This window comes from Temnothorax nylanderi, unplaced genomic scaffold (genome assembly GCF_030848795.1).
Source record: "Temnothorax nylanderi isolate EJ_2023f unplaced genomic scaffold, tnyl_v1.0 TNYL_tig0223_pilon, whole genome shotgun sequence".
NCBI lineage: Eukaryota > Metazoa > Arthropoda > Insecta > Hymenoptera > Formicidae > Temnothorax > Temnothorax nylanderi.
The window spans coordinates 218,433-290,521 of NW_027249285.1; the positions used below are offsets into that span (position 1 = coordinate 218,433).

General features: G+C 40.0%; 2 protein-coding genes and 1 long non-coding RNA gene across 4 annotated transcripts in view; all 3 read left to right on the top strand.

Annotated features, from left to right (window-relative positions):
• Positions 1 to 16,319: 16,319 nt before the first annotated feature.
• Positions 16,320 to 17,403, top strand: LOC139779393 (uncharacterized). The gene is made up of 2 exons (XR_011719882.1): positions 16,320 to 17,070; positions 17,281 to 17,403. It is a non-coding gene; the product is annotated as an uncharacterized lncRNA (long non-coding RNA).
• Positions 17,404 to 47,688: 30,285 nt separating this feature from the next.
• On the top strand, positions 47,689 to 57,051 carry LOC139779388 (diacylglycerol lipase-beta-like). Of its 2 annotated transcripts, none has more exons than XM_071717733.1 (14): positions 47,689 to 48,771; positions 51,767 to 51,865; positions 52,147 to 52,359; positions 53,648 to 53,964; positions 54,599 to 54,742; positions 54,840 to 55,008; positions 55,165 to 55,288; positions 55,364 to 55,507; positions 55,592 to 55,703; positions 55,782 to 55,874; positions 56,002 to 56,156; positions 56,250 to 56,387; positions 56,533 to 56,651; positions 56,822 to 57,051. In XM_071717733.1, the coding sequence occupies exons 2-14, from the start codon at positions 51,771 to 51,773 to the stop codon at positions 56,997 to 56,999; spliced, it is 2,001 nt and encodes a 666-aa protein (XP_071573834.1). In that variant the 5' UTR covers positions 47,689 to 48,771; positions 51,767 to 51,770; the 3' UTR covers positions 57,000 to 57,051. The 2 variants fall into 2 exon arrangements, with proteins under 2 accessions (XP_071573834.1, XP_071573835.1); XM_071717734.1 differs by having other exon boundaries at positions 52,161 to 52,359.
• Positions 57,052 to 70,137: 13,086 nt separating this feature from the next.
• Positions 70,138 to 72,089, top strand: part of LOC139779386 (probable ATP-dependent RNA helicase DHX37) — a 9,838-nt gene continuing 7,886 nt past the window's right edge. Inside the window, exon 1 of the transcript XR_011719881.1 lies at positions 70,138 to 70,297. The gene's annotated coding sequence lies outside the window, so the exon portion shown is untranslated. The remainder of the gene's footprint in view (positions 70,298 to 72,089) is intronic.

Genomic DNA, 72,089 nt, shown 5'->3' on the forward strand with positions numbered 1-72,089 from the left:
ATCGATCGAAGAAGGCCGATAACCGTGTTCAATTAACGCGTTCACCTCCCCACGGAACGCAACGATGAATTTATTCATCGGAACGACAAGAGACGGGGTGTCCGCACAATCGTAAAGATCCTTCTTTAATTCTTGATGAATAACATCCGAAAATAGAGCTCTAAAGTAACAGGAGACATGTTGCGGGAAATCTACTTGAATTCACATTATTTCAGAAATGTTTCTGCCAAGATTTATCGTAATGTGAAAATTTTGTTGCGCAATGTAACATTTTATATCCAATTAAATATGGAAGTGACAAAAATAGCTTTGTAAACTTCAAACTTTGTTAAAAGCGAGATCATATTTCAAGCAAATTTTACAGATTTTACAGTTATCACTCCATAAATGACGCACGTCAAATAATCAAATGGCTAATGCGATTTTTTCTTCTATATTCTTAAAGTTTTCAGTTATGTATCCGCTCATCGAAAGTGAATGTATATATAGTGCAGATAGAGCTGTCACGTGAACGATCGGGCGTGAATGGAGTTTAATCAATGGTTAATCATCGTGGGCAGCAGGTGTTATTAGTTCTACCTACCAATCGGGACGCGAGACGCGATTCGTACGCATTGGATCGTGAAGACAGAAGCGCGAAGTGGTGATCGGGATGAGACCACATCGGTCTCGATCTACATGAAACGTGGACTTTTTTTCCGCACGGGATACGTTCCGCGGCGAGGCAGAAGATGACAGGAGTGAGAAGACGCGAGGAACGAGGGTACTGCTGTCCGTGATGCGTTAAATTAAAGTTTAACTCCGAAGCAGCTGATGGCCGGGGCCGCCGATGGCTTAGAGATGAAATTCGTGATTCCCTCTTCCGTCTTCACCATTGGCGCGCACACTTTTCAAACGATTCGTTTGATAAAGCAGCGCGGCAGATGCGGGAAAGTATTTCCGCACTCAAACTTCATTCATTCACCTCCTCCCCCTCCCTCTTCCCTGACGAGAAATTTGTCTCACGGGACATTTATTTTAATTATTAATCGAAAGAACTTTGCAAATTCGGGAGTAGATATCTCTACTTTAAGAAATACAGGAAATAACTATGAAATATTGGAGTTTGGAGACAGGCAGCGGTGTCTCTGATGGTCGATGCAATAAGAAAGACAATTTGAATATAGTAGTGATGTCCTTTATTACATTAAAGGTCAAAGAGCAGTAATGTCCATTGATCTTTTTCTTTGTTTTTTTTCTAATTGCATAAAGAAGCAACTCGTGGTGATATTTTTCGCGAAAGTTCACAAGGTACATCACAAGTACGATGTATCTCACGGGCAAACTGCGTCTACGAGGATTGTTAATAATTTTTTAATGACTGCTCCGCGCAGATTAGTCGATTCCAACGAGGCGTCATTGGTGTTTCGCCAATCCGGGTGTTTTCCGCGAATGAACGTCTCTTTCTCCCTCCCGGCGTAAGCGCGGCGGCGCGGCGCGGCGCGGCGCGGCGCATCGCCATCGTATTAATCCGCCACTTTGATCGTAAAATTTACATTCGCGTACCTCCGAGCTCCTTCCGTATGCGTTCGCCATCTCAAGCGAGCCCGTCCGCGCTCTCCGGGACCCCCTCGTCTCTCCTCCCCAATCCAACTCTCAACGTGTCTTACAACCCTTTCCTTGCTTAAATCCAAATAAAGGTCGAGATTCTTAAGTCGGTGGGTCCTTGCCCCTCGCGTTTCCACCCACCCCGCCATTCGAAGGCGCCGTTTCTCGAACCCTCTCGGATTGGAACCGCGCCTTTCCATCTCTCTCGGCCGCGTTCGCTTTACAGACCTTTTTCTCCGTTCTCCCTTGTCGCCTCTCCCTAGTCGTATATTCCTCATCCTCGTCTCGCGGTCTCCTGCTTCCACGTCGCGCAACCTCCCCCTTCGTCTCTGTCTCTCGCGACCATCTAGATCGCCCTCTCTAGGTCCGTCTCACTCCCAGGCAATTGCTCTCCTTTTTCCACCACGTCCTCCTTCCTCGATCCTCCCCTCTCGCTTGCCCGGCTTTTATCTCTCCCTCGCCACGACTCGCTCGCTCTCCGGTAACGAGAGGAGAAACACCCTCGCTACTTTTAATCGACCCGCGCTTTCTTCTGCTTATACATACCTAGCCGGCTCTGTCCCTCCTTCCCTACCCACGCCTTCGTCCTCATCTCCATCCTCCCCCCCTTATGCCACCCTCGACCATCCTCCGCACACCCTCGCCGGGCCCCGACCTCCCGCTTCTTACTTCTCATCTTTACCACCAACATCGTATATAAATACCTAAGGGCGTTGTCTTTGGTCTTTCGCGCGTTTCGCTACGCTCGTCTCGGGCGTGTCTTTCTTTTTTTCCCCGAAAAATTAATCCCACGGTAGAAATTCTCAAGACGTCGCGCGATTTCGGATCGACTGACTTTCGATTTTTTTTTTATCGATTTACCGTTTCCGAGGATGCGTACAGAAGAGAGAAAAGTATTACATAGTCGAACATAAGAGTCATTTGGGGGTTAATTTTTGAATAAGATCGTTAAATGTTGATTTAAATGGAGAAGCTTCGTGAATTGATGTTGCTGTAGCTTACTGGAGACGTAGTTACAATAGAGTCAACTCACGGGAAAATTAATCGCCGGGTGGAACAATCGATTCTTATTAGCTCTTTGTGCAATGTTGCAAATGAGACTCATTTTCAATTCTGACTTTTATTCCGGTAGATACGGCGATAGTTTGCGTTCAGGGCAAAGTATACCGGAAACGATGCGTGAAAATATAGAGAGGTATTTCGACTAGCGTGTGCAACACACATAAGGAGCATCCAACAGAATGAAACGATTCACGCCCCCTTTCTTGACTAATTACCCACCGAACGCGATTCGCGGTAAACCCTAACGAGGGGACAATGCGAGGCTTTGTTCGGATACGCACGAGATACGCGCGCGTCTTCCCGCGCCCTCGGCATCCTGCATATCCACTTTCCCGAGTATCCGCGGAAGCTGTGGAAGACGATTCCAATAGACAAAGAAGATTGAGTGCAGCTGCAGGACCAACGGGAAAGCGGGTGGGGAGCAGCTCGGCGCGTATGTATAAGGATAGTTTCGTGGTTTATGGGCGATTACCACGGAGGCCGTAACGTCCTTTATATACTACGTACGCACGTACAGTACATATGTAACAACGACGCGCAAGTGCAAGCCATACGGATGCCCACATACCTATACGCACACCCCGCGGCCGCTCCACGTGCGTACGTGCGCGCATATATATATATATATATATATATAGCGCTCTCTCTCTCTCTCCCTCTCTCTCTCTCTCTCTCTCTCTCTCACTCACTCTCTGTGTCTCTCTTTCTCTCTCTGTTGACTCTTTACGGTACATACGGGAGAAGACGGTAAAGGGATACATCACCTTGCAGCACACGGCCGGTACACCTCAAATACACTACGAGTCAGTCAGTTAACTCCGAGTCAGACCTTTCACTTCGTGGTCCAGAGAGCACGCCACGGCGCGCACGATGGTTCCCACAAGTGGAAGCCCACGCCGGCCGGTCCGAGATGCTACAGTTTGTTTCTTGTTTCTCCACCGGAGTGCGCCGCGATGGGCCGCGCAACGGACGAGCAACAGGACGGCGTGTCGAGCACATCGGACGCGGGCTTCTCGTATCCGGAAGATCGCTCTGATTTTTGCGCGAACCCCTCTGAGCATTTGTGGTCGACCTCGGATTTCCGATTCGTCGACCGTAAATTAATATCTGTCAACGTTCTATCGTTTCCTAACTTCGTCGATGTATACTTTTAAACTTTTGATACATATTATAATATTTGTACAATTCATTTAATGTATTGCAATAATTATTTTATATATACATACTTTGCTTAATGTGAAATGACTTGATACATCGCCTCTGAGGGGAAGGGGATATGTCGAATTTCAAATACCTGTTTTCCAGTAATCATTATCGGCAAAGTTGGGAAGATTTGATGTATCATTAAATCTTCGTTTGATAGGAATATGTACAATTTATCGGTTTTACAAACGGAATAGATCGGACAATGCCGATATAGATCGCAATATTGGATAATAAATGACAAATTGCGCTGATAATACGCCACACGCCTACTCAGTACTATACTACTAAAGCTTGACTTATCTTAGCTATTACTTAGCGCACGTTAAGTTAATACCATAGTATTAAGCACATCGACCATGATACTTGTTAATGTTAGCGACAGAAGTTCAGACGGTGTGACCTCTCTCGATGTTACGCGGCAGCACTATTACCGGTAAATATCGATCTCGCGCGTCTATCTGGCAATGGCGCCGGTATATTAAATATCATTTGCCGTATCAGAAACGGGGTATATCAAAGATTATACGACTGCGGCGTATCAAACTTGAGGAAAAAATAGTTAATACGTAACCGACACAACTATCTGTAAGCATAACATTCCGATTGCGTGCGTCTTTTATAAATATTCATAATCATAGCCACGATGTATGTCTTCGTTATCCAGACGAAAGTTCTCTCAATTTGGCGTTACGTAAGTTGGATATTAATATAAATCGACCCCAAGCTATCGATTGAGCCTACTCAGAACTCGATCCGTTCAGTCATTATCGAGATCTCAAAATCTCGAGTACTTGCAATTCATCGCGTCGCGTAAAAGAGTCACGGTGCGGTCTCGGTTCACGTGTACTTGGCGCGAGACACTACCGTGTCTCTTGATAACCATACAAACTAGATGCCTCGAATGTGCAGCTCAGTGCAGAATTGATACGCGGATTAATACGACAAAGAGATCAAATGGACGCATTTCAATCGATTATCTATATTTTTTTTCTATAACCGATATCAGACTCCTCTCGATAACTGTCGAAGCAGATACTTCAAAGACATTTAAGATTCCGATTGTTGTTGAATTCGCTCTCGTCAGGTCTGTTTCACACAACCGCGGACGAAAGGTAGTAATGGCATCCGTTACGCTTTGTTTCGCCGCCCAATCAAGGCGAGCACCGTGATATTGTCTTCGGTGAAAGATTGATTATCGCCGCGATCGTATCGACTTGGTCCCCATTTGATGTCTCAAACATATTCAAGACAGGGTGTAATGCTTTGAAATGTAAGAAATAAAGACAACTGCCCACAAGATATTATTGCATATATTTCAATCGGCTAATTTCATAAGCTTCACGGCAATGTTTCAGAAAAATTTATGTTTAAAGTGCCTGGATAAAAAGAATTCAATGAATTTCCTCGGTAGAAAACAATCCCTTATGCAAGCGAATGTTTTAATATAAACAATTGCTGTAGCATCTTTATTCAATTTTTACGAGAAGTTTCCCTCAATAAGTAAGAGCGAAAATATTTTCCCCCCTCCATTTCATTCGTACTACTCACGGTCAGGTGCACATAAGAGAACGGTTTCGCGTAATGCAGCCGGCGGAATGTCGGCTCGTAGGTTTCGTCGAATCGGAGCAACAATATCGTATCCATATACCGCGAGCAGCGCAGACTTCTTTGAAACAATGTGCGGCGAACGCGTATATACACGTTACTGTGGCGCATTTGTACGGCCCCGCAAAAACGTAATTGGCAGGCACTGAAGCTGTGATTATTCGAGTAGAATTTCACGGAATGGAGCTAAATGGGTTTGAGGAACAAACAATTTGCGCGGGGCAGCGCCGGCTGATTGCTCATAAAGTCGTGTAAGTACAAAGTATCGGTGGATGTTTGTTCTTTGGCGGACCCCGATGCAATCACGACGCTGCACTTTTGATCCCCACGGCCTTACCGGTGTGCACACGATGTGTATTGTTCGGTCCCGGCGCGTAAGACCATCTCGTACGGATCGTTTCCTGGCTGACGGTCGTGGAAACTCGGTGAGGCATTTCGCAAAAAGCGGCATACTGCCTCTCTCGGAACCGTATATCTTTCAGTCTTTCGAGGGCGTTTGAAAAGACGATCCCGGCGCTTTTGTTTCCCGCGTACCCTTCAGGGACACACGATTTTTTTTACCTGTCCGACGAGAAGCAGGCGTAATAATCGATGGTGGGACTAAAGCGACGGTCGTTCGAGATTTATTGCATCTCGTCCACTGACAGGAGGCGCGCGCGCGGCCGATACACGCACACGTACTTGACCTGTTTTATGTCATGCGTGACGAAAAGGTCATGTTCGAGTCGAAATCTCGCGCGTCACGGGACGAACGTATACCGTGCGACGCATTAAAAACGACCGGCACGTAGTTACATCGTAATATAAATGAGCGGTCGTCGTAAAGGAAGGTGCGCGCAACTCCCGCACCCGTCGTTTGTACACGTCGTCGCGTATATATATATATCTCGTTCGTGACGAGCGACAACAATCCGAAGGAAGCATAAACGTCGAGTGTTCCAGCACGATGATGGAACCGCGACGTGGACGCAATTAGATGCCAGCCATGGCAGTAAAAACGATCGTTCATTCGTCGGAAACAATTGAGCCATCAACAAAGTCGGTCTCTCGCTGCGCGGCCATCGAAACATCGTCGTTAATCCGCGCCAGAATCGTTAAATCCCCGCGGAGGGCAAAAATATCCTTGCGCGATTGCGATCACTCGATCGCTCTTTCACCCACTTATTTTTTTCGGGAAATTGTACAATATTTATTTTAACTGTCTGAATTAATACGTTTTAATTTTTATCGATTAAAATGTTAAACATTTGTAAAATGTTTTGCAATAATTTTTTATTACAATAATTATATTACAGATAAATCGAGAATAATGTGCATTAATAAAGATATAAAATATATAATGCGTTTTAAAACATGACAGACAGATAAGAAAGAATAGAGATACCTATATCATTGATTTCAGGTTTAATTGTCAGTTTACGAAACATCTTGGGTCGAACTACTTGAGAAAAAAACGAAGAATAAGGGAAGCGGAGCCACATATCCACTTAACCACATATCCTCTCTCTTACAGTAAGTTAGTGTAAGAGAGAGGAACTATTATCGATAAACGAAAGGCGTCGCTCCGAAAATACCTGTTAACCGTGGAAACGCGCCGGATTGGAAAGGGGAAGGGACGGAGCCGCGGAAAAGAGAGGAGCGCGCGGGTATCCTGGCGCGGGTGGGGGCGGGAACGGAAGAGCGAAAGGAAACGGATAGGGACGGAGAGAGGAGAGACGAGAGACGAGAAAAGAGGAGCTGTCGCGCATTGAAGTCTCCGAAACGCCGGGCTGCTCTCGGCAAGAGTAACACGAACGAACGAAGGAAAGAACAAACGAACCAAGTGAGGCGAGGCATTGTACAACACGTAAAAGAGAAGACGAAGAGGTGGACACCGGGTGGAGATGAGAGGAGGGGGCGGACGGGTGGGCGAGGGACGAGGGGAAAACGGGAGGCTGTACGAAGCGGAGTAGAGCGCCGGAGTAGATCGGAGCGGAGCAGTCGAGGCAGCGAGCCATTGACCCGTGGAACGAGGGGGTAAGCCGTGCGGGGTACTGGACAAGAAGAGCGTCCCGAGTACACATACGTACCTACGTATGTACGTGTACACGTATGTACCGTCCAAATGCGCGTCCATACAGGCCGCATACATATGTGAAACGCGCGTGCGCGCTCGCGCGCACGTAGCCGCAACAGATATTATGGTTCAGATAGATCGAGAGCGATTAAGAAATCCATGACGGGCATTGTGTTTGCCCGGCTCTCATGACGCCTGTGTCTGCGCCGCGCTGGACCGCGCGTGTTCCTCTTGTAGGTATCCCGCGAGACGGCACGTTGAATCCATCCCGTCCGAGCACACTCGTATATCATTGCGCAATAATTTTGTCATCGGACAGAAGTGACACATTGGACAGAAATGTAGCCACGTGAGAAACACGAATTACGCATCTTTTGATTGATATACGCGAGAGTTGTATAATTATTAAAACAACGTGAAGCGATAACCGATTTGCCACGTGTGTCACGATATTATTTGACCGATGAAAGATTGCTGGAACGATATGTTAGCGAAGTAAAAGCCTGTTATGAACTATGAGACGTATGGAAGGTGTGGGATTGCGACTACTTATCGCGATATACTCTCATTTGTATTGCGCAAATCTTCTGGGATCTCACGATGCCTTTGTATTTCCTTTCAATTCACATTATGATGCGAGCCATATGAATGTAATGCAAAGTCTAATTGTATGTCGGTATGCATTCTGTAAGCTATAATCTGTATAATGGATCTGTATGTGAGATTCGGAATTAAGTGAAATATCAAATCCAACATGAAATCGTACTTGGAGTGAACGTTTTATACCTTTGACCTGCATAGATACTGCGGATATTTTATGTTGGACATATATATATAAAGTTTCCTAGTCACGATAAGATATAGAGTTCGACTGTCAAAATGGAAAATACAATTTAGACGATGTCAATCGCAATTAAATATAAAATCGTGCTAAATACAATTGATATATCTCATAATATTCTTTCGTGTAAATCTCTAACATCCGAATCTAATCAAGTCGCTCGGTACTTTCGAAAAAATATATCAGATTCTTATGGAATAAGCGATGATTTACGTATATCGTAGAATGTAAGTAATACAGAATAAACGATAAATAATAGAATAGATCGTGAGTACGATCGAACGACCGACACCTGTCAAATCAGTGACTCGAGCCACGATTACTGAACGCGGACGTCGCGAGATTGATCGAGGGCGATTAAGAATTCCGTGACGATGCATGGTGTTTCCTCGCGTCCTCTCTTTCTCTTTCTCTCTCTTTCTTTTATTCTCTCACGAAGATGCGGCCTCGCATGTTCCACTGCGGTGAAACGTGTCGGTTCTCGTGTGTGGGGCACACGTGTGCTCCGCATGTACACGTGTGCGCATGCGGATAAACGTGGATGGCGAGGCTGCCGCGGTACCGATCTTCTTCGTGGCCGCCCAGGGTCATGCCCTACCCTCTCGCGCTACACAATAATCTTCCTCGTCGTGTGTGCTCTGGTATCTCCGCGAGAACGTTACCGCCCGCCCTTCTTTTTCCTCTCCCCCGTCCGCCCTCCCTTTTGTCTCTTGATCGGTGTTACGGCCGTGTATTTCGTCCTTCTTTTATCCGTCTCCTCGCCCTTCGTGAACTCGGCGCCGTAGGAGTTCCCTTCCTCGCCGCGTTCGCTCCCTCGGCGATTTGTTTGCCTACTCAATGTACTGTATCACGTTTCTCTCCATGTTTAACTGGATCATTTATGGAAATGAAATTTTATTGAAACAAAAAAATGTGCGTAAACATTTAGGGACCAAAATCATTATTTTTTAATTGATACCATAATAAATGGTTTTAAATAATGGCCTTTTAAATTACAACGATAAAGGATTAAAATATTGTAACAAAAAACATACATTTTTTCTTACAATCGTTTATATATTTTTTTCGTACATGTGAGATACTCATCTCAATCCCGCAGTTATTCTCGTATGTTTCATAATATGTTTTTATCGCAATTTTACCTGCGTTCCACCAAGGTCTCTCAATTGATCTCTACATCTACTTTGCCATTTGTCCTTTTGTTATGCTCTCACGCGGCCAATTCCAGCTACGAATCGCAGCACGAACAACTACTTGAACAAATCGACCGACGAATCTCTCTGGCACATTATAGCAACCGATCAACTAAACGGTCTCATTAATATTTTGCTGCATACCACTTTCACTCTTCGGTTCTCTTCGTGTTGTCGCGACGGATAGCTTCACGAAAGGTCTTCATTTCCATCCATTAAAAGCAAACCTTTCAATCAGCATTTTTCCTCTATCATCTTGTCTTCAGAGAACTCGTGCTTCGTTCAGCTGCTTCCGCGTTATTTTCGAAATTCGCTAATCGCTTGATTATACATCGTAACCTGCATTGCTAATCGAGCATGCACCTTAAGAAAACATTTTTCAAAGATGGCATCTCGTTAAGTCTTAAATGGACCTTATGAATGGTGGATATGTAAATATATCCAACTAATCATATAATTGATTTTGTGATTATTTATATACATAGGTATATAGATGTCGTGTATCGAATATCAATGGAACGATATTTTTACTGTAAAGTAATTATTCAATCACTGTCCAATACATGAAATGATACAACTTTAAAGTTGATTTAAAGATTCGACATAATTTAATAAATTAAGAAGATTTAAGGATATTTTCTAACGACAGATTATGCACTTTATGCATAATTTCTTGCATATAGGTGTAACGACCTCTTTTAATATTTTCAAGTTTTTGATACTTTTAAATCAATTCGTATTACATATTCAAAGAATTCTCGTTTTAGCACAAATTGCTATTATGGTGCTTTATAGACTTTCTGGCGACTTTCTCAAGAAAGACTTTCAAGATTTCGGCCATGTCTTTGGTCTTTGAACCATCCTATTACATCTTCCTATCCTCTTTTCTTTACTTTGCCCACAGAGTTCTAATGAATAAATAATCATATTCTCTATTTTCTGGAGAAGATATACTTCCACAAATATAATAATAATAGTTTAATACACGCTCAAACGAGAATCAGCCGTCAAAAAGCTAAAATCCTCCTTTTATTCGACATTATATATTATATTACAAAACTTAAAATATATTTGTTTCTGGTGTAAAAATATAAGCGATTGACAAATATGTAAAAAGTAATATAATTAAGAATTGCTATGTATATTCTTAATTATATTAACAAAGTTAATAGGAAGAAGTGGATAGTTCATACATGTACAATATTAAAATAGAGAATATAGTGAATATATATATATATATATATATATATATATATATATATGTAAAATATCACCATAAAAATTGAAATTATTGAAGTACACATTTATTATGCAAAGAATAGTTCTCCATAAACTCAAAAAGAAAAGAAAGACAAGTAGAAGAAGACGGGGGCATCGTACTCGAGCATTTTGCAGGTCGTGCTAAATGGAATCGAGCGCAGAATCGCGGGTGGCGAACAAGAGGAAGTGGAGAGGGGACGGGGGAGGACAAGGACCCATTTGGCTTCGCGGAGACGGCCTTAAGGCTTCAAACGAAAAGCAGTTAGGTCGTCACGCGTTGCGGTTTAGCAGATTCGCGGTATTCGCGGCGGAAATTGAGCGGGTTCGAGTGACGGGTGGAATAGAACGAAGTTGATAGAGTGGTGACAGTGACGTTAGAGATTCGAGATCAGAAAGCTCGTATAATGAATAAGTAACGGATAGAAGAGAAACGCGTGCATGAAGATGCGACCTCAATGCACTTTTGCCAAAGTCAAACACCTCGAAATATACTTCTGTGGGTACGTTCCGTTTCACGCATGATGCGCATAATGCATCACTTATCCTTGTTGTTCGGAATATTAAACAAGGATAAGTGATGCATTATGCGCATCATGCGTGAAACGGAACGCACCCTATATATATCTTTACAGTCAAAATTTTCGATAGATTTTTGTCTTGCTGGCACAATGCCATAACCAGGATTGGTTCTATAGGTACGACATATGTGAATTAAAATAACACTTGAGAAGGACCAAAATCAATGGTCGAAACGTCGTATACAAATAAATGATTTTTGTCAGTTGGCGTCGAATATAATTTTCCTTGTTATTTATTTACTGGCGAAGAAAAGTTATCTTTCTTATTTCCAATAGACTTTGTTATCACCGTGTTTGTTATAAATATATAAGTGTAATAACTCGTTTAGCTATAGCCAAAAATTAATTTAAAAAAAGTACATTCGATTTTTTAAATGCTTATATCGTAGATGTATCCATAGGAAACAGGCTAGCGAAAAAGAAGCGGCACAAAGACTCAAGCGAGAACAGCAGGAGCAACAGCAGCAGCAGCAGCGGCAGCAGCAGCAGCATCAAGCGCTGCGGTGCAGCGAAAGGAGACGCGACTTGGGCTGGCGCCCAAGAGACACACAGGTGGGCGTGGCGCCTATCCCTACGCGGCGCACCGGGTCGCCGCGATATGAAATTATATACGGGCTTCGCGGTAGAGGGTATATTCCTCTTTCTTTCTCCCCCGATCGCCTCTCTCGTGTATGCCACTATATTCCGGTTGCAGTCGCGGCCGGCAGCGGCGGCAGCGTATGGCACGGCGGTACGAATAAATAAGAAAAGCTCCTTCTCTCTCTCTTTCTCCTTCAAGAGCGCGTGTTTCTTCCGTCACGAGCTGCGGTCGACAAGACGGACGCCGCCGTCTCATCTCGGCGGCGGCCAATCAGCCTCGTAATCACTGAGCTCTCCGCTTGAACGTCCGTTGTTCGCGTCCGGCGACTTAGGCCGTATCTACTGGCCTTAACGCGCCGCGGTGACGACGGTGGCGGCGGCGGCCTGCTTGGAGAAGACATCCCCCTTCTGCCCTGCTCCTCGACCCGGCACTCTGGATGAGGCACTGCCTCGCTTTCCCTCTTCCCCGTTTGACTTCTCTCCCGCTGTCTCCTTCCTCACGTGCGCGCTTTGCTACTCACCGCTACTATTCGCCACCGATTACTTCACCCTGCGCGAGGCAAAGTAAATGCGAACCTGATGCAATTGGTAAAAGTTTGAGTCTAGTCGAACGCACAAGAGAGACAGAGTTAATTTTTATTCTTGAAATAACTGATGGAGTCTACCTAAAGAAATTAGTGTTGCTCTCATGCAGCGTTTATGCGGAGTGGATTTATGAATACAAAGGTCTTCTCTATGTTATAAACTAATGTAAGTGATGTAGGTGGTAGGTCCGTAAACGTGGGAAGAAATTTTGCAAGACTAGATAGATTGCGCTTCGCTGTGTAATTTCAGTCTTTAACTTGTCTTTAAACGTACCTGACAGACGCCGCGCCTTCTGCCCTCTGTTAGAAGAGCGACCATGCCTTCGATCGGCACGCAAGTTCTATGTCACGGTCGACGTCTGACGAGAGTCAGCGTGGCATCTCGGAAAATCTCTAGATTTACTTTCGACGACATCGAAATCGTACAGTTACACAAAACTTCTCTCGTACTCTCTTCTATCATTAAGGACATTTGATATAATTGATTATAATCGAGAAATTGTTACGAGTAAAAAAATTAATTAGCTCGAAATAATGAAACGAAAATTATTAGTAAAAGGAGCGTAGCGGATAGGTGGCGGATTCTTAAAGAAGAGCTTAATCATTGATCTCACATTCACGAAGATACGGAACAGAAGAAAAAATCCGACTAGCGGAACAAAGTCTGCCAAAGTGGTATTATCGCTCTCTGTAGAAACTTTATTACGCCACCGATCACATTCTCCCTTCTTTCGTACTTCTTCCCCCGCGCGTTTATCAGTGATCCGTGTAAGTCGAGCGCGATCGATTTCGAAGAGGCCGCGAGAACGCTTTCAATGCGCATTTCGAAAGTTGATTGGAAAGGCACTAATGAACCATTTGACTCTTGCGGCGAGAGTCGGAGGGAGCGTCTCGCATCCTCGGCGATGACTCTCCATACGAGCAGAGACGTTACTTCATGCTTGGCATGCCATACAATCTCGAGGAGGAAGGCGACAATTAAGGCACTGCGCCTCTACCTGCCTATTTGCTACTTGCGAATGTTTAGTGCGTTCACAGTTAATGCCGTTACCTTTCGAAAGGGACATCTATTGTGGCACCGCATGCGTGTGACGGAAGAAGAGAGCACGTCAGTGATGATGGAGGGCGCGGGCGAAGAAGGGAAGGAAAAACAATAGAGGAAGACAAGCGACCACAATCTGCATGTGCACAGTGCCCATCCCTTGCTTTACGAAGCGAGACACATCTGTTAAACAGTATAGACGCAATTTCCACGTAAAAGAATTCGCGAAAATCTCACGGAAATAGGTTGCTTCCTGCAACCTGTAACGCAATAAGAGTGTCTCATTGTTGAGCTTTGAACAATCGAGCGATTTATCCTTTCCTAATAAAGATTTGCGAATATCTCGAATTTCAGAAAAATAATTGCGATAAACTTAGATTAAGTATTTGGAAGAAATTTAATTTCTAAAAATTAATTAGGGGAAAGAAAAGATTGGATCGTAAAAATCGTTACAAAAAAATATAATTAAAAAAATAAATATTACAAAATGTCTCAAATATCTCTCCAATATGCTCCCAAAGATAGTAACTATCGGTCATTGCGGAAAATTATTAGTTAGCTAACGCACGCAATCGGAATTAATCATTTTTAACGTAAGGCAAATGCTGCTGACCGCAGGACCTTTTCTACCAGCGAAAGCCACGCATGACGATGGAACGTACTTTATTGCCGAAGGATCTTCAACGGTAGGGAACGATGTATAGGAAGAACCGCAGGCAGACCGATATTGAAATAGTATCACGCCCTCAGCAGATCGCAGCAAGTTCCATTAAGGAAATCTTACACGCTTCATAGTAGCATACGTACGTGCGCGAGAGACCAGCCTCGATCTTTCGATTCGCCGCTGTACGCTTTCCATGACGTAATATTCGAACGATCGATCGCGCGCAGTCACATGTGTCCTAATTACCGTAAAATTAACAGTATCCTACAGAGGATGCAATTCGCGCGGCAAGCGCGACGACGAAAAGAAAAGATGAAGCGACGAGATAACGCTCGTAAGTAAGGAAACCGCGCACATCCGCACGTAACGCTCGTCTAATTTATCTCTGGCAAAGGGACAGCGAGTCGCAAATAACAGGGAACCGGACAAAGTAATTTAAATCAAGTCGATACGTGTATTACCGGCCAATATCACGCCGTAGATATGCATCGACTACTTGCGGTACGACTCGGCGGTCGTAGCAAACCCTCGTTCAATTTGCGATGTTACAGATGAAGATCTTGTGTTACCCCCTACCCGTCCGGTTTCACCTTCCTCGCCTGTGCCCCCGCCGATATCTCTCGCCTCGATCGATTCCATCGGCCGCGTGAGAAAACGCATCGCGGATAATACGTGACACGTGGTTTCGTATCGGCCGCACTCGGAAGGTGCAATTCGATCAAGAGCTACATGCGGTGGCACTGTCGTGGTCAATACAATTGCGAAATTGCGCCCTCGCGTGCACTATTCGATATTCTCGACGTTAAATTTATTATTTTCGCTCGAAAATCGTTCAAATTTACATAACGGTTTTTACTTGCGTCAATTGAAAAATACGAGTTATCAAATTTGAACTTTAGTTTGAAATATTTATCCTTCTATCTAGTAGTAGAATAACGCTAATTCTTAAATATCGAAACAATGTGAAATGGTATAATAAAAACAAATTAATCGAGAAAATTATCTCAACATTGATGCGTTGCTTTATAGTTCACATCGCTCTATAGTTGTGAAGGCAACCCGATTAAATGCACCGTGCTCGGGCGTTGAATATTACAAGGCACACGACGGAATGGGATGCGCAAGAAATCTTTCGCAATCAGGACGGCTTCACTATTGCAGATAACAAAAAAGTTATTACAGTGTACTCCGCGAGGGTCACCGAGGATCCCGGAGGAGTACGCATCAACGCGATCTGTATAAAGTTAAAATCTTTGCAGAGCGTGTCACGGCTTCTCGTGTATTTTTTATCATCGCTCTCTCGTGGGAAGGGGCGAGGCGAAAAGCGAAGGGCGCGAGAGGACGGCCGCTCTCAAGGAAAGCGAGGAACGTTTGCGCTCGTAATTTTTGTCTCGGCAGTCGCACGATATATGATTTACGCCGCGGGCATTATGATCGCTCGGGCAATAATTCTCTTTATCATCCGCGCGCGCGAGATGCTTAGATGTCGATAGCTCGTTGGCCAACGGAAGAGCCATTACGGCGATAATAACTCGCGACTGTCGAGAGGAGGGAGAAAGCCTCGAAGTAAGAATCTCTCTTTTATATCTGAGCTCCGAGCATGTATTACTTTTCCAGAAGAGCAAGCACACGGGCGTGATCAAACATAATACGGACATGATACCGGCGTGTCCGATTTAATCCGGCGGATAATATTTTTAAAAACCAAATCGGTGCGTAACGTGAGCGCACGCGGCCCGATTAATTATCGAAAATCACGCGAGTCCTCGGCGCAGAGTGGATCCACCCTGCAATAATTTTTATCGTCACCTCGCGCGCGCAACGGCGAGCGAGCTCGCCCGGGGACGGTGATGATACACGCCCGGATAAGGACTTTTATCAGCACGGTCGTGCGAGGCGGATTCACCGGCCGAACGAGGACGGCGCTCATCGGTAGTATATGATCGTTGTAGTAACCGAACGCCTCTCGTCTCTCCGTGGAAAGTCCCTGGCGCGGCAGCACGGGGGAGAGATGTATGTATAACGTGAGCGTGTATGTCACGGGCAGTCACGATCGCGGACGCGGCCTCATCTTTCTCCCGCGGCCCGCCCTCCGTGCAGGGCTGCCTTAACCATTAGGCTAAATGGACTATAATCTCTGGGCGCGCCGTGATTTTTCGATTGTACATTTTGCTAGGAGCATTAATTCTCGCTTTATCTGAAAAAGAGACGTCGATCGCGGGATTTTGTGTTCTTCTACAACTCTGCTTCCAAACTCGATCGCATCATACTATACTAGCCTACTACGTTGAAACGTTTTGCCAAAAGAATGATTATTTTTCTCAAACGTGCGTAGTCCTCTACTAATATAACATTATATCGGCAAACGATCTTGTGAAGAGTTAATGTGATTTTGCTCCGTGTTGTTTTCTTCTCGAGGTTCGCGAGATGCACCCAGCCCTGGCTTTCTTGAAGCTCGCGGTTTATTGTACACACGCGCGAGTATACGTGCACACGCGAACGCGTATATGCGAGCGGGATTTAAGGTGTTACGTTACGCGAGTCGAAAGTCCAACTACCGAGTTATCGCAGATAAAAGCACGGTTGCACATTGGACGCTTAGGACGCGTTGCAACTATGCGGTACTCCGGCCCGGTGTTCAAATCGAATCAGAATGCAGCTCTGGCGTGATATACGTCCGGTAGAGTCTCTTCGAGGAGAAGACGAACGTTATGGATAACCGTGACGAGACGCTTAAATTTATAAGAATATTAAAAAAAATTAAGTAACTGTATGGGAACTGTATGGAATTATGATGTTAATATAATGATGATGTGTAAGTATTCCTAACATCCTCAATATTCTTAAGAAAAAATTTTAGGATTTTTAATTATTATTATTTTTTAGAAAAAAAGTAAAAATCCTTATATCCGTGTGCACATAATACATTTCAAAATACGTGAATTGTCTGTACGCGGATAGTTCAAATATTTTTTTCGCCAAAAACAACACGATTTCTATGACATGGATATTTTACATTACAGGATCGTGAAAGTTGCGGTGAGAAAAGATGGCTAAACAGTTAATGATGCGGTCTGCATAATGGGATAGGATAAGGTACCAAATATTATCAGGTATCTATGTAAAAATATACTAATGAGAATTGATGTAACGTGAAAACACTCATTGTCGAAAAGAAAATGTAACCGCTCCTTCTCTCCTTTCCATTCTCTTTCGACGATATCGCACTGATACAATGTTTGATGTACGTAATATTATGAGAACCGCAACTGCCACGCACTCGGTTTCAAGTGTTAAATTATCCCGGACATGGTTCGTTCCGCACTCCCCCTCTCCCCCCTCGGCCCTCTATCGCAGGTAAATGGTGTATCTCGTAGGCGTAAATGTGCATAACGTAAGATGCACTACTACCATTAAAAGCATACGTGGTATCCAAATATAAATTCAGAGGGAAGCCTACGCGAAATAAATATCACGTAGACGATCCCCGAGGATAAGGGAGCCGCGAAGAGGGCGAGGGGAACGCCAAGGTGCGAGAGGCCTCCGGGTCGTGGCCGCGGGAGATACAAATGATATCAGCTCGAAAACCTGCTCTGCGCCACCTCCTGCAACACAGATACACGGTGTGTATGCGTGCACATATCCGCGCGCGCGCGCGTGTGTATGTATGAAGGCTATATGGGCAGTCTACCTGTTCGCCGTCAGCGCGACGAAACCTTTCGATGCTCACATGTTAACGAGCACTTAAAACCACGTGTCCGCGACTCGACGTATTTTTTTTTTTCAATCTGAGTCATGTTACTCGTTTTTCGGATACGGGGTATAGAAGTGAACTTCAGATTCCCAGAGGAGCTGAGAATAAAAAGTGACACCTGTTACATTACGTAGTAAAGACGTGAATGAGAATTATTCTTTTATATTTTTTATACGCGCATCGGCTCTTTATTTCGGTTTCAAAACTTGAACTGCAATAAACTCGGATAAGATATTCGGAGTAAAAGTTATCAGAAACTTAAATATACGTTTATTTTAAAGAGATTTCGCAGACTTGGATATGTCACATCCAAAGTAAATCAACGCGCATGCATTTTCTCATTTGCGTGAGAAATTTTGCAAAATTACGAAATGCTCTACGCTCGTTTTCGTGATGAGAACGGACGTGAGATTGGACGAGAGACGAGGAGGAAACTGCGAAAGTCGCGCACCACGCAGTTCGGTACGAAATACCACGTCGGCAAATAATGGATATATTGCCTGGGCGGAAAGATTACTACTTGCGAATGACGGCAATTTCTTTCGCGGTTATGTGTACCCGTCGCCTGATGACGGGTTTTTTCGTCGCCAAGAACGCGGATTTCCTGTTGCTCGTCGCGCTATTAATGGCACTACCTATATTTTTCGAAGAATCGGGAAACGGGTGACAAAAATCCGCGACGATATCGCGGTCGAATGGTCGATGGATCGAAGGAGGCTGTCGCACGCGAGATTAGAGCGACTGCACGATTGATTCAAAACGTGAGAATTTAACGGAGATAGCTGACTAGGCAAGGGAACACGACTGATCCGAAGCCATCAATTTGGAGGGAACTTTGTAAACAGACAGAGAGTGACTCAAGACATGAATAATGGTATGCTTCATTCCTGACCAATTGCCCTTTAAAGAGGTGCGACATCTAACCTCAGGATCAAAGCAGCAATACCAGTCTTTTGTGTGTAAGAGGAGAAGGAAAAGAATTAAATTTTAAATAGAAATTAAATCAAAAGTGCCAGAAAAGTTATACGGACGAAATGTTAGAAAAATCTCTTGAAAAGAATCTTCTCTCGCGAAAGCTTTCACGCGAGGCTTTCTTCCTTTGTTTTTCTCTCGCATAAATTTCATAAAAATTCATGTAAAATTGATGGATTTCGGTGCTTTGTTGTACGCTAGAAAAAGAATCAAAGACTCCGGCGCGGGCGTTTCGATGTTTGACGCATCCCGCGAGATTTGCGCGATTCGCCGTGATTAGGAATCGCGGTTTACCGAGGCCGGTTTCACCCGTTTGATCTTCTCGCAGATTTCCGTAATTGAAACGCGCGATTCGTGTGCTCACCTCGAAATATCGGCCCCGCGTTTGTCCGATCCTTCCGCGCGATATATCTCAATTATGTCTCCGGGACCCTCACGCAAGAATAATAATCTCGTGGACGGCGCAGCGCGAGCGGGGGTGACGCGCTAATTACGGCACCCTTAGTTAGCGTGCTTATCGCCGGACGACATTAATTGCTTGCGTGCCACGGTCGAGCCTCTTTTTTTCCACGACCTTTAATAAGGCAGCACCCACGGAGGTACGATTGTTTATTCGTGCGAGTTCTCCGTTAAATCCGAAGTGTCCGGGTTCCTGAAGCGTGCATAAGCCCCGGACCCCACGCTGGCCTGGCATCAGCATTTTTTACTTCGTCCCGTGGAATAGGTACGCCGTACGGCGCACAGGTAATGATGGATTCGAACGAACGTTTATTTCGTACCAACGAACCATTCTTCTCACAATATTGAAACGTAGATTAATCCCTCATCTATTTTTCAGCAATTTTTACATATAGCAAGTCTGATATAGTATAATAAAGGTATTTTTTTTTCTTAATAACAGCTCTATTTGCTGTAATCTTAAATTAAATACGAATTCTTTTTCTCTCTTCTTTGATAATAATTGTTAAGCAAATTTTTTTTAATATTAGAGAAAATAACACTGAAATAATATTTTAGTTATGTCTTATCCTTAGCTATAACGTAATCGTGCGAAAATATATTATGATTATTTATGTTGTTATAAATAAAATTTGGTTAATCCGGTTAATATATTATATTAATTGCAACGTTTAGCAATATTAAAGATAAATCAAAGCTGCAAATCAATCTAGAATCACGTTCGCTCGTGTATACGCACGCGTGTATATATCATGCGAAAATATATAACGCAGGCAAACTGTGCGGATGCTTCTCCACTTTATGAAATTCCATTTTATGGTATCTCGTCGGAGCTCGAGGTCTTCGATTTGGTGCTGAGAACTGAAGCAACAGGTGCGACGCTCTAGCCTTTACGTCGCTGCCTTTAGAAGCTCAGGTAATACGTACGTTGTCGGGGCAAATCATTTTAAGAAATCTTTTATTCACCTTGCTACTATACCTATGTATCCGGTATCTCCTTTATACCAGTATATACATGACGCCGAGCACCATGACTAAACGTCCTATCTTTTCAAAATTGTACATTCCGCCTACGGATACGCTCTACGTGAATAAATTCGCGATAATCTAGCATACAACTATATTGAATACATGAGTTACCGAATATATAATCAATATATAGCAACATCTTTTTTATTTGTTGCAAAAATATAGGGGAAAAAATTATATATATCTCTATGTCATAATTAAGTTTTAATTTTTTTAGAAATTTGATTAAATTTGATTATAACAGGCTTTTAAAAGGCAGAATGATCTACGATGAATTCATATAGCGGTCGAGTCCTAATCTGCCGTTTGTCGAGTTGTTCGAGTGAGTTTGCGCGGTGTCAAGTACCCATCGCTACGGCCGTGTCTCGGATCTTTTAAGCGGCAGGCAAACCACTCACGCGGCGCAGCGGACCGCGAAATCGACGCTCACATATGAACTGGGAACGGGAGAGGTTCCCTCCTCTCTTCTCTCTTTTTGCTTCTATCCGACATCGAGACGGAGGAAGAGTAAACGGACCGTATACAGCCTCCGCTCGTGGCTTTCCGCGACCTTTTCCCTGTCTTTTACCACCGGATCACGTGTCATCCGACCACTTTTCCATCGAACTTCTCACCCCTGACCTTCTTCATTCTTCAGCGTAACTTCGCCGTCATGCGTTTCATTTAGGCCCCTTCTTGCCCGTACTACGACTGTCATGTGATCAGAAATAATCTCAACTGCGCGAGATCTCTCGCAGAGTGAGTTCATAAACATGCCAAGAGACAGATAAAACCATCGAATACTTTCACGGATTCACTATGTAGAAGATATGAATTCTCCGCACATATTTCGCATAAAGACAAGATCATCCAGGACTGTTTTTAATTAATGGTTGCAAATTGCACAAATAAATTGCGCTTCATGCATATATCGAAACCATTAAATTACTCGGTGAGGTAAAAAAAAAAAGTAATACTACTTCGAGAACTTACGTAACTGTGAATTTTTCTTTCGGAGCACCGCGAATAGGATGAATTTGCTTAATTGCTAGCGGATCGTGCTTTATTACGCAAATTAATTCTTCCTCGTATAAAACCGTTTAATTGACGTGAGAGACGTAAGCGGCACCGCGCAAGGAGCACGTATCGTCGCGAATTTTCATGAAAAGGGTGGAATAGAGGGATGAAAGTGGAGAGAGTGGGACGATCGCCAGGCGCTGGCTGTTCGTGTCGCCCCCACAGGGAAGAGTAGCTCGCGAAGGGGTGGATGTTACAGGGGTGAGAGACAAAGAGGGGAGAACTTTAATGTATGCCTACCGAGAGAAGCTATAAAAATCAATACCTCAAATTACCAGGCGGTACTTAATTTGAACAGCCAGCGCAGTACGCCGTCTATCCTCTCTTCCCCCAACTCCGGTTACCCACCCTCCACCAATCTTGCGGAAATTCTTCCTTCATCGGACGACGAGATGGATTTCGTTGCATTCACGTGCATTTACTTCCAGTGGGTCCTGCAATTACGCGGTGGGAGGGGGGAGGCGTTTGTAAATGTTAAAGGAGAAAATCCGCCATTAAAAGTGTACGAAAGACGACGAATAGCTACGCTTCCACGTCCTAATGATTTCGCTACGGGTAAAAACAGATCGGAATTATTTATAACCGAACCATGCAACCGCGCATCTCCACTGGAAAGCCGAGTAATTACAGATAGAAAAATATAATTCGCGTACTCCGAGGAAACGATAGCAATGTGTTATATTACTCTCATCAATACAGTGCAAGATAAAGTAATAGGAAGAAAGACTTCATCTTTCTACGGCATATAAAACATTTTCCATCTTCTCGAATTGTCAATATTTATATTGTATTTCTGAATATCTAAGTCAACAAAATTTGTAATTTATTTAATATCTGTATAATATAATATAATATAATATGTGAACTAAATAATTATATATATAATAATTAAATAATTATACATATAACTATTTATATAATATTATAATTATTACACATTAATTGCACTTTTAAATTTTCCTCTAACGTAATTGTTTATTCAGACATCAGTATATGAAATGTGTTAAAGTTGGCTTCCGCGATTTGCCAACGTAATGCTAATTAATTACTCAGGCGGAAAAGAAAATGAGATCTCATAGGCCTCGACCCTCTGGCAGTGGGCAAGATTACGACTCAACTCCGGCGGAAGGGTTGCAGCCCCGGTGCTTGATTTTATTGCTCGCCACCCGACCTCTCCCCCTCACCGCCCCAAACCGCCTAGGATCCTCGTGCTTTCGCTCACCGTGCGATCCCCCTCACCGGGGATCCGTTTTCTTTTTCTTCTTTTTCTTCTTTTTCTTTCCTTTCGCCCGGCTATGTCCCAACCTCCGCCAGTAGAAAAGTTTCCTCTCTGTATCCGGTTATGTCCTGCGTTTTATATATCACTTAAGGTCAAACTGACCCGCGCAACGATGACCGAGAGAAAGCTCCTCCTCCATCAACATCAAGGTCAAGATCGTTGCCCAATATTTCCGATACTACCACTCGTTTTTAGAAGAACTTGAAACTTGTGTGACTGACGTGGAATTAAATTCGTGGAAATTTAAATACTTTGATCGGTCATGAAATAATAAAAAGGACAATTTTTTTTCTCTTTGATGAAATAAAATTGCACAAATTATTTATTATAAAATTTTTAAAAATATAAGAAGATATGGGTGTAATTAATTTTATTTATAGTTTGCGCGTGTAAACGCACATTATGCAATTACTTTTTTTCTTAAGGCAATGTTTATCTATTTTCAGATTAATGCGCCCAATCGCCCTGTTAGCGCGTTCTTTGCACATCTCTTTGTGTCTTTAAGCCTTGCTTTTACGTTCGAGTTAACATGTCCCCATGTTAACGCACTCCCCCTAAGCTAAGAAAAAATGTGCGGATCGAGGCCAAATGTTAATTATTAATAATTTGAACTTAGTGTCAATGATCGTTATTCTTGTGATGCCATCATTGATAATTAAACATTTAATTAAACATGTGTTTTTCGTAAATCGTTTGAAATTACAACATGTATGTTTCTTTAAAAAATGGCGAGTATTTAGAAATGCTATTTAGACTGATGCTATGATCGTACGAACATGCAACTTACATTATGTACGCTTGTAAGCTATCTATGGAAAAGGTCAACACACAATAAAACGAGATCTCTTCACTATTAATCATCATTAACATTATCTAACACACATCATGAAACAATTAGAGATAAAAAGATAAAAGGCAAGAAGAAAAAATCTATACAAAATAGATGAAGAATACAAATAAATATTAGTTTCTAACATGCGAATCGTGCATCGATTGGTCGCGGGTTAAATTTTTATGTTTACTGTTTTCCAAACCGTCTTTATGTATAAAAATCCAAAGCAGAAATGGAACAAGCACATAATTTATAGGATTCATCTGAGATGCGACTTCGTATTTAAAGTAAATCTTACGAATGATGGATTCCGTGTATTTTCAGTCTGAAACCTTCACACTTTATCATTTATTAAACCTGAGCTAAAGTACGCATATGTAAAGAATCTAATTACAAAACATTAAACACTTTAAGGTATAACATCGTACGGCGATTTAAGTATTCAGTTAAGATTTCCGACCGCGCGCACGCGACGGCTCTCCATCTCGCACGAGAGTTCGCATCAAATAGACACAACGACGGGTCAAATGTAGTCAATTAATATTCCTCCGGATTAATAAGCGTCGCCGGTTGAAAGGCGCTGACTTACGCAGACATCTACAACGACCGACGAACCTGCTGTACGTGCACGCCGTTCTTGCGTATGCGTGTAGCAAGTTGCATTCGTGGCATGTACCGGGATTGAAGGACGGAGGGGGAGAAACGTGAATGCACCGCTTGCAAGACCGTAGAGGCCGCGATCTTATAGCCCCCCCCGAACTGACCATCGCTACGTTGCGCTGGTCATGGTCGTTTCGACTTGTTCCTCTCTTTTTCTCTTCCTCTCCTCGTCGTCCTTTCTTTTCCTCTCACTTTGTCTTCTTTCCCATCTCGCTCTCTCCTGCCTCGACCGTTTGCCCCCTCTGCCCCCCAACCGTCGGGCGGATCGCAAGAAGGAGGAAGGAGGGGGTAGACGACCCGAGAAAAGAGGGAAAACGAGAACGAGGTCTGAGAGGGAAAGTTGCCGAGGGTTGGGTGATAAATTGATAGTGGACGTGCGCCATGCGCCCCCTCCCCCTCTCACCCTATCTCTCTTTCCTTCTCTCTGTCCCTCGTCCGACCGACAGACCGACAGACCAGCAGACCGAATGACACCCTCACCCCGAAGTGCCAGTCGGTAGCGATGGTGCTGCTGATACTACTTGTAGAGTGGAATTAAATGGTTAATGCGGTCGTAAAGCACGTAGTCCATTATGAATCGAGAGATACTTGGCCAGAGACATTAGGTCAAAAGGGTAATTATAACGCGAATAATTGAGACGTGTCTATATACAGATGCAATACATATAAATATTTATCTACGATATGTGTATATGTGTATACCTGTATGCACATATGTATACATATATGTATACGTGCACATAATAAAAAAGCGGGAAATATTTAACTTGATAGTTTCAGGAGAAAATATGCTTTAAATTTTGTCGTAAATAGATATTGCTAAGGTAAGTATTTCCATGCCTACACTATTATTAATCAGAAAGTAAAGCCAAAATTTCTATGTGCGATTATATCATTATTTATTCCATAAAACATATCGTTGAATAAACGATGAGCAATTAACACAAAAACCATAAAATATAAATAAAGCAATAAGTCTATCCGGACGATTACACAATGACTTTACATTAAATCGATTCACCTGCATGCGAGTGTTGCTGTTGCAAGGACATTATGTTATAATCCTGATTATTTTACGCCTATATGCTTCTCCATCCACTAAACCGAATCTGCGAGTAAAGCAAACTTAATTCGACGGGAGACAAAATCAAACTCTTGTTAAATGCACGCCAAAAGAACCACGGTACACCTATAAAACGTAAACGTACAAAAGCGAAATATCGGGGAGCTTGAAGTTGCCGCCGCCACCACCACGACCGTCGGCTCGATGGTAGACGCTACTTCCGTTTTAATCAGCACGAATCCAAGTTATTAAAATTCCTCCAGAATTTTAGCGGATGAATGGGCTCGATAGCCACCGACCGACTTGGCTTTGAAAGAAAAAGAAGTTCATTCATTCCAATAGAACGAAAGATATAGCGCTCGCTTGCGTTCGCCGGGCGCTCAGAATATCGGCAAACTAAAAACGTTAATTTATTCAATGGCAAAAAGGCATGAAGATACGAGAGCGCCGTAAGAGATGAGCCCAACGGCGAAGAAGAACGCGGAGGGGAGATGCGCGCGAAGGATATCCGTGGATAGAAAGGGGAGGATTGGGCGCGAGGAGGGTGAAAAGTCGCGGAAAGGGGGCGATGTAGAGTCAAACGAGAGCCTCCGGCAATTTTTGCAGCGGCGGCCGAGCTCTCGAGTTTCGTTAGTTCTTTTTTTTTCTTCCTGATTTTTCTAATTAATTATCGGTATTGATTGGTTCCCGATTTGACTTCGTAGCCTTTAGCTACGAGGTATGGCGGCAAGATGAAATGACGGACCGCAAGAATAACCGCGAAAAGCTGGAGTAGCCGAACGAATTAACTGTCCGCGATTTATCTTGAGTTCTGATTGAAGAGTCTGTCTTGTTTTAGATGATGAATCGACGATTTCCGATAATTGCCCGTTCTGTATTGCCACTGCGCTTATCATGAAAGACATATCTTCTCCGGAGAGAAGACGATTGAATCTTAAGAGCTCCATAATTAAAATTCGTAGTAAATCTAGTAGTAAAATATAATTGCAGATGGGAATTGCTAGTAAACCCCCATCTTATGTATCGTAAAATTATTTAAATATTATTATTTCCAATATTCTTAAAAATTGTCTGATTATACGCTATAACATCCCAGATTTCGTTGCAGTAGAAATTTCAAAGAGCTCCGTAAATACGAATTACATAAATAGAAGAAAAATATGAGCACATGATGCGTGTCCCGGCGCAGTTATTTAAACAGATACAAAATGTTGAAAAATGCAATTTAGCTCGTAACTTGAAACTTTCGTGTCGGAATGACGTTGAGAGCACCATGTAATGCAAATTTATCGCTGGCGCAACCAACGATTAACCATTCACGATTTTGTTCTTCGGATCAAGCCATCACGCGCAACCGGGTGGAAGTTTCTAGGAGCATAGTCGGTACGTTATAATATAGTGAAAGTTCTCTTGTAAACGTGGTCAGTACACTGTACAGCCAAAGATTAATTGCCTGCAAAACTTTTAACCGCGAGACGGTGCGAAGACGAGGCAAAGTGACGCCGCAGGAAAATAGGAAAAATTGGAAAACGATTCTCGCCGGTCAAGCGATACACCTTTGACAAATCGAACAGAAAATTTCTTAACACGATGCATCGTCAACGTGCAACGATCGGTGGAATCGACGATTAACATTTCACGATTTCTCGCTTCAGATTCATCTCGGGCGAAACTTTCGTGAGACGTGTAGTCGTGAGACGGCAGATCGATTAAAACAATGCTGGAGGAGCGAAATAATGCAAATTCGTCGTATCCGTAGAACGCACGATTAAGCATTCGCGATTCTTTTTCGTCGGGTCTACTCCGCAGTTGCAAACGCCTGCTGGAATTTTCTCGGAGGATGGTTAGCATGCTGTAAGACAGTGAATCGATTGCCTGCGAGGTATGAAGGAAGAAAGAGAACGGTAGATACTACGAGCGCAGGGTACGGAGTTAAGAAAATGAATGCACCGGATGTAAGACTCAGGCAAAGAAGTGCAACAACGAAATTGCCATGTTTTTCCAACTAGATGACAATCACACAACGCATCGAATGGGAATAAGTCACAATGGCAAAATCGTCATTCTTAAGTTAAGCGGATCACATATATTTTTACTGATTACTCTTCCATATCTTGAAATTAAAAAAAAAAACAGAATTGTTCTTTGCAAAAAATTATATTATTTATTATTTGATTTTTTTATTAGTTACGTAATTTTAAATAATTTCTTTTTTTCTTTAATTATGCTTTTCGGAAACTGGCTTTTAGTAGTTTTTTTCGATCGGAGGTGCTACGAATGCGGCCCATAAAATTTCAATTGCCTTTGAAGTAACGATTAAAATTACATGCGCATAATTAAAGCGACAAAGCGACGTTATCGGGGCATTAATTATCCCGGGGAATAATTCATCTAACCAATCGATGAGAGAGGGCAAATCGCACAAAAAATTCAGCGTCTGCTTCTTTTGGAGGCTTGCCCCGCCGCAACGATGGAAGTTTCCTGGAAGGTGGTCAGTGCGCTGTAAGGCGGAGGATTGATTGCCTTCGAGGTTTCACGATGAAGTGGCACAGTGAGGGTGAAGGAGTGAGACGGAAAGACAGAGAGAGAGAAAGAGAGAGAAGGAGAGAGAGGGAAGAAGGAACGAGGAGAGACCAAAGAGAGACCGAAAGAGGAGGGTACGGGAGACCCAAGTAGAGTCGAAGTGGCGAAGGGGTGAGTCAAGGGTGAACCGGACTGAGAATGCGACCGTGGTACACGCGGGGAAGGACAGAGGGGGAGGAGGGTGAAGGAGGATGACTTGTGGTTGTGTGTCGCAAGATAGGGTTGCTATATACCGCGCGTTCTGTCCTGCGTCCGTCGGTCCGTTCGTTTCTCGTCCGCTCCGGCTTCTAACCACTTCACCCGCTTCATCCTCTTCCTTTAAGGTTCGTGTCCGAAGGGGGAGGATGGACGAGGTGGTTGCGCGCGAGGGTGGCGCGCGCGCGAAGGGTTCCGGGAGATGTTCTTGCGCTCGCTAGTAGCTTAGACTCTCGCGTGTATCATCGACTTGGTGAAATTGTGTGTGAACCCACACGCGCATTGTGTTAGTGAATCATACGTGTGCGCGCGCGGACTGAAGCAAGGATATCGTGAGATGGCTTGCCATGTCGCGTGCATGTATATGTATGCGTGGTACGTACGTGTTTACTTGTGTATGTTTATGTGTGCGTGCAGGGCCCCGAGACTCAGCTAAGGAGTTAGAAACCACCATGCGCTCGCTCGCGCGCGCGCGCGCGCGCGCGTTTACTTGCCTGACCATTTATTTCGAACAAGAACATTAGCGCCGGACTGATCTATCAGGTGGCGCGACTACTTGGGCGCTGTGTGTTAATCTGGTGACTTGCCAGATCGTTTAAACGCATACATTATATATTTTTGCCGTGCAGGTATAACACGAGTACTCGTACTATTTTTAGAAATTTATAAAAGATGTATAAAACATTCAGAAAACGTGGAGTTTACTAAAAAAAAATTGATTCGTGATTTGACATGACTTATAAGTGTAAACATTTATACTAATTTTAAGATAATGGAAAAATTTAACGCTTAAAACTATTATATGATTAAAGAATGGTATATTAAACTTGTGTAGAATGTATGTGTATAATAAAAACCTTAAAAAGTTTGTCTTTAATTTTTTTCTTTCAATGTAATGGTATAGTTTTATAGTTCGTAAAACGGATATAAGTATAAATTACATAAACATAAGAGCATTAAGATATGTATCATACTTGCGAACAAGAAATTACAGCATTCGCTCATACTAGAATGAGACAGCATTAGTCTTACTAAATTCTGATTCAATTTGCATGTCGCATATCAGGACTTCCTATCGCGCAGCCACCATCGTAAAAAAAAGCTCCTCGACCCTCTTTTTGCAAAACGGGTAAATCCGCAATAACCGTCGCTGCCATGATTCTATCTACGAGGCGATAACTCGAGCAATCCGCGACGGCGAAGGCGTCTTCCTCTCGCAGGAAACCAAACGCCCATCGCGGAAAAGTAACGGTTCTTCAAGAGACGGAAAAAGAGCACGCCCGAGACGCCGCCGCTGCCGTCGCCGTCGCCGTCACCGCCGCTACAGCTGTCGTCGTCGCTGCCGCTCGCGAACGATCGATACGACGGATCGACATCGCGCGACCAATTCGCGCCGGCGGCAGCGCGCGAGAGTAGGTACGCTTTACAGGATGACACCCGTTAAATGCCGGAGCTCCCTGGTGCGGAGACTATCGGACGAGGCATGTAAGGAACTCGGATACACACGAACACACGCGGGACGCGGGACACGTCGGTGTATGCGACTGCACGCATACCATCCTGCGCGAAATCTCACGACAAATACACACATGTGTGGAGAAGCACAATAATTACTATAGGTAGCGAGGAGACGAGGAGGGGTGCAGGGGGGAGGGGGAGGGGTGGCTTGGCCAGCAATCGATATATACACACACGCAACCGGGTTACGCTGCCGGTAACACCCACACGCAGGACACACGTACAGGCACGGCTTGGGGGGGTACACACGCGCGAAGCGGCCGGCGCACACCGTCTCACTGGTTTACATAAGTGAAGTTCCTTGGCCACCACCCTCAGTCACCACCTCTTATATACCCCTCTGTCCCACGCCGCCCCCCGGCCGCCTTCACCTCCTCCTCCTCCTCCTCCTCCTCCTCTTCCTCCTCCTTCTCCTGCTCCTCCTCCTCCTCCTCCCGCTTTCTGCCCAAGCGTTTCTAATTTGCATTCCCCTCCGTTGGCACTCCTCACCCCCCCTCGACCCTCCATCCGTCGTCTCCTTCGCGTCCTCATCCCCCAACGACGCCATCCACCCAACAACCCCCGTTGTCCGTCTTGCGAGGTTTCACGCACACGCGTGTCCCTCGTCCGTGTATCACGCGTACGACGCGGGGGTTCGTGGAGACCGGGAGGGTTGGGAGAGACAAAGAGAGAGACCACCCTTAACTTCGGCCCACGGAGTAAGACGGCCACGGGATACGAAATGAGAATAAGAGGGAGAGAGAGAAAGAGAAAGGAGGAGTGAGAGGAAGAGGAAACGACGAGGACGACGGTCGGTCCAGGGGCTGCTGCAGTTAGGTTAGGGCTGCCTGTACCTTCTTAATACCTTTCGTCGGCGGCCCCCGTATATACCCTATACGACGTGGCCCTATGGCTTTCGGTCGTTAAAGCGTGGCGAGCGATCTGTGCCTCGCGCGAGAATGCATCCTTGAGAGTACCAAGGGTAAAGGGGTAACTTTCAAACTACGATCGCTTCACAGGAGCATAAAGATGTTCCGTATGAGATTGACGGCGATTTCGCGTTTTTATTTACTGCCCGCGGATTGCGGCAGGAAGTGGCGCGGATTAACGAAAGCGGCTTCCGGAAGACGCCCGCAGAATCCATTTCGCGTATCGATGATATCCACATTAAAAACGAAACCCACCCGAGTTAATTTTGGAATTTAAGATAATTTCTAACAAACACGTGTCAATCTTTTTAAGATATAATGATTGAAGAATTTGTCAAGAAAATTAATTAATATTGTGTAACTGTTTATTCCAATACAACTCCTTATTTTTTGTGGTATTTATCACGCTTTTTGTCGAGATGCAACATGGTGCAATAAAAAATTATAAGGAGAAAAAGTTCGTTATGAAACGAAATTTTCCTTCTGTGACTTTAAATATTGATGCTAATAAAAACAGACATGTTGGAATAGACGGTCCGTTTTATAAATTTGTTAGATGTGTGAAAAACTATGCATTATTTGGAATGGTAATGGACATTAAGATGAAATGTGGTTGTTTGGCATAAATTAAAAAAAAATGCATTTACTATAAAAATTCTAAAATCGAAATAAGAGATAAATAAATATCATAAAATAAGCGATACGATAAAATTAAACAAAATCGTAATTAAGAGATATATGTACTATTTTTAACTTTGCATATTATTGCAGGACTTCTGTATCGACTCGTTTATCATGTATTAATCCTTCTGCCGTCGACAAAGCTCTCGCGAATAATTAATAAAAATGCGGCAGATTCTGTGCAACTCGCGAGCGACTTCGTCCGAGGAAAGAACTCAAAGTAAGATGGTCCCGATCAGCGGAAACTTTCCCTCTAATTAAGAAGACAATGTACGGAGTCGGTACAACGCAGCGGACCAAAGACGTCGCGCTTTTCCCGGCAGGACAATGCCGGCAATGAAGATAAAGAAGGGTCGTGGCAGGCATAATTCCGAAGTGCGTTAAGAGATCCGACTGACTGACGGATCTGTTGGGGATGGATGGCAGTAAGGGTTACGAGCATCACTCATCAGTAGCGGCCATATTGCCACCCCGGCACCCCCCCGCGGCAACCCCCTCACGCGCGCGAGGAGAGCGCGAGCCCTGATAATTCCCCAACCCCCCTGGCACTCTATCTCCCTCGCGTTCCCTCTTTTCACCCTTCTTCCACCCTCTGTATCCCTCGGCTCTTCCTCTTCGCGCTCACGCTCGCGCTCGTTTGCTCGCTCGCCACCCGCTCTCTCGCCCCCTTCCACCCTTGTGTCTTAGTCTTACTGGTTTCTTCTCCTTTTCTCCCTTCTTCTTCCAACGGCGCTTCTTCTTCTTATTTGAACCCCCGGCGCGCGGTGCCCGGGCTGCTTAATGAGAACCTCCACCTCTTCGTGCCACCACCACTACCACTACCACCACTTCCACCGCCGCCGCTGCCGCCGCTCACTCTTGGCCATCCCCCGGCACCCCTCGCCAAGCCTGCCCGTTCTCCACCGTCCTCTCCTTCCAACCGGCAACGTGGGGTTCAGCCGACTCGCGCCGACGAACTACGACCCCTACACGCGGCCGGCTCGCCACACACGCGAGACATTTTAGACTTTTAATATTGATTACACCGCAGAGATGAAGGTTCCTCCTTAGCAACTACGGGCATCTTTCGTACATGTGCTTTTGAGAGGGACGACTTGAGGAAATCATCTTGTCGGGAGACCATCGGTATTGTCCTTTGTCGATAAATTATATCTATCGTCACAAGAGAAAGGATATCCTCCGTTGCGAATAAAGAGTAACTGGAAATAGTCTTCAAAGGCGCATTTTTATATATTCGGAGAACTGAATATCTCAAATTTGTGAGACATAATTAGAATATTCGAATATTATTTTTTACCATTTAATTTTACTATTGTGGCTTTTATTTGAATATTTGAATATTACTGTTTTAGTCCTGTTTCTTTTTTTGTTTTCTTTTGCAAGTAGAACAGCGAGATATTTGTATTTATTATCCGCGACGCCCTCCGGGCATATTTTTGTATACAGCTTGTACAAAATAATAAAAACAAGGCTAAGATTTATGAGCTTGCGCTGCGGTAAATGGAAATAATTTTTGTTACTTATAAAAGTAGAGATATGCGCGGTGTTGGATATAGTCGAAACTTGCTCGAACTTCGGGACGCGAATGTATGTGCCGAGATAGTTCGAGTCTGTAATTAACCCTTACCAACTTAGCGGTGCCATGTGGAATCATATAGTGTCCTATTCATTCGGGGTAAATTTGTGAAACGACGCTATTTACACCAAACACATATCAACAAATAAGCTTCGACTTGAAACCGAAACCTCGATCATTCGATAACTATCTTAAAATTTACTTTCGCCAACTTTCGTAAACTTGATTAATATATATGTATACCTACGAAGTATTTAAGAACTCCAGCTTTAATGACATGTTTGTTAATAAATTTTGTAATCTTACATCTTTTTTTTTTTAAAGAGCTGTTATTAAAATTAATGACGACGGTTGCGGGATATCTTACATGTTAACGTGTTTCGTTACATTATCGTTACATCAAACTTTTTAACCGAATACTGTATGTACAGAGAAATATTACGCGTGAAAACTTGGAAACTGCCAAGCACGATAAATGCAATTAAGCATTACAATGGCGACGATCTTTGACATCGGATCACATTATAAAGCGCAACGCGACCTCATTGCCAAGCGCTGTGTGCAGGGTGACGCATATTTAAAATGGACACGATCGTTGACTTTCGACCTCCGTGATCAATACCGGTTCCCTTGTACATTAAATTTAGTCTACGAGGGGGAGTTATTACCGTTTCGTGTGTAGTTAACCAAATCGGAGTTCCAATCTGATTCGTATGTCCTGGCCATTGATTACATCCAGACGAATTAGGTCACATGTAAATGAAAGCCGTAAATCTGTCCCCGCCCCTTCCCGATTCTTTTTCGGATTGTTCGACACACTCACCGAAATTAAAATGCCCCGCGATGGAACGGGTTGTGCGTGAAACTAATGAGTCGAAAACACACGTGCGCATTCCATGTGGACACAAAGAGATGTCACACATATAAAAATTATTAATAGTTCGAACAGTAACAAAAAACGTGTTTAATTTGATAAAATATATTTAATATCGAATAAAGATATAAAATATATCCCACAAATTAATTATACGGAAACATTTTAATAAAATTAATTAGAATGATGATATAGAATAGTGAAAGTGAATATAAAAACTGACAAAGTATCGGAAACTTTTCTACTTGAAAAATTAGTCTTCTACCCTATAATTCCTGACATGCGTAATGTCGCGATAGTTTGCACAGTGTCCGCGAATATAAATCAATGTAAATGCAAATGCACCGGTCATTTAGCAATGTTTTACGAGCGATTCTAAGTTTAGGCAAATCAAATGATCCTTTTGAATTCTCGTTTCTTAGTCTTAAGACATTGATTACAGTGCATAGAGAGATATATGAATAGTAATAATATATGTTTCATATATCTTTCGGTGCGCTTGATGGTTAAAGTCAATGCAGTACCAGCGCGAGCACGTGATCTTATTTCTCTTATAAATTATCCAAATTATGGAATGTATAACTACAGATCTAAAATTCATCTTTAACTACTTAGCGCGATCACACGATGAATAATAAATGTTATCGCGATCGTTCTTTTTAGAAATTGCAACAGGTGGCGACATGTATTCCCAACTCTCAAACAACCTTAAAACGTTGTACTATTATAAGATTATAACATTATCTAATATTATCGCGCGCGCACATGCGTATAAAGTCTAAGCTATATAATTTACTCCCATTCATATCATATCATCTTTGAAATAAATACATTCAGACAAATTCTACAAGATCACTTATCGATTGCGATCAAACTTAAACCAACTACCATCAACTACGCGATAAGAGTGGATATCATAACTACTTAAAGTCACCATCGAGTTACTTTATCCATACTTTTGATAAGCAGATTTCAGGGTTATCCTATTGACATACAAAATCTATTCTTCTTAGGATAAGAGAAACCTTTGTTAAATAACAGTAAAAAATTTACGTTTAGGAGGATTGCCCGATCGCACCTCGCCGTCCTCTTTGCTGTTCTCTGCAGAGCTGACAATGATTCACAATAGTCTCTTTAAAGTCGAAGGTCCCGAATTAGAACTTGGATGGCCAATGTGATATATGGCCAACTAGGATTGTGCCGTGAGACAAGGAATTTCATTGGAAAAGAACAGTCCATTGAAAAAGAATAGTCTTGTCGTATAAAAAAGAAAAATATCTTTTATAGAAATTCTAGAAACAAGAATAATAAAAGAACATAGAAATACTCTTTGATATCGACTTTGAATTCGACAAGATATTATTTGATTTCAGGTCAGTAAGTACGCATAAAAAATGATGTAGATCTAAATTAATCTAAATGATGTAGATCAAAAAAATGCAAATTAAAGAAGGGTATAAATAGATATTTGATCATTTCTACAACCGCATAACTTGCACAAACTTATGTAACTGACTATCTACATTCTACAATAATTGCAAACTCACTTCAATGCCGTGTATTGAGTAATCCTTGTCCAGACATAAATAGCTAAAAATAACAATAATGAATTTTACTCGACCCAACTGGCTACATTTATTAATTATAATCTTAACGATTATAATTCATAAATGTGGCCATTCATTATAATTGTAACAATTATAATTAATAAATGTGGCCAGTTGGGTTGAGTAAAAATAATTATTGATAATTATTTACTGGCAAAACAAAGTTTCTGATTTAGCTAGAAAATAGCTGAAGATATTAATATTGCCATTGCCCAATAATGTATAATATAATTTACTCTAATATTAATCAATGTTTGTGTTGTGATTCAAGCCCATATTATTTTCCGCGTATCTCAATTAGAAAAATAATTGAAAGAATTTCTTGCTAAAACTACTCATCGCTAATAGGTCCACCTGGAGTCCCGACTGCGGCGTTTACGTATTTCCGTACGCTCTTACGATAATAGGATTTATATTCCTACCTGCCACGCGATGGGATTCGCGGTGTAACGCGGATTAATCGGCGTGGGCTGGATCGCGGCGAGGCCCTCTCTCTATCCGCCACCGTCCGGACGTCGTGCCGATCGAAACGATCCACTAAACCGATCGCGCTCCTGCCGCGCGTCAACCACCCTCTTTTGCACCGCGGACGACCGCCGTCGTCCCGACGACTCCGCCGCGTCTCATCTCTGTCGTCGCAGTCACGTCTTCCGTGGATGAACGAGGAAGAAGGACCGCGAATTTACAAGAGAAAGGAAGAATGAGCTTAAAAGATGGAAAGAAGGGGTCGGGGGACGAACGAGAGGATAGCGGTCGGGAGTGGCGAGAGACGCGGGGTGTCGGCGAGGGGATGGTGGAAGTGCGCGCGGGGAGGCTCCGTGAAGGAACAGGAGGTGGCGAGGGGTGTACGGCCGGTGGGTCGTTATTTTTGTGCCTGCTTCGTCTTTAATTTCTCCCCACCTTTTGCGCGCCGCGGCGCTGACGCCGCGCCGCTCTACTCCGCACCACGCCGCTCCGCGCCATACCGCGCCACGCCGCGCCGCGACGCCGGGCAGAGGAGCCGTGGCGCGCTGGTTGGTGTGCGGTTGTCTTAGTTCGTATGCATATCTCAGTGCCTCACATATTGATTCAGGGCGTCATTACGCGTCTTAGCTCGGCCCACTCCCACCACTGCTTAAACCACCCTCCGCCACCCTCTACCAGTTCTCGCCCCGTCCCCTCACGGCCCCCCCCCCCGGTCCCCTTGCCCTCGGCCCTCCTCCACCTTCTTCACCTCCAGCCACCATCGTCCTTCTGTGGCTCTCCTTCGCCGACCCAACCACCCCCGTCTATCCTGCACGAACCTTTACTACCCCCCAGCTGGAAGAATCTTCTTGCAGACCGGTCCTTCCATATCCCTCTCCCCTCCCCCCCCCGTCCTTCTAACTCAAGCGACACGCAAGTCTCGTCTCTCTTTCCTTTCTATCCTTTCTCCTTCCTCCCATGCATTTCGTGCTTAAAGCCGCGTGTGTGCTCGCGAGCGTGCTCGCCTTGGGGGACACGTGGGGCCGCGGCGCGTATATTCGCGTGTGTCGTCGTCTTTCGCTCGCAAACTCGCATAATCGATACGAGATTAATTTTGATCGCGACGAATGCCTCGTTTCTTAGCGACGACGAAGAAGTTGCCGGAGTTGCACGCGTTTTCAGTTTCGTAAACGCTTAGCATAGGAATTTATTCCACTCCACATTTTTATTGTACGATAAACGTAACGCTGGATGAATTGTGAGATCGATTACGAACGAATACGCTAATTCGAAAATCGATGATTATCCGTATGATATATAAAGTTTGATATATAACATTATGTAAATATGTCGCCTTTACATATTTAATTAATAACATATTTATGTATCTTGTTGTAAAAACAAACGTTTGTGTTTATTTGTAGACAAATATTAAGAATTTATTAAGCGCAAGAATAAATAAAAAAATTGTTTAAGCAAGTTTCTCCAAGCTATTATTGTTAATGTACATAGTGTGTAATATGTGACACGTGTACTAACTTGTTTATAAATACAAAAAGTTAATAATATCATATTTGAGCGTAACATTAATAAGAATTTCTAAAAATAAGAATCTCTAAAATATCTAGAAATAAATTTATAAAGAAAACATATTTTTTTATTTTAACTTAAGAAATGCTTTAGTTCACATTTCAGCTCGAACTTTTCATAAAAGTTACGTGTGTAATATTTGACGAAATATAATTTGCCCATTAAAAATTACTCCCAAGTTGTTTGATTGTCAAACAAAGATAAATAATCTACATTTAGACTTTTGTTATATTTAAAACGTAAAAATAGATCAAATTTGTAAGATTTTTTTATCGTGATTTTATTTATGTTTAATTACTTTAAATTCATATGGTCATCGATTATTATGACGTTGGTAATGCCATCTAACGTGCAAACGATCGACTATGTAACATCAAAAACGTTTCTCTCATGACATTACATAAAGAGCACGACTTGTAAAAATAAGAAAAACCCGGAAAAGTTGCAATTGAATACAAATTATACAAATTATATCCAGATATGTACGAAATAATAAAAATACAACCTATATACGTATAAAATAGTTCAACAAAAATTAGTCGACGATCGCTTATTTACCGACTTATGATAAACTGCTAAACAATAATGGTATCAAGAATTATTATAAATAATAGTACACATGTAGGGGAAAGTGAGGTAATAGTGCGCACCTAAGGTAAATCTTAATACAAAATAGCTTTGATAGTAACAATTAATTTAAATGCAGCTATGGAACCTTTAAACGTTTGTCTACAAGTATGTGAACTCATACTTGATAATAATTTTGTTGTTAAATATTCATTGAGCGATATTTAGAACGATGCAAAATCGGGCAAAAATGAAAGTGGCGGGTAATAATGTTTGGAAATTGCCAAAATTTGTATCTGCAACGGATAAATTTCGAACTTTTCTGTTTAAATCATTAGTTTTAAGTATAATTAAAATGTGAGTAATGATAAATAATTGAAAATTAAACGCAAAACTTTAAAAATGGAAAGATATTTAAAAAAAATTTTTTTTGCGAGTAGAACTGACTCATGGCTTCAACACACGATTAATTCGACATAAATATATATAAATTCGAATATATATAAACTATAATAAAATCGACATAAATAAAAGCCGCACATTATTCCCCGATTTGTTATTCCGGAACAATTTTGTCAATTACTCGTGAACCGCAAATGAAATTATGGGACCAACGCGGCAAAAGATTCCAAGGGATCGTATTTCACTATGTTATACCAATTACAGTAGCAAATAAAAATTGCCCACTTACGAGCTTAACTCCTGTCGCTTCAAAATGGTAAGGAAACGGGCGCGTTTTCTTTTTCGGTTCCTCGCTTCAAACGAAGCTTTGAGCTTATCTATATAAAAATGTATCTATATTATCTAGAATTGACGTAAGCTTTGAAATTTTGCCACTCACGTGTCGTCAGCTATCGTCACAGTCTCAAACTTGAGGTGCGCACTATTATCCATTGCGTCGTATTCCCCTACTTTCCCATATTTGATATTTCAATAACTTTACGGATTCAAAACATTTCGTTGTTCATATTAATATAATAATTTGTATTATATGTATATGTAGAGAGTAAAAAGGAGCTATTTGTCAGTTAAAAACAAAGTTGTAAAAAAATTTCAAGACAAGGAACTTTTCAATTTTTAGAGAGGGTCTTTTTTGATCATAGGGTCTTTTGGTTTTTGGAGGCTTTTTGGCTTTTGGTCTTGAACATTTTTTATTCGACTTTTGCTAAATTTATTTACTGACAAATATTTTACTAATAAGTAATTTTGTCTATTTTTTTAAGTAGATTTTTGTTATAGATCATTCAATATATATAATATATAATATAATATACCTATATATAAGTATATTACATATGTATATGTATACTCGTAAAAAGCAGATTCATATTTATTAATTTAAATTTTATATATTTACGAGAAGAAAGCATTAAAAAAAATGAATTTAAATTTATATCTCAAATAAAACTTTTTACAAGAAACTTTCCTGTTCATTCTTTATCATAAAAGATTTGATCTGTCGTATCAATTTGTAAAAAAAAAAAATTGATTACGCCAGTAAAACCAGTTTTGAGCACAATAATGAGCGATTAACATAATATTATCATCAGAACGAGAAATTGATCATTAAAGATAATAAATTCAATTACCAGCCGCAGCGTTGCCATTTCCGTTCCACCGACTCCGATTTTTCTCTTTCAAACCTCCATCGAAAATATCCCACCGGCTGAATCTCGGTTCCAAAAAACACGAACACACGACACTTGTCCGATCGCGCGACATTGTCGTGATTAATGATTAGCACTATAATCGGCATCCCCCCCCCCCCCTCCCGATTGCGCGATAACGTTTTCGGCATTCTCGATATTGAACAATATATGCAACGTCTCTTGAAGGGAAGAAAAAGATATGGCCATTTTGTCGGCAATCCGGAATCCTCAAAACGTAATATCGAGTAAATCTCGATCGAGGACGAGTTAACGATAGTAAAAAAACGAATTAAGGTTATGACGTGAAAAAGTAACACGTACGCGTCATTCTTGAGAAATGTTGATAGTTAATGAATTATTAATTCGCTCAAACGCGAGCGTACGACGGTCACACCCAACAACGCTCTATTAATAGACCGGGAGCCAGCGAGAAAAAACATGTGTGATCGGCTCCACGACGAAACTTTTTGGGACGATAGCCGGTGTCATGTGGAACACGAAAACGCAAGTATGGCGGCCTGGAGGTGTCGCCTTTGCGCAGCGTAATTTTTTGAATGTGTTAAAAAAACTTTGCTTTTGGGGAATGTGCACCAATCTGATTCTTGTTTTATATTGTTTATTTGTGACCAAAAGTACGCGGGCCGTATGCGCCATACCGATGCCGCGTCGCAAACAGTCCGCCATACTGATGAGAACGTGTCGTTTTTTTTATGCGATGTATACCAAGCTAATTTTTTATGGAGAGCTAGATTTTAATTGTTTATCAACGAATATGAACATGCCATACCGTTTCGGCGTCTCTGAGTACTCGCCATTTTTTTCACACTGTTGCCTAAGATACATGCACTAGTGAAAAAAATGACGTCTTTGCGTCAGTATGGCGAGTACTCAGAGACGCCGAAACGGTATGGCATGTTCGTTGATAAACAATTAAAATCTAGCTCTCTATAAAAAATTAGCTTGGAGTATGTACATCGCATAAAAAAAACGACACGTTCTCATCAGTATGGCGGACTGTTTGCGACGCGGCATCGGTATGGCGCATACGGCCCGCGTACTTTTGGTCACAAATAAACAATATAAAACAAGAATCAGATTGGTGCACATTCCCCAAAAGCAAAGTTTTTTTAACACATTCAAAAAATTACGCTGCGCAAAGGCGACACCTCCAGGCCGCCATACTTGCGTTTTCGTGTTCCACATGACACCGGCTATCGTCCCAAAAAGTTTCGTCGTGGAGCCGGTCTATAAGACTATGAACTAATCGCCTAGTCTGAGTCTCGCGAAATCCGCAGCCAACTTCGCGCGGCTGAAAAATTCGAGAAAATGCGAAAACGACCGTGAAAACGTTAGATTGTGAAACGCGCGATCTTATCGTTTACGTGTCGTGATTAATTAATCCGACGATACATATCTATAAATCATCACTCGCGATGTTCAATTAACACCGGCATAATCGCCCGGCCGTTTTGTGTCAATCTCATGCGTCGCGCGATTAAAAGCTTCGGAGAGAAATATAAATACTGTTTAGTTATACCGCAACACGGAAAAGTTACGGTAGCTTTTGAGTATCATAAAATATATTCACTCACCGGATACTTGTTGATATAACTGTCACTAACGCATCACTTAATAATCATGCGCTTATCTTCATGCAATTGAAAGATCGAGTTACATCAAACGTTTACACCAAAATGAATGTAAAACCCGTCCTAGGAAGCTTTCGTCCTACACGCTTTTCTGTTTTAAATCCTTATATTAATTCAGGTTCTAAAAATGCAAAAGCAGATTTTTAGATTGTAATTGATATTTAGGAGTAAAAAAAGTTGCTCTTACCGAAAATCTAATTGGCGATGGGATATTTAAAAAGAAAGATATAAAAGTTGAAAGTAGAGGTACAAAAAGTAAGTAACCCCTGCCTTTTTACTGGCAAATATTTAACTAATGAATAATTTCATTTACCTTTTAGAATAGAATTTTTATTATAGATCACTCAAATAATAATTATGTTGATTTATTCTACTCAAAAAGGTAGATAAAATCATTTATTAGTTGAATATTTGCCAGTAAAAAAGGCACGGGCTACTTACTTTTTTTATTTCTTTCAACTTTTATATCTTTCTTTTTAAATATCCCATCGCCAATTAGATTTTCGGAAATAAAAACGTAATCTGTAAATACCAATTGCGGTTTAAAAATTTGATTACAACCCCGAATTACGACGATTTAAAGCAGAAAAGCACGTAGGAATCTCCTACGATTTAAAAGGTTAATACGGAAAACGTGGCATTATATCGCGTAACGCGCCATTTGGTATTGTTAGCGTTTGTAATCCATTAACGAGACACTGCCACGTTGATTATCAACAATAAGAATTCATCCGCATGTTACGAAACGAGAAGGTAATTTATATACAATGCCCATTGTGCAATACATAATGAAAATGTTACGAGTATATCGCGAGACATTGATTGTTGTTACACTAATCGTAATCGCGTCGCGTTACGATAATACGCGATTAATACTTTGAGTGCCAAGCTGATTTCGGTATTAAATCTAATAAATCTAATATATTATTTTAATATTTTATTGATTTTTAAAATGTCTTAACACAAAATTTATATTATTTCTTTAACGTCTTAAATATTTAGTAAAATTATTTTTTACTCGGGTAAATAAGACCGCGTCACTCACAAATGGAGATGATGGGGTCTTTGCGGAAATTTACGCGTCACGCAGATATGGGTGACATGGCACTCAAAGTATTAACGAGGCGTAGTGTGAAGAGTAAATCCGGTGCAAAGAGAAACGTATCGCCTTATACCCCTTCCAGAGCTACATTGTGATGTTACATGCTATTGTTTGATCCGCGAAGGACGCGCTGTGTTCGTTGGCGTTATTTATATTATAGCGCACTCGACGAAGTTTTTCTGGGAAAACTTCTTGACGCAGGACACGACGGTGTACGATCGCATTATCCTCAACGAAAATATCTATCCTCGTAAATCGTACATTAAATATTTGTATATATAACATCTTTTCTTTTTATCACATGAAGCCCGCTACAGACAATCTGTAATCGTGTCAGAATTTAGAATATTCTAATCTAATAAATAGAAACTAATGATTTCTATATACCGTGTAATACGAAAAACAATCGAAGAGTCAGAATACATAATATACACAAAATATGCATTAAAGTCAAAATGTACGGCGAAAATGTGTGAAAAATTGTACATAGAAACGTGTCAGATTTCTATCTTGATCTTTAAACAAAAAATATTTTTGAAAATATGGAAAAAACATATACATATATTTGAAGAATTTCGTTGACAACGTTGCTGACAACAGTTCGAATGAAATAGCTGGTAGATATTTAATGCAGTTTTCAATTGGTTGCATTAGCAACCGTCATAATTATATGTAACTGGTCTATCTCTTATATATATTTAGTGTACAAACACAAGTATATAATATAGTATATAAATACATATTTAATGTATAAATCTAGTATAAATCTAGTATAAAGAAAGGTCAATAAGGCCATTTTTGGACTCCCTTCCAATTTCCGCATAAAACAAATTTCTTTTACTTTCTGATAGCCTTATTAAACAAAAAATATAATACATATCCGCATAAAGTTCCATTTATCATTGTAAATAGCTTTTAATTGATTGGCATAAGTCGCTGATTAAAAAAAGTGTATCTAATTAAAATCCTAGCACTTCTAATGCTAATTGATCTAAGCCTGATAAAGATAAAACTATCCATAAAAACAAAATCGATATCTTCACATAAGTGTTGCTTTATTTGTAAATATTCAAAAAAATCTAAAATATGTTATTAATGCAATTCAACAAAAGGTTTTTATAAAAGAAGGTATTTTAATTCCGGACTGTCCTAGATGCTGTAATAATACTAATGTAGATAAAATATGTCGTAGATATTATAGTCATTTAGCTTTATATTGAAAATAACTAAACTGCAGACTTTTAATATTGTTTCCAAAAATTGATTAGAAATATTTTTTCAATCAGCAGCTCATATCGATCCACTAAAATCTTTTACAGTCATAAATAAAACTTTATTCAAATATGTATTATATTTTTTGTTCTCTGAGACTATCAGGAAGTAAAAAAGAATTGTTTTATGAAAATCGGATAAAAGCCCAAAATGGCCTTATTGACCCTCCGTCCTTTAGTAAAGGTATTTAATAAATTGTCCAATATGTTATGCTAATTATTTTTGTCAACTTTTAATTAAAATTAAAGTTGACTTATTATAAATATAATGATATAAAAGAGAATTTATTTTTAAAAAACCCATTTGTTTAAAAAACTGTCATAATTTTTAAATTGTAAAGAAATAAGTTTCGCGCATTGTGTCGATGTCAGCGTTTGAGATGACCAATACTGTGCAATCTCTTTTCGTACGCGATTTCGCGACCGAATAAATTGCGAATTTGCGGTTAGCTAATTATTTATCGTACAGATTTGCTGATGCTGCGCAATCAGCCGCGTGGTACGTGTTTATGTGCTGCGCATTTTATATGCGCGTATACGTAGGTACGCTACGCAAGGATCGAGAAGGCTCGTCGCGCGCAAGTGAAAGTCCACGTCGTTGTCCCTGTGGAGCGTGTATCGAAACGAGTCGAAATGCTCGTCCGATCGGTTTACGCTCGTTCGACAAACGGGCTTGCTGCCCTCGCATGATTGTTACGGGGCGAGGCGAACCTGTCGTGCGACTACGTGTTCCATTACTGTACATTCCGACAACTGTATCACGCTATACCAGTCCCTTGAAACTTCTGAGTTTTTATGTTTTTGCTTATGAAATTCGTTCTTTGTTCCTTAATGACTGAAAACTATTGTTATATAAAGATTTTTTTTGTATAGTTTTCTTATGAAATAATGAATTTTAAAGTTGACTTCTGTTAAAATGTTTCTAATAAGATTTACATTAATGTCAAAAGAGAAAACAAAAAAACGTAATCGTGTAAATACAGCGTTAAAGGTTAACCGAAACCGACCAAGTTATAATATAGCATAACGGATTGAGAATGAATTAATAATTACAATTAAAGAATTTAACATATACATATTAAATCTTAGCACAAATTGTTATAGCATTTTGTTTTAGGTTCATAAAACGTTAAATGTTTTTTGATAACAATTAAATATTACGCACATATTATTTAGGGTAACCTCGGGTAAGATGGCCATAGAGGAAAGATGGCCAACCTATGTTCTTTCAATCTAGCTCGCCATAAAACATCGAATAAACACGGGTTTGGCCATCTTACCCGAATTTACCCTATTAAAGGTAATGCTTAATTTATGCAAAATATTAATAATTTTATTTGCAAGAAACCGTGTGGAAAATTAAAGAGGTTTTATAATATTATTCTATAATATTAAAATAAAATATGACTTCATAGAAAGTATTTACAGTATATATCGGTTTTACACTTAAGAAGAACTAATAAACACATTACGAATAGGCTGTATATATTAACATAATTCCATATAGATAACTGGCTATGATAATTTACTCACCTATTTACGTTTGTTTCTTATATATGTATTAATTTCTTATGCAGGAGGAAAGAGATTTTATTTATTCAACAGTTGTTTTGCTGATACAGTGAAACATACCGTACCAGCAAAACAGCTGATATATATGTATAAAAATAGAGGACAGAGGATAACATAGAATATTTATCATATATTAATACGTACATAAAAAAGAGCCCATTCTCTCAGAATATAAAACTAGAAACATGTTTTAATGTTTAACTTTTTCCGTATGTATATATGTATTTCCGTATATTGAATATATTTACCTTTAAACATTTTATTAAAATGAGATCATGATATCCTTTTCAATTGTATTATTCAATTAACCTTACTGTATTTCAATTGTATTCAATTGACCTTACTGAAAACCTTACAAATGTTAATAAACTTTTTAATTTATGTATTTATTATTTATAATCTATATTGTTTTCTTCGAAAATATTTAATACAAAAATGATATTTTTCTCGCGTGCAACTCGTTCTTAATTTAATAATAAATCAAAACAGTATACATATATATATATATATATATATACCCCATATTAAAGTTCAATCAAAGTACAAATAAGATGCAAAGTTGCTATACACGCATCGTATGCGAGTACGCAGTAACTCGTATCACTGGAAAAGGATCGAATTCTTTGTGAAAAGACAGAAGATACATAAATATACATATTGATTTGCGCATTAAATCAATAAAATAAAACTTGCTCTTTTGCCACACATTATAAGTTCTAAAAGCGGTTTGTAAATTGCATGTCGTAAACCACTTCTCACTTTTTACGAGCTATCTTAATTGCTATTGCTATGACGCTATGCACAATGTCAACGCGTCATCTTGGAAGGATAATAATGGAACTTCCCTGCACGAGAGAATAACGTCAATTATAGTTCCACGAACTCGCGCCGGCGGTCGCCGCGGCCCAAAAGAAAGAAAGAAATTGCATTCCAAACCGGATGCGCAAATGCATAAGAAAGGCGCTTAACTGCAGTGCGAGCCTTGGCGAATGGATGCGTTCGTTTCTCGAAAAAGCAGTGAAAAGCATGTAGCGCAATTTTTTTGCGAGTATTATTTTGTCCTGCCGAACACGTTCTCGACCCGAGACGATTTTTGTCGTCCGTGAAATCAAAACGGCATATCCAAACACACGGTTATTCATTCTCCAAATGTTTATCCTTGCGACACGTCGCCATTTGTTAAAGCATACACTGGGTCTTAATTAGCTCTTTGGGCTTTTACATCACATGTATTTTTACGAACGTCGCTCGAGCTGAAATTCAGATTTTAAAGACGATTTTGAAGACTAATATTGCGATCGATCACGGTACAAGATCCTGCTATTTACGAACGATCATCTCGCAGTTATTTTGGCGAGAAAACTCATCAAATCGATAAGATACATTGACGCGAGTAGTTATTTAGTCACAACGTTTTTAAAAACGCAATATGTTCCCTTTTTTACAATCAAATGTACATATAAAGTGGCATAAGAACGACTTTTTAGAGGAAACTCAGATGAATTTGCTTATGTGTGTGCGGTATTATTATTCAAATTCAAACATTATCTTGTAGAAGTCGTAATACACACTGAGCTTCATTTCTTCGAGTATAATGAGAAATTTGTTTTTTTGCGAACATAAATAATTTTTTTTGTCCATTTGCTCGAGGTAACGCTTACATAAATGCTTCAATTATAAAAGAGCGAAAAATTTATAGCGGACATTTTTGCATTTGTCATATTCTTTTTTACGGTTTCTTGTGAAAGAGAAGAAAACGGATTATTCATATTTGCATTTTTGCGACTATAATTTATAACTTGTATAATACTTTAATTATGAATCGGTTTTTTATTCAATTCAATTGTGAGACATTAATAATATCTGTATATCTGTATGATTTGTATATTTTTCACGCAGTGCCTGCCAAGAACGCCGTTATCTCTGAATCTACTAAATCGTCGCTATAAGATTTATTTTATGCATTTAACTCGCTTCGTAAAATACGGAAACCTGAAAGCCATTTGTAATACGTGTGCACGATCATGGAACTGATGCATATCCGATGAATGTAGCGCGATCATTGTACGTGCACATGCGTGCTGTCAGTACTTTCAGTTCAAATGTGGTAGTAATGCGGTTACAAGATTGGCTTCCATCTTATGTAAAGTCCATTTGAGATAGGTCGATACCAAGCGAAGTTACTCAAGCGGCAGAGAATACAACGGGAATTGATCTCTCTTTCGATTATCTATAATTCGATCGTTGACAAGTTTCTTAGAGGAAGTTCTGATGAGAGAGAAATTTGCATTCCAAGTGTAATTCCAAGTAAAATGCAATAAGTTATAGATAAGTGTGACAAATTTAATCAATGTTAAGAAGAATGACGTAGATTTAGTGCGCCCAAAGGATGTAAACCTTTGGATTTTAACAAGACGTTAACGGATTTAGATTGATCGCTTTATATGTAACGTATGTAATTCTTCCGTTTTGGATAAGAAGAACATTGCGCAAACGTGCCCCCTCCTCGGCTAATCTTCCTAGATCCACCGGATATCGGCATTCACCGCGTTCCCTATCTCCTCGAGAGGAACGGTCAGGCACGATCGCCAGGTGCGTCGCCGATTCGTCGCTCCCACCATGAGCTCGGCTCGGCTCGACTCGGCTCGACGGCACGGCACGGCGTTTATCCCTCTCGAGGCAGCCCGTTCATTCCTCTTCTCCTTTTTCGCTGCATTTTTCCTCCTCGCGTGGCCAGAACCGCCGCGCGCGATAACCCGGCGGAGGGAAAGTTCCTCACGGCCTCTCTTTCTCTCTGCAGTAGCGTACCGGACCAGTTGTGGTCAGCAAGATCGTGAGATTCGGTTGCTCGCGCGCGGGGTGTCGCGCGTTGCAAGGTGAACAACTGAACAAGTTGCAGCGCGATGCATCGTGTAAAACGTTCCGTCCAATGCGATTCTGCATCGAGATTGGCCGTCCCCGACATAAGATTGTGAAGTGCCGCTCTCGGATTGAGATACCTCTCGCGCGCGCGTCAGCGTCATCTCTTGCGGTCGTCACCGTTGTTATTATCGCGGTTTACACGAGTGTCCAAGGACCAGCTTGCTGCCACCGGTTGCTGAGAGACGCTCGTACCGCGGACGATATGCGTATCTCCGTACGTGAGATAAGCGCAGCTTTGACAGCGGTGCCAAAACCGGCGCGTGCGGCGGACGATTAGTCGGACAAAGTGATTACGGCACGCGCCGTTTCGCGATCGCGAGCAACGAAGAGTGGGTTGTTAGACGAGGAGAGACTCGAACGGTATCCGAGTTCGTGTTCGTGAGTCTCCGAAAAGATCGCGCGCGAACGCGAAAATTAGTTGTTCGCGAGACGTTCGCGTTTAACGGGAAACCTGAGCGTAGGAAGTGCTCCAGTTTCGCCCGCGAGCACAACTCGGAGAAAAGCTCGGTTGACGGTGATTAAACGAAAATTCCAATCGGGTTTATCTGCAGCTCTCGAGACCGCGCTGAATTTTCGAGGTGGCAGAGCGAACAGCTGGAGCGCGCGGTGGGCGAGGTGGAGTGTGTCGCGTCCACGGCGTGTCCGTTGAGAGGAGATTTCAACGCGCGTGTAACACGCGTCCGGATATCGATTCGCGCACCCGTGAGTAAAAACTTCGCACTTTTTTCTGTTATCAGCGTTATTTCGTAGGTGTGGCAAATCATATGTCGTAAACCAGTTCGTAAATCAGTTAAAATGAGATATTTTAATGTTACAAGAGATCTAATCTCTTTCACAAAAAATTTACTAATTATATGCAGTAACATCTATTGAAGAGAAAGAGAAAAGATAAATAAAAACAACATAATAATATTTGTATCGTTTGTAAGCAATTCTTTTCTAATTGCTAATTTTTTCTAACATTCTTATAAATAAGCAAGTTGATTGCTAGCGAAACAACATCGTGTAAAATATACGTATATCGTGATTCGCTATATAACGGTAGTTCGTGCTACATGTTTTGTAAGAATCTTGTGGGCTTAATTAATGAAGAACGCTGTTCGCACGCATAGAGAAAGCAACAATACCGAAATAATAAGAGCCATCTTTATGATATATATTCTTATGATAATTAGAATCTTTATCTTTATGATAATCAGAAGATATAGCGCGGATTAAAACCGATATACAGTTAGATAATATACTGTTGAATATAATGCTTCAAACTATAGATATACAAAATGTGTCTGACATAGTCGTAAATTATTCCCAACCTTTTTTGTCAAGAGAGCTATATTAAAATTTTTGTAATGACCGAAGAGCCGAATAAGTTTTATTTTCAAAAATCATATAAAAGAAAATATATTTTTATTTGGAAATTGTAACGTCGAAATTTCTTGGCGGACCAGATAATAGATAAAACTTCACGCGGGTGGGGACCCCTATCGTATAGATAAATAATACATTACTATAGTAAATAAAGTAATGTAAAAAAGTAAAAAAGTAATGTAATTACATTAAAAGAGTAATGTATTATTAGTGTGTTATAATACATTAATAACACATTACTTTTTTAATTGTAGAAATATAAATTATACAAACATAAATTATTTTTCATACACACGCGTCTTTGACATCGACATATAAAATATTCAGTGTTTCATCGTATCATCATTACATTGCGTGGGAAATTTTTTGTCATAAATAATTTATAATAGTTCATTAGTCATTTGTATCTAGACAATGAGTCATCCTCTTACCGCGTTAAATACCGCGTAAAATACTAATTATATTGTCAAGTTCGATCGGAACTCATTATCTAAGAGATCAAAATGACTGACTTTCAGTATCATGTGGAATATTCCAAAGAGGAGTTAAATACATGTGTTAAAAGGCGCGAGTTTTTCCGATTCGCGTATTGTTTCGTCAAACTTGCGTCGCGACTGCGCGCGTTTCGAGTCATGGAATGCATACGATGCACTTCATTTCGCGTAATTCGATCTACCAACATCGCAGGCAGTAAACATACACACAGTCATAGCATGTATATTTTTCGAATATCGTTCTCATTTTTTTTTTTTTTTCGAACTCTCGCTAAATCGTAATGAAACTGATCGTTATTGCAGAAATATTTCTTCGCAAATTGCAATTGCGGACTTTTGTACCGGAAACCGGTTCTACTTTGTTGTAGGTCGAATGACGTACGATTTTAAGTGGTTTTTTACGCTTTTCCACATATCCCCATTATGCAAGGCAAAATAAGTTTCAAGGAAGCGTTAATTGCTGCCAGTGCAATTTCAGCAATTGCGATTACAATCTCTTGTAGATTCGTTATCTTCTAAGAAATCCCTTATTTTTACAATCCTAGAAATGACGAAAAAAATATAGCAACAACTTTTCTTCATTTATTTAAACAGTATATTATATATTCGTGTTGAAGCTGCGATAACGTTTAAGATTTAGCGAGTAACGACTTGTTATTCTGACAATAAATAGTTAATCCGAGGCCTGAGCCATTATTGACAAAATTACCGCGATAATAATGTCAATTTTCTATCCTCCTCCTAATATCATAATAATACTGTAATTTCCGCATTCTTATGTTTTTTTATGAAGGAAAAAAGTTGGATAATTATCTCTACAACTAATTGACACATTCAAAATATACGTATTATGATGTAAACTTTATGCTTTCCCGTGATTAAACGCTCGAAAGCCATTTACGCAACTCGTTAGGAGAGCGCTAATTTGCGCACAAACCTAAAAGCCCCAGAAAGAATCAAGGAACATGTAAGAAGAACCATGACAGTGAAAAGAACTTTAAACGCGATAAACAAAAAAATACATTGCACAAAGATATATAACGAGCAAATTTTATTTTTATGGACTTGAGTAGTCCTTCTTTTTTCCTAAAAAAGATTAAACAGAACTATGTTAAAATTTGTAATTTTCCGGAGTAAATAAATGTTAATTACACTTATCTGGTTTTTTCCCTTATGACGCAAAAAATTACCGAACAGAAAATTGCTTAACAATAATGGGGTACAGCACGATTAAACGAGATGTATTCAACAAGTAACGCGTATATCGCATGTCCGATCAGGTATATATAAGTAGCGATACTACGTCGCCGTTGGTATAATTAATTATATATTATTAGCAACTAAATTACACCTAGGGCAACCCAAAATCACGGGTCGCTAAAGGTCCATTTAAACACGTCGGAAGACTGTGTCAACATGGTCTCGGATGTGGGATGGACACATGGACTTTCTCTCGGCACTTTCTCCGAACGGCGGTTTCGTGATCGACGAGATACCCGGGTATACCATAATCGCCCGAATTCCGGGGAATTTATGAGCATAGAAAGCCGCGCGTCCGCTTTATTTTGTAATATTACAAAACCTGTGCACGAGGGCTTCGCTAAGTAAACTTTCCGCGGTGCGTGCTCCGCGAGCTACCGCAAGATCCTCGCGAACGTGACCGAATCAATCATTCACGGTATCATGAGCGTTTAGATACGATCTAAATGGAGACATACTTCGACTTCCTGGATAAAACGTTTATAAACAAGTGTCTATCCTTTATCTTTAACTCACTTGATTAAGAAAAAATTCTAACAAGATTACAACTCTTACAGCAAAGTTTCTTTCTACAGGGAAATGCCTGCGGTGAAGCTCTTCGGTCGAAAATGGTTGGCCGCAACCGACGATCTTGTGTACCCTGGCCTATTCGAATTATTTATCCGTATTGTATGGTGAGTATCATCAATAAACAGATAGTGCTATCAATGTGTCGAAATTACAGTATGCAATATTAATCGCGAATACTGCAATCTCACATGCAAATTGATTTATCATGCAAAAAGTCAAGAGTTTTTAAAATACTAATTTTAATTAAATTCAACGATTCTCTGAACTCACTAGAAGCGTTGAACCTACTCTCAATATCAAGTTCTTTCGCAGGTGCGCGTCACACGATCGAAATCGCTCGGATCGTTGTTAGTTTGTTTCTCGTAATCGGCTATGTGTTTTACAGGTTGATTCTTATAGGGATCGCCTGCGTAAGGTACTACGAGGATACGTGGAATTGTCGGTTGGGAGGTGAATTAGTGCGCGTGTACCTCCTCGGTGAGGCGGTCATGCTTGGTATCGTCACGCTTTTGATACTCATCATTATCAGGCATAGCGCGAGAGGGGCCATCATGGACACGCATGCCCGACGCTACGTTCAACCGCTCCTGACGGTCAAGTAAGCAATTAAAGTAAACCAGCGTTACGTCTAATCAGTTTTCTAGATCAACAATCAGGAAGACTCTTTCAAAGTTTTAAATTTCTGTAGTGTGTTGTTTTTTCAATAACAAACTTCGCCTAATTATTTGTAATTGATTCTCAAAGGAGAAGATCATTATTCATCATAACTCTTCAGTTTTGTACGTCATGTAGCTTTATAATTAAATTTAAGATTTAAATTTTATTTAAAAACTTGTAGAATTATTCGAACACAAGTCATTTACATACGATTTTGTCATATAGCTTCTATGCTAAACTGTATTATAATTTGTCAAAATAGTCTTTTATTTTTAGTCACTGATTGATGATGATTGAAAATTAAAAAGTAAGGCAAAAAATAATAATATAACAATTTAAAGAGTAATATACCTATATATAAGAATAATAAATAATAAAGAAAGATATAGAGAATTTATGTGTATGCTGTACATAAATATTAAGCCTTGTATTAAAAAAGTCAAAACAAATACAATTATTAATTTTTTTCATGACTAAATTACTTAAATTTGTAACTTTTTTGTGAAATAAACTACGCACCAATCGAGACACGCAAAATACATAGTCTAGAAACAATAAAAAAGAAGAAATACATACAAACTATAAATGCTACGAGTAGCCAATACATGCACCAATACACGAATTTCATGGAATTATCTAAATTCTCTACATTCATATTTCTGACATAATTTGCTACATTGACATGGTAGTATCATTAAGAAAATACCAGTTACAATTTTATTTACATTATTGCCATATTTCGATATTCGTAACAATGGCCATGTGATTTATTTATCTTATACTCACAAGCAAACCTACCCAAGTGATACACTCCGATTTCTTTTAAATTTGGCACAAATTTAGAACTACAAAAAAATATTTTATCCTTATATCTTTCCATTTTGGCCCATAAGTTTTGGCCTAATAAAAATAATTTTTTACTACTGTAACAAATAGGTTTATTATAATAATATTAAAGGAGAATTTTTATCTCTCAATAATACATCTAATCAGCGACCTAAAAATTCTCTAACTTATATCACTACAAAGCACTATAATTGTTTTCAGTCTTATTACTGATTTGTTAAATCGTTTACTATTCACATGGGTGAAATATTTTCGTAGTTCTACATTTGTACCAAATTTAAAAGAAATCGGAGTATCACTTGGGTAGGTTTACTTGTCAGAAAGAACTGCTGATCTCAAGTCAATCAAGAAAAGTCTAGAAATCTCTCTTCGACTTAATGTAGGATATTGATGCTACTGCCGGAGATCGGATGGAACATTTTGGGCACCCTGTGGATTTTCGGACAGAGCGTGGAGTGCAATCACGAGTCGTACTCTATCACTGTCGTGGAGGCCCTAGTATTCTTCGATTGGATCCTGATCGGCCTCAGCATTTTCGGCCTCGCCCTAGTGTTCGACCCGATCGGCTCCTTGGAAAAGAAGCAGCTGGAGAGCTCCGCGGAGCACGGCAAGATCTCGCGCATCTGGCTACGGAGATTCAAGTTTCTGTGGTGGATGCGTAAGGACGAGAGCGCGAACGAGGCTTTTCAACAAGTTGCTGGTGAGACATAGGTATGGCTAGCCTACGAAGAGGTCCTGCCGCATTCGAAACTGGAACGCGGGCATCGCTTCCGATCGGAAACCGGGCGCGGAAACGGTCACCGAGACGGTTGACCGACGATAAATCAAAATCACTGATCTCTGTTCTGGTTTTGGAGCCGGTGGGATTTTCTTCGCGACGGGTGCATCGCTCTCCCGCCGCTCGGAGCTTCGCGATATGCGCGATCACCGCGGTATATACAAGCGGTATGCAAGCAAGAATGAATTTTAATTCGCGGTGAGGTTTATCAGCATCGTTAACATTAAATGATAAAAAAGTTGTAATAATATATTCTATTTGATTTTATTCATTGGTCTGTCTAAACGAGTAGTTTACACTATTTTTAGCGCTTTATATCATTATACTATAACACATTGGTGGATGCGATATTGTGGAGAGAGAGAGAGAGAGAGAGAGAGAGGGAGAGAGAGAGAGAGAGAAGAGAGAGAGAGAGAGAGAGAGAGAGAGAGAGAGAGAGAGAGAGAGAGAGAGAGAGAGAGAGAGAGAGAGAGAGAGAGAGAAGGAGAGAAGCTATATATTTTTTTAATAATGTAACTCGTCACCCGATAAAATACTGATACAAATATCTTTGTAGGTCTTTTAAGCGCCTTATTTCGAGGCACGGATTTGGTTCCCTCAGATGTAATGGCGGGATGCGTCTTGCTGAGAGTCCGGCAGAAGCGAGAAATTCACGAATTGCGAAAGTTAAATCTAATCCCGCGTCCAAAATACACTTCAGGTACGTCATTCACGGAAAAAAATGTAAAAACGCGCGTATTGAATGCAAATGTTTACCACTAATTATCATGCAAATATTTGCTGTCTACATTTGTTAGATGGTAATGAAATCTTTTCGGGCGCACCTAACTGGATGTCCTTGGAAGCCGCCCATCACTTCCTGCAGCTATCGATCGCCTCCTACGGCTGGCTTTTCGTAATATATCAGCACGCGTGTACCGGATGTTTTCGTTTGATACGCGGCATGAGATGCTGTGCTTGTTTCCGGTAAAAGAACATAACATATAAAACTCTATACTCAATATTAACTCTTTATCTTTATCTTATTATTTTGTAAATAATATAATTTTATAAATAATGCATGTACAATTTTTTATTATTTCTATTGCTTTATTATTTTATTATATTTATCTCTTTTTTTAGACGAAAACGTAATAACATTCTGGACGATAACTGTTGTCTTTGTTATCTTTCTGGTGTGAAATACTTGTCGAAGATATCTGAGGAGGATATTCTATTCGCTTCCTTCAAAAATCATTTATGTGAAGTTTGTATACTGTTCAAAAATTATACTCTTTCTACGCTCATTCAGTATTAAGTATTACTCTTTGAAATTTCACAGATACCATTCTGCGTAATGGTGGATCACAAAACTGCCAGTATTGTCGTGGCTATACGAGGGTCGTTATCCTTGAGAGATATAATTACCGATTTCGCGGCCGCGTCTGATTCATTTGAGTGTCCTGGCGTTCCACCAGGCAGCATGGTTAGCTTTATTTTCTTCTTGTATATGGATATACATATAAAATTAATCGATTTAATTGTATATAAATCTATATAAAATTTATAGGCTCATAAAGGCATGATAATAGGAGTAAAAGTAATCTTAAAGCAATTGGAGAATCATAAAATCTTGGAAAGAGCGTTCGCCACGTATCCTAATTATCATTTGACGCTTACAGGTAAGAACTTCATTCTAGTAACAAACCGCCGTCGGCGCATAACTGTACATTCTATAATGAGATAACATGTATACGTAGGTCATAGTTTAGGAGCCGGTTTAGCCATTCTGCTTGGTTTACTTATACGTCCTCGTTATCCGGAGTTGAGAGTCTACGCATTTGCTACGCCTGGTAATTACTTGTGCAAATGATTTTAATTCATAATTTTATCAGCTAAGAAAAACTTTAGCAGACACTTATTAATTTTGCACACACATATTAGATTAATTTACAATTTCGAATGTATTTGTCAAAAAAGCTGGACTGCTGAGCAGAGAAGCTGCTAGGGTTACGGAGGAATTCGTATTGACTATAGGATTAGGGGATGATCTCGTAATGAGGCTTAGTGTGGATAGTACAGAGAATTTAAGGACTTCGTTACTGACAACTCTTCATGCCTGTCGACTGCCTAAGGTATTTTGAAATTCATGATTTTCAGTATTCGAGTTGCTCAGATAATTAAATCGAACTATGTTTCAATAAATACTTTTATCTTTTTTTCTTTAGTACAGAGTGGTCCTAAACGGATTTGGATACGCTTTGTTCGGAGTTCCCGAGAGAGATCTGACTAAAACGTGGGTCAACCATAACATAATTAACACAATTCCGGGTCAATCGCCTTTGCTAACTAAGCCCGGCGATGTGGTAAGAAAAAAATGTTGCATGCATTGCAAAATTTGTGGAAAGTATATTAAACACACGAACATTTGTAATATTAATTTTACGTAATACCGAATTTGACACAATTATTGTATTATACTTCGTTGTTAATAGTTTATCTTTTTCGCAGGATAATAAAATAATAGAGCGGGACATAACAAAAAGAAGATACTCGAGAATGAAATTATTTAATGCTGGTCGTATACTTCACATAGCTAGATGCAAGCTCGAAAAAACGGAGGGAAAGAGGTACATTGTTTTTACGTATTTTCTTATTCAAAGTATTAACTTTTACAGAACAATTCCCATAAATATAAATCAATATTTAAAAAAATAGGAATGGTATAGAAAAAATATCTTAAAAGAGTTATAAAGGCTATAAGATTTTAGATAATAATAATATATAATTTCTACATTAGTAAAAAACAACTCGCCAAGGAGAGAAAATACGAGATGCGATGGGCGCAAGCGGAGGAATTTACGAAACTAACGGTGATGCCACGCATGCTCCTGGATCACTTGCCAGAAAATATAGAACGGGCTTTAGCTACATTACTGGAACAGCAGAACGATGTACCATATTATTTCGATCCTTAGTGTAACCCAAAGAAGTGATTTTATAGTTTTAATAAAGAGAACTTTCGCTAAATCCTGAATTATAATACAACCTATAATTTATTTATCGATGATACATTTTTCTGTTTATCTTATAAAATTTGAATCGTTAATAAAATAAAATAGTAAATAATAAAATAAAATAACGTAATCTTAATAAGAAATAAAAATACTGATTTGAAAGATTTAAAGTGATTACGACTAATTCCGATCAACTTAATCGCTCATTAACTTATTAAATATTTGTGCTATTTTGTTAATATGGATAGAATAATTAAGTTTTTGTTGTTTAACATATAAAAAAAATAATTAAATTAGAAATCATAAATTATAAATAGTTGGAAAATCTGTTTTGCCATTCTATTTTTTTAACTATCCGCTGGCTATGCTAATCAAATTAAGTTTGATTAAAGTCGATCCTATTATCACATGTATGTAAAATTAGAGATAGCGTAAGGACATTTTATGCAGCTAAACATATAGGCAAAATTATTTTATCAGAGAGAATCCTGAAAGTGAACATATCTGTGTTACCGAAGAAACCCGTCCACTGCCGCGTTTATATGCAAAAAAACATTTAGGTACATTAAGTTATGTAGCTACCAAGCCGGATATTTTCAGCGGTTAACAATAAGTCAACGGTATTTAATTCTGTTCCGTGATATGTTCACAAAGATTAATTGCTTAACAATGCTTTATGTGTGGCGGTCAAATCACAGTGCGCCTGCACGCACCACAACCCGACCACAACAATAATTCATAATAATTCGCAGCTTGTGATTTCGCGAGTGCTCCGTGACCGCGAGCGCAAGTACCGCGCGTTGCTGTAACGCGGTTATCACACGTTAGCGATTCTCGCAAACAAAAATCCTCACGCGGTAGGATAATTATTAATTGGAATCTATTCCGTGTCTTTATTACGCACAATGTTTATATAATGTCCATCAGTTATACTTTTATCATGATGTAAAATGAATACAATATATATAAAAAAACATTTATTATAACCGCCGCGACTAAGAGACGAAAGAGACGAGAGAGACGAAAGACTAAAAAGACGAGAAAGAAACGAAAGAAGTGAGCTTTGAGAGTACAACGCGATTGACAGTGAATAAGTTAACATTATAACCATTTTTAATTCCTAATAAGATACATAATTATAAATTTAATCTCTGTTTCGAGTCATCATCAACGATGCAGTACCAATTAAATGAAAATAATCTCACGTTCTTCGACGAGCAGTAAGTGAGTATTCCTAAATCGAGTGGTTTAAAAATAGTGTAATTTTTCACGAGAAAATCCAAGTGTGCCTAGCTAAGATGTTTAGCTAATATCATCGATCATAGTTTGTGATATAATCAAAACAAAAATAACAGTCAGAACTTTTGAACGATAAAGAGAAATGAAGTCTTCCCCCAGCCAGCTCACAGAACGTGAGAATAAACATTGAAAAATAATATAATTTATAAGCAGAGATAGTCGTTACAATTGAGACAAGAGTCGTTGTTTGACAACCGGACGAGGCAGAAAACTTACGATTGTTGATTCCTTGATTAGAATAGATCATATATCATACTTTAAATTTCTTGTCTGTCTGACCGCAAATTGCTAATCAATTTAAAATTTCGAGCTTGGAGTAACATACTATCACCAAATCAAGTCCCCGAAATAAAAAGCGCATATTGCACATATAATTTTTCTTTAAAAAGTAAACGATATATTTAATCTAAAATTACTTTGCAAAGCGTTAAATATATTTCGTGGGAATACAAAGCCGACTTTATATATTAGTTTCTCTTTTTCGTCTATCAAATTGTTAGGTCTAAAAAGTGAAAGTCAGGAGGACACGATTAGAGTTGACAGACAGCACGTAACACCTCGTTTTATCGCTCACTAGAAGACGGTCAGTTTGAGTGAAATTAGAGATTCGGCAAGTCCATTCATATAATTAATGAATAATCCAATAAATAATTCTTCGCCAGTGATATAATAATAAAAACGAAATTTCGTCGGCCTGACTGGCAATCAATTCAATGTATTAAAACAACGTTTCGACCCGTGCTTTGGGTCCTTATCAAGTTACAATATAGCAATGCTGGAAACAACAAAATTGTTCGTGTTAAACAACAATAAGGTACAAAGGTGAAGGTATAAATCTAAAACTTACATAATTGCGCGTCAAATGATAAATCTAACAGTCATCGTTGTAATGTGGTCCGAGAGACATGACCGTAGCGTACAGAGCCCGGAGAACGACTGACATATACAAAATAAATAGACGCAAACTAACACCGACAATATAGATGTCAAATTTCAAAGCGAAGATATAATACGGTCATAAACGGTAATGGTAGATTTTCCGTGTCTTTTTGCGAGTTAATAGAATCAGTATGTTTTTTGATAAACAGCATTTCGGCAATTTCACGTTTTTTCAGATTTGGTTCTTTATGTAAAATTTTTACATCTTGCCACTTAAAATTGTGGTCAAAATCTAATCTGTGCTTACTGATAACTGAGTGCTGGTTGGAACGCTTGTTAATGTCCGCACAGTGTTCTTTAATACGGGTCTCCAGATGTCTTTTGGTTTGACCGATATAACAAGCGCTACATCCAGAACACTCGAGTTTATAGACAACGCCCGTACATTTCTTATCATCCAATCTGTCCTTTCCTTTTTTAATCATCGCGTCTAATTTTTTAGGTACCGTGTATAAGGTGTTTACACCGTAATTGCCGAAGGTCCTTCGTAAGCCTTCACTAAAGGCTTTTACATAAGGAATTGGCACATAATATTTTAGATCTGGGATGCTGCGCTCTCTGTCAACATTGATGGAACCGTTGACATTACTCAAACGTACATTAATTTCCGCCCGTCTCTTCTGAATATGTTTATTCACCAGCGCATCAGGGAAACAATTGTTAAGCCTTGTCTACACGATACTAGAAATCGGTCCGAGTTTCGGTTTAAACCAATGAAACTGCTGCTTTTCTGTAAGAGCTGCAAGTTGATTGGCTTAAACCGAAACTCGGACCGATTTCTAGTATCGTGTACACAAGGCTTTAGACAGAATGGATTTCACGAAGGAGATGTTGTCGTCGTGAAACTGTTCATCTGACAGAAGTAAAGCATGGTCGACTAAATTAAGGATCGTGTTTATTTTGTATTTCTGCGGATAACTAGAGAAATAATTTATGTAACGGCCCGAAAACGTAGGCTTTCGATACCAGTTCGTAATTAGGCGATTATCGTGTTTAAAAACCATCGTGTCTAGAAAACTCAGGCAGTTATTTTTTTCCAATTCATACGTGAATTTGAGCCGAGGATGATAGTTATTAAACGCAGTGACAACGTCATCAAGTATTGCTCTCGGAATACACATGAAAATGTCATCAACATAACGATGGAATATTGCAACACGAGAGCCAAAAGGGCGAAGGCAACAACTTTCTAAGTCATCCATGACCATATCGGCCAAGATCGGAGAGAGGGGAGAACCCATTGGGCTGCCGAAGATCTGCTCGTAGAATTCGCCGTTAAAAGAACGTTTGTTGTTTCCAGCATTGCTATATTGTAACTTGATAAGGACCCAAAGCACGGGTCGAAACGTTGTTTTAATATAATGAATAATCGTTATGATATCGTGATAACGTTTACTTCGTGAATCGATTTTTCACGCGACACTCTTTTATTAAACGCGAATGATAGATCGAAGTTATAAAGCATTTAAATAAAAATTTTGCGCGTACCACTGTTAAATCTTTGTGGAAATTTTTAATTAAAATAAATTTTATATTGCGTTTTCATTTTTTCGGCTGTCAGAATGTAAAAATCAACTTAAACTTCCAAGCTCAGAGTAACGTACATCGTTAATTCGAAAAAATGAAATACAGCGCATATTACGTATAATTTTTAACTAGAAAGTAAAAATATAATCGATTTAAAACTATTTTACAAGATATTAAATATTTCTGACGTAAGATCCAAAAAGGATAATAAATTTCTCACATAATTAAAATTGATAAAAATATCTCTTTGCAAAGTATTAAAATTATTTTTCGTATAACATACTATTTCAAAATCATTTTGAAGTGATGTGAAACTTATTAATCCTAAAATAATTACCTAGATAATTAACTAGAAAGAAATCTTCTATTTTATAACAATAAATATATATATTGGATCTTACGTCATATTACATTAACTGGTAAAATCCAGTTATCAATTACTTCAATAGACATAATTTATCACTCACCGACCCTGATGCGCAACAGCGGAATTATATCTGCCACGTAGCTACTACGTTGATTCTGTAACAAACAAATATAAAATTTATATTAAAACAGTGTTAAAAAAATCTAATGTTTTAAAATATAATTCTTATGCGCATTAAATGTTTTATTCATTATTCAATTAGGTATTTATTTAAATAATTATATATTTTCGGAAAATAATCTTTACAAGAATCAATTTCTATAAAATACTAAATTACTCCTTTTCTTCTAACTTACTGTTATTTCTAAATTATGGTAAAACAAATAAACTCAAGAACAAATAAAAAAATTTACTCCTATACAATATAAATAATATTTACCGCAAAGTTGTTCCGCTGGCGCCCGATGCCTCTCTCAAGCCTCCTCCTTCTCTCAGGCTGTCCTCTCGAGTTGTCAGCTCCCTCGATGCGACACTTTCTGCGTCGTTATCTCCTGAAACATATAAATAAATAATTTGATATTAACTAATTCTTATACATCAAACTTCTTATTCATCATTTAATTAGACATTTATTTAAATAAGTATACATTTTCCGAAAAAGATCTTTCGAAAAATAAACTCTTATAAAATTTCAAATTACTTCTTTCTTTCTAATTATTATTTTTAAATCATGATAAAATAAAACGACTCAGTTATAAGCAAAAAATAAAATTACTTTTACACAAAATAAAAAAATAATATTTACCACAATGTTGTTTCGCTGGCGCCCGATGCCTCTCCCAGGCCTCCTCTTCCTTTCAGGCTGTCCTCTCGGATTGTCAGCTCCCTCAATGCCCAACACAACTCCACCGGCATGTACCACTCGTAAACGCGGATAACAATAATCGCGCGATAATTAATGCATCACTCCCGAAAACGTGAAGTAACGCTTGATTTTATCCGTGGAAAAATTATCCGCGATAACTGCGTTATCTCAACGCGTTTTAAGCCGGACAACTGACTCTATTTGCCCGATTAAGAACTTAGCCCCGCGTGATCGGGATGAAGTACTCGACAGAGAGAAGAGAGATTCTCGAAAAGTAGAAAACGAGCTTTTTACAATGAGGATCATCTCCCCCGGCCACCGATACGTCGGGTTGCAAGCCCCTCCACGGATAGTGAAGTCAAATTATCTGGGCAGACTGCGATCGAGGCCGTTCAATGACCGTGCACGAGACAGCCGTCACGTCTGAGAACGTGGAAATTAAACGCAGTTATATATTAATTATTAAAATCGCGCGACGGAATCAGATCTTCGAACGGCACTCCCGAAAATGCGATGATTTTAATTGTCATATTCGAAAATGCAACGATTTCGAGCGGCACTCCCGAAAATGCGACGCAACGAACCGTTTATACAATCGGCGGCGATTTCATTTAGTTGCCCTATTCTTCGGTAAAAACGGAATAACCTGTAAAAGATAAGATTACGCGTACGTTTATGTCGGTACACTAGGTTGAGATAGATAGGGATACAATTATATACGCGAGAATAGAAATATGCGAGAATAATGCGATAGTCGAAAGGATTATAGAAAACGGATAAAGTACGCGTCGCGTGTGATTAATTTCAAGAGTATCGTACATATGGCAAAGCCGCACGATTATTATATTCTAGTGATTACTTGTAATAACGTTTAATTGTAATCAATATTTTGTTTGTTTTAGGAAACAAATGTGAGTGCCATGAAGAAATAGCAATGCGGAAAAAAAGAAGAGCCTAAGCCGAAGAAGCGGGCAGATGTAACAGATCGCGAGGTGAGCATTTGATAATCTGTTTTATTAATTGTTACTGATGGAAATAATTATTCATTGGCGCAGTATATCGTTTTCAGATCGCTGTATAATGTAATAGTGTATTGAATGTTTAATACATTATATAATAAATAAAATATTTTAGATTATATTTTAGGATTTATTAAATATTTAATAAATTATTTCTTATAAATATTTATTAAATATTTAAAATTCTTTAAATTTAAAATTATCTTAGACTAGAGTAGTTAATTAACCATAATATATAGTTTTTCATTAAAGTAAGGAGTTAAATATATTGTAATATTTATAACTGGTTATCAGTGCTCTATTTATTAATATCAGTTGATAAATATGATGTATATAATATATGAACGTGAGAAATCAAAAGCTAATTTCTGCTAAACAAGAAAAATATATCAATTGATATTGTGACAAGTTAGTTAATAATAACAAATCAATTATTACATAATTATGCTACTTAAGCCTGAGTATTATATGCATATCACAAAGAAACTTTTTCTTTATAGCAATTCATGTACATATCTCGAAATTAAATAATCTTATATTTGCTAAAAATCTTGTAATCCTATCTGTACATACAAAGCTTGACAAGAAATATAAAAATTTCTCTATTAAGTTTGAAACAATTTTCTTTTAAAAAAATAACTATCGTTTTGTTATCACTTATATTTTAATAAGTTCTGGTTGTTAAAATATTTTTTATCTTTTTCCAATTTCTGTATTTCAAAATTAAACTTTTTTATCAAGCAATTTATGCATATCTAAAATAAGTAATTTATTATATCGGTTAAGGATGTTCACCGGTCCTTATACTAGAGAAAATCGAAGTTCTATAGATTTTCTTGAAACTGCGAATATACGTTAATTTAGGTGTGCTTTATGCGTGGTAATAAATTTCAGTACCTCTTGCGGTATAAAAATCGAGATACTGAGCCTCAAAGTTTCAACTTTTACCAAAATTTAGTAGAATTTGAAACTTTGAGGTACTGAAATTTATACCACGCATAAAGCACATCTAAATTAACGTATATACACAGTTTCAAGAAAATCTATAGAAAATCGATTTTCTGTAGTACAAGAACCAGTGAACGTCCTTAATGAAGTTCTGTGCATGTAAATGTACAATAAATGAACAAATTGAATAATAATATATATCATATATCAATTACAATAAACTCTATTTTACAGCTTCCTTTATTTTATGCAACCTTGTATGCACATACGATAAATCGACGGACAGAGTAGCAAATAATTAAATCAATTTTTAATCTAATTCACGAATCAAGAGACGCGTCTCACGCCAAGTATATAATAATTTATTAACAAAATTATTTTTTAACAAGATAAATCATAACTCAATTTTAAATTGTAATCATACTAAGCTTTAATTCACAAATCAATTTTGATTTGTAAATTACACAGGCTTTAATTTATAATTAAAATTTGATTCGTGATTTAAAGATAATATAATTAACAAATACAATTTTAATTTGTGACATGCATCGGCTTTAATTCATAATTAAAATTTGATATGTGAATTACACAGGCTTTAATTCACAAATTAATATTGATTTGTCAATTAAAGCCTGTGCAATTTATGAATCAAATTTTAATTATGAATTAACGCCAATGCAAGTCACAAATTAAAATTAATTTTATTAATTATACAAGCGTTAAATCACGAATCAAATTTGATTTGTGAATTATACCAGCTTTAAATCACAAATCAAATTTTAATTATGAATTAAAGTCTGTGTAATTTACAAATCAAAATTGATTTGTGAATTAAAGCTTAGTATAATTAATAATTTAAAATTGATTTATGATTTGTAAATGTTTTAATTACCAGTTTTGCAACCCTGTCGACAGATAATAATTATTTAAAGAACTAAATTACTACTCTATCCTGACCTATCCATAATTCAGAAGGCAACAAAGTATGATATACTTATCTATAATATTCTTATACATTTAACTGATAATTATACTATTTTAAATATATTAATAACCAAGGAATAAATGCATTCAGATATCAAGAAGTTTGTGAATATTTTACTACTGTATATTTGTTATTGCTGCAAATTTAAATTTTGTATATTAATTAATTGCTAAGAAAAAATATTGTTTATTATTTCCGGTTTTTCTCATATCATATTACATTTATGTCTTATTTATGTTTCATATAATTTTTATAAATTTGTTACCTTCAGATTAAGATAGGATATATATAATTGAATGCACTTACCAGTACGATGCGCAGTAATAGAGTTGTGTAAATAATTGCAACAGGTGATCAAAACAAGTGATTGCAGCACTGATCTGTAAAATATAAATATATTTAAATAAATATCCAAATTAATATTTCAAATTTCAATATTTAAAAAAGTAATATTATTACATGCATTTAACTTTTTATTCTTAATCTCTTTCGTAGCTTCGTAGCCTTTTAATTAAATATTTAATTTAAAAAATTACGTAACTCCCTACACAAAATCTTTTCATATAAAAACTTAAAGAAATTTGATAAATAGGATCACTAATTGTTGCGTATTTATAATTTAAATAATTATAATTTTTTAAACGTTGTAAGAGTGTACGTCGCGCGAGTGTCAAATACTAAGACGATTGAGTACAAAGGTCATAACGATTAGGGGAGAATGGGGGAATGGCGGTCAGTAAGAATTATTTCTTATTTTCTGAAAAAGAAATGTCTTTAGAACTAAAATGGAGTAGTTGACGGATACTTCATCAATCATTCTTCGAAAGTAGAAGCATAAAAGTCAAGTAAGCTAATAAATAATTAAACCTGCATTGATTATAAAAATCTCTGAATTGACCGCAATTGTCCGACGTGTGGGGTAATTACGGTCGCTTCTTGGATAACCGCGGTCAGCGGAATTCCAGCTTTTATTGCCCCGATAGCTGCTCTGAGCTCGTCTGAGGACCATTTTCCTCTTTCGGTTTTTCTTGGTCTACAACGAGGCATCTTAAATTGAAAATATAATTACAATTAATGATTAACAGAAAAATTGAAATTTTAACCTAAAATTCCGGCGTTACGCTGTCACTCGACGTTTGCAGGCATGTGCCCGATGGTTAACAAGTGCGCCACGACTGCAATTTCCCCTTGCGAGCGACTACCGTTACCCCAAAAACCGAGTGAATTTGTTATATTAATAATAATATATTTATACGATGCCATTGTTTTAATATGGGCGAAATGGAAGCTAAAAGAACCAAAAAAGTCATAAATAACGATTAGATGTAATTTTAACTACTAAAAATTTCGCAAAATTCTTATTAAAAGTACATCGATTCTTATAAGAAAAAGGGCGTAAAATAAGAATCACCAGATTTTTATTAATTTATGTTGGTTTAATAGGCACGGCATAATAAATTACTCGATAATCATGTATGTAAACGGATAGAGACAAAAAAAGTTTGATATAACTGTTGGATTATGTAAAATACAGGTGACCGGCATTGCCTGATGACCGGCATTCCCCCATTCTCCCCTACGTTTACCGAATAAACGTGCCGCGACGAATAGATCCGTCCTGTATCCGCGACGTTCCGTTCACGACGACGTTCCGTTCACGACGACGAAAGATTCGCAAGTGACGTAACGCCGCTATGCGCCATCTTTACCGTGTGACGCCGCGCGATAGATCTCGGCCGAATGCATCTCGCGAAATATTTTGAGCGATGTACCAAGCGTCGAATCTATGTACATATGTCGCGCGAGTGTCAAATATTAAGACACGATTGAATATAAAGCTCATAACGATTGTGCTTACCGATTAAACGTGCCACGACGAATGGATCCGTCCTGTATCCACGACGCTCCGCTCGCGACGTCGAGAGATTCAAGAATGACGCCGCGCCAACTTCACAGTGACGTCACGCGACACGACGCGCGCGATCGTCAATGTTCGAATGCCGAATCTACGCGATGCATAGTTAAATGTTATTACAATAAATATAAAATACAGGGTTTGTTTACTAATTAAATGAATTGTGACGCCAGTTGTCCCAAAATCAATTTATTGTTCCGTGGCCATCACGTTTTACTAATAATGGCGAAATATTTGAATATGTAACTTTGGTATATACGTGTGACACCCCTAAGAGCACAGTTGACGGAAAGTCGACGGCAAGTCGACTTTTATAAGTCTGATTAAAAATTGATTAAAAATTACAGATACAAAATGTAAAAGTGATTGATTTGGGCGATGACTGGTAAAGGGATTTACAAAAAGAAAAGGGAATGAGATACGCCCCGCTTCGCGCGGGCTCAAAAGCTAGTTTTGTTTATAAAAGACATCACGCTTCAAAATGATAAGCGTGTAAAACATCTTGTCCGTAGTAGACATCACGCTTAAAGAGTATAAGCGTGTAATAAATAATATCCGTAATAAACATCACGCTTAAAAATTAGAAGCGTAAGAAATCTTTCCGTAATAGACATCTCGATCGCTTGTGGAACATAAATGCATGTGTAGTGTACACACACACACACACACACACACACACACACACACACACACACACACACACCCAGGGAAATGTAAAAAATTATTTTTACATTTCCCTCCTGGCGGAAGAGACCACCCCCTTCTCGCGGTTTCCGTTGAGCAACAATATGTACGTTATACATTTAATGGAAAATAAATTCAAAGACAGAAAGAAGAACAGTGTATAAACTATAATTTTTTTTAGTACTTAATAATATCATATTGCGCTGAAATTAATTCTTTAAATAGAGATTGTTGAATAAACAGTGATTCTTTTTAAATAAAAAAACGTACATATTGACCAAGAGTGGATTTTTATATTTTAATTCAAATTTTAATTTTGTATTAACATATAAAAAAATGTATATAATAATTCTTTATTAAATAATTTTTTAGATTTATTAATATGTAGGAAAATACATCGATAATTAATGTCGCGCGCCGATATAATGTCACGCGTCGCCTGGTCGCCTCGTCAACTCGGCATTCACGAGATCCGAAATCGCACAGCCAATAGCCATAGCTCGAGAGAGAAGAAAAAGACAGCAGATCTGTCTATCCTTTTCTACCGCTGACGCTCGAAGCTGGCCGAAGCCAGCCGAAGCGCTCGGCTGCGTTGCTGAACCGTAAAGTTGGCATCTCTGCCCATCCCCACCACTGGCTGGCACCTCCCGTAACTTAGCCGGTCAACTTCGACTTTATTAATTTTTTTTTTTTAATCGTTTGTTGGTCGTTTGTTGGTGATTGTTGGCCTAATTACAACGTTTGTTGGTTCTTAATTTTTTTTTAAATTAAAAAAGAAAAATTAGCCTTAACCCTAAGAGCACAGTTGACGGAAAGTCGACGGCAAGTCGACTTTTATAAGTCGACTTCTAGTCGACTTCTAAAAATGGCGGAAAGTCGACTAAAAGTCGACTTCTAAATAGTCGACTTCTAAAAATGGCGGAAAGTCGACTTCTAAATAGTCGACTTATAAAAAGACGGAAAACAGTCAAGCGGCGCGTCATGCATCATCAATATGCATGGCGGCGAATCTCGAGGAGGCTGGAGGACCAGAGTGGACCAGAGGGTAATTCTTCAGTTTAGCTACCTCAGCACAGAAATCGATGCAATTAGGCTTAATCAACGCGTTTTTGCACGAAACGAACGAATCTGGCAGAAAAAAGTGTCGCTCTGCCACGCGAAGCGAGATATTAACAGTTAAAGTTGACAGGAATCAGGTTATGATTCCCGTCATACCGACGAGATGTAGCGACTGGTAGCGACATAAACATGCCCCGCGGGGGCATATGCGCATGCTCAGTGGCCGCACGCGCATGCAAAACTGCGCCAATTTTAAATATGATGACTGGTCAATCATGCGGAATAATCAAGCGTCTTAATTCAAGCAGTTAGGTATCACGCTGAGAGTTTGTTTAGTTTTATTATGCGGGGGAAGGGGTTCCGCCGCAGGCTACTTCTATGTAAAAATCACAACTTCTATAAAGCAGGGCATATACACACGTGTGTATGCCCTGCTTTAACGGAAATCACAACTTCTATAAAGCAGGACATACACACGTGTGTGTGTGTGTGTGTGCCCAGTACATGCGTGGGCGGGGAAATTTTGCTCTCCTGCACCCCCCTCCCCATGCATGTACTTTATAATTTCGCTTTACAACTTAGCATGTACTTTAAGTTGTAAAGCGAGTTCCACGCTGCCTACCGGCGGGGTGGGTGCGGGGGAGGGGGGGGCCGAAGGCGCGTCATGAACCCATGTGGCACCTCGTTTCGCGTGGACACACACACACACACACACACACAACGGGGGGGTGCGAGGGGCGGGCCTTCGGCCCCCCCCCCCTCCCCCGCACCCACCCCGCCGGTAGGCAGCGTGGAACTCGCTTTACAACTTAAAGTACATGCTAAGTTGTAAAGCGAAATTATAAAGTACATGCATGAGGAGGGGGGTGCAGGGGAGCAAAATCCCCCCGCCCACGCATGTACTTAAACGAGCTTGTAAAGCGCGTCATGAACCCATGTGGCACCTCGTTTCGCGTGGACACACACACACACACAGACGTGTGTATGCCCTGCTTTATAGAAGTTGTGATTTTCGTTGAAGCAGGGCACACACACGTGTGTATATGCCCTGCTTTATAGAAGTTGTGATTTTTACATAGAAGTAGCCTGCAGCGGAACCCCTTCCCCCGCATAATAAAACTAAACAAACTCCCAGCGTGATACCTAACTACTTGAATCAAGACGCTTGGTTATTCCGCACGATTGACCAGTCAATAGTCATCATATTTAAAATTGGCGCACTTTTGCATGCGCGTGCGGCCACTGAGCATGCGCGTGCGGCCACTGAGCATGCGTATGTGGCCGCAGGGCATGTTCAGTGTTGCTACATCTCGTCGGTATGATGGAAATCATAACCTGATTCCTGTCAACTTTAACTGTTAATATCTCGCTTCGCGTGGCAGAGCGACACTTTTTTCTGCCAGATTCGGTTGTTTTGAGCAAAAACGCGTCGAATAAGCCTAATTGCATCGATTTCTGTGCTGAGGTAGCTAAACTGAAGAATTACCGACCAGAGTTTACGCGAGTGCGAGGAATACGTGCCGCGAGACAGGACACGATAAGACGCCAGATAGTTCTTGCAGGTATGGCGGATCAAGTCGCGAGAAAGGTTTTGCCCGACGAGGTAAAAGAGGATCAGGAAAAGGCCAAGTGGAAACATGCTTACAGGTTAGGTTGTAACCGGACGGTACAATTTCGTGCCCGATTCACGCGGCTATGTGTCCTTTTAACGGTCGCCACTCGGTTTGACCTATGTTCACCGAGAAGGTATAGGTAAGTGTTTCCCCGTTATGTTCTATGAATGTGTCATCTAACTAATTATTCCCCTTTTTATTTTCAGGTTCCCGCCACGGATGGACGATCTCCAGCGTCGCCCCTCGGATCATCAATGCCAATCGCCGTCGTATCACCACGTGGAACGAAGATGGCGGACCACCGCCTCTTCCGGTAAGTATCGGTACGTCGGTCAACTAACTTCCAAATTTAAATAAATTTTTAGGTTCCCGCAACGGATGGCGCGTCTGTGCCGTCTCCCCAGTGATCACCGGTTGCGACCTTCGATCAGGATCAACGAACGGCCGAGATGTCTGACCATCACCCCGCATGGGTAAGTATACGTATGTTGGTCAATCAACTATGTTAATTAATCAAAATTTTCAGGTTTTCGCGACGGATGCCTCTTCAGGGTCATCGCCCGATGGATCACCGATGATTTCCAGCGTCCAGGATCAACGCCCGATCAAGATGGCTGACCACCGTGCGCCTGAGGTATATATACGTAACTCGGTTAGCTAACTTTTTAACGACCGCACTTTTCCAGATTATTCGAACGAATGGCCGATCTCCATTCCCCAACGATGAATCACCGACGATTATCTCCGCTCAGGATCAACGATTCTCCAAGATGGCTGACATCCGCTTGATCAGGTATTAAGGAGATAATTAACTGACAATTCCTTTTATATTTTGCAAATAATCAATTGGTTTATTCGCAGGCTTCGGTTTACACACACTTGGATGTTCACAATATTTCTTTACACAAGATGGCGTCGCACATTCGCTAAACGCACGCAAGTCCTTCGTTTCGGTAACACAGTACCGGTCGTCTTTCGTATCGACGATAGTTAACGCGTTTCGCGGGCGTTCCCGATTGTTATGGATGTTGGCAACGATTGTTTAAACACTCGACTTATACTCGCGGGACTTAACGCGAACGCGGGTGAATATCTTAGAGAGAAGTTACCGTGCCAACGATCCTCGAGAGACTGCCCCGAGCATCGTCGCTCTCAGTGGCTCCCCACTTACGGCCGTTACCCCCACTCCGGCTTCGCGGCCGCTTTCTCTTTCTGGAATGTTCGTCGCGGCGCAATAACAACTTTCTCTTTTGTGCGCCGAACGTTCCAGAAGTTATTGACGGAAAATTCCAACGGTAGTACCACAAGGTCGACCCCCACTTTCCGCTCCCGGGTAGCGGTTTTCCAACTCGCTCATTTTTTGCGTTTTTTCGACGCCGACCCGTGCGCTCGACCTATTCCGCGTCCCTGATAATGCATCCGGACCGACTTCCCGTGGAAGACGTCCGGGTATACCTCGCGTCGTCGGCCGTCGACGCCGACCCCCGGTGACTCATCTACGCCACCTTCCCAGTCGGAAACCGTGGTCTGTTCTTGGCGATGACGCTTGGTTCGCGAGATCGCGGACGGTCACGTAACCCCACCTTCGCGTGGTCGGACTTCGACGCCGACCCGATTTTCGGGTGTACCAGGTCCCGTGTGACGATCATCGGTCATTTTTTCTCGCAAATTTCGCATGTTCGCTAACTTCGCATCCGGGCGTCCGGTCGTGACGCCGACCGGCTGTGATCGTTCTTTCGGTCTCGCGGGTGAGCCATTTATTACTCTCAGTCGCCTGAGACCCTCGGTTCCGTATTTCGCGAACGCGTTCTCGGATTTGACCCGCGGTCGC

Coding starts and splice junctions, on each gene's coding strand:
- LOC139779388 (XM_071717733.1), top strand. CDS start 51,771: ATGCCTGCGGTGAAGCTCTTCGGTCGAAAATGGTTGGCCGCAACCGAC. Junction 54,743..54,839: donor GCGTCCAAAATACACTTCAG/GTACGTCATTCA, acceptor TACATTTGTTAG/ATGGTAATGAAATCTTTTCG. Junction 56,157..56,249: donor ATGCCTGTCGACTGCCTAAG/GTATTTTGAAAT, acceptor TTTTTTCTTTAG/TACAGAGTGGTCCTAAACGG.